Source organism: Ranitomeya imitator, chromosome 3, assembly GCF_032444005.1.
Source record: "Ranitomeya imitator isolate aRanImi1 chromosome 3, aRanImi1.pri, whole genome shotgun sequence".
Taxonomy (NCBI): Eukaryota; Metazoa; Chordata; class Amphibia; order Anura; family Dendrobatidae; genus Ranitomeya; species Ranitomeya imitator.
The window spans coordinates 345,272,811-345,333,758 of record NC_091284.1 but is presented as its reverse complement, the minus strand read 5'-3'; the positions used below and the strand labels follow the sequence as shown (position 1 = coordinate 345,333,758).

The 60,948-nt window shown below is 45.9% G+C and overlaps 1 long non-coding RNA gene across 1 annotated transcript; it reads right to left on the bottom strand.

Moving 5' to 3' along the window:
- Window positions 1–5,242: 5,242 nt before the first annotated feature.
- Window positions 5,243–8,369, bottom strand: LOC138669927 (uncharacterized). Its single transcript, XR_011319271.1, has 4 exons — window positions 8,138–8,369; window positions 7,167–7,335; window positions 6,759–7,072; window positions 5,243–6,097 (listed from the first exon to the last, which is right to left on the bottom strand). It is a non-coding gene; the product is annotated as an uncharacterized lncRNA (long non-coding RNA).
- Window positions 8,370–60,948: the final 52,579 nt, after the last annotated feature.

Sequence of the window (60,948 nt, the reverse complement as noted above, 5' to 3'; positions counted from 1 at the left end):
TATAAGGCTCCCTGACAGCTGCATTGCTGTTTGTACACCGCTGTGCAAACCAACTGCTTTTTTCAAAGCACAAATCCTGTTGTTCCTTCCTTTCTGCGCAGCTATCTTGTTTGTTTGTCCACACTTTATTATTTATTTAATTTGTGCAGCAGTCCACTCCTTGTTATTGCTGCCTGCCATACATTGCTGAGATTACTGCAGGGAGATAGTAATTGTAGGACAGTCCCCCCTTTTTTTTTTTTTTCTCGTTACATCTCTTCAAGCCACTTTCTGCCACAGAAAATATACTCTAATACAGTGGCCCACATTTATTCACTAGTCTCCCTGAATAATAAAAAAAAAAAGTGCAGATTAAAATTGGCAAATCTGCATCAGTGGCAGTCTAACAGTGGGCCTGATTTCTTGCCAATTCTCCCAGAAAAAAAAAAAAAAATAGTGGGAGATTAAGATTGCCATTTCTGCTTGAGTGCCAGTCCTGTGTGTGCCATCTCTCTCAAATTTTGGTGCACACAAAGCCTAGTGTCTAATACTGTTTTTTTTTTTTTAATTCTCCCTGAAAAAAAATACATAGTGGGAGATTAATATTGGCATTTGTGCTTGAGTGCAAGTCGTGTGTGCCATCTCTCTCAAATTGTGGGCCACAGAAAGCCTAGTGTCTATAATATTATTTTTTTTTTGTTTTTTTTAATTCTCCCTTAAAAAAAAATAGTGGGAGATTAATATTGGCATTTGTGCTTGAGTGCCAGTCGTGTGTGCCATCTCTCTCAAATTGTGGGGCACAGAAAGCCTAGTGTCTGTAATACTGTTTTTTTTTGTTTTTTAATTCTCCCTTAAAAAAAATAGTGGGAGATTAATATTGACATTTGTGCTTCAGTGCCAGTCGTGTGTGCCATCTCTCTCAAATTGTGGGGAACAGAAAGCCTAGTGTCTAATACTGTTTTTTTTTTTTTTTTAAATCTCCCTGAAAAAAAATTAATAGTGGGAGATTAATATTGGCAGTTGTGCTTGAGTGACAGTCGTGTGTGCCATCTCTCTCAAATTGTGGGGCACAGAAAGCCTAGTGTCTAATACTGTTTTTTTTTGTTTTTAAATTCTCCCTGAAAAAAAATTAATAGTGGGAGATTAATATTGGCATTTGTGCTTGAGTGCCAGTCGTGTGTGCCATCTCTCTCAAATTGTGGTGCACAGAAAGCCTAGTGTCTAATACTGTTTTTTTTTTTTGGGGGGGTTTTAAATTCTCCCTGAAAAAAAATTAATAGTGGGAGATTAATATTGGCATTTGTGCTTCAGTGCCAGTCATGTGTGCCATCTCTCTCAAATTGTGGGGCACAGAAAGCCTAGTGTCTAATACTGTTTTTTTTTTTGGTTTTAAATTCTCCCTGAAAAAAAAAATAGTGGAAGAATAATATTGGCATTTGTGCTTGAGTGCCAGTCGTGTGTGCCATCTCTCTCAAATTGTGGGGCACAGAAAGCCTAGTGTCTATAATACTGTTTTTTTTTTTTTTTAATTCTCCCTTAAAAAAAAAATAGTGGGAGATTAATATTGGCATTTGTGCTTCAGTGCCAGTCGTGTGTGCCATCTCTCTCAAATTGTGGGGCACATAAAAGCCTAGTGTCTGATACTGTTTTTTTGGGGGGTTTTAAATTCTCCCTGAAAAAAACTTAATAGTGGGAGATTAATATTGGCATTTGTGCTTGAGCGCCAGTCGTGTGTGCCATCTCTCTCAAATTGTGGGGCACAGAAAGCCTAGTGTCTAATACTGTTTTTTTGTTTGTTTTTAAATTCTCCCTGAAAAAAAAATAATAGTGGGAGATTAATATTGGCATTTGTGCTTGAGTGCCAGTCGTGTGTGCCATCTCTCTCAAATTGTGGGGCACAGAAAGCCTAGTGTCTAATACTGTTTTTTTTGGGGGGGTTTTAAATTCTCCCTGAAAAAAAAAATAGTGGGAGATTAATATTGGCATTTGTGCTTGAGTGCCAGTCGTGTGTGCCATCTCTCTCAAATTGTGGGGCACATAAATGGCTAGTGTCTGATACTGTTTTTTGGGGGTGGTTTTAAATTCTCCCTGAAAAAAAATTAATAGTGGGAGATTAATATTGGCATTTGTGGTTGCGCGCCAGTCGTGTGTGCCATCTCTCAATATAGCACCTAAGTCTAGAGTTGTGGAGCGAGGTTTGTCGTCTGGCTACACAATGCCTCGAACGCTCCCTTTTCTGGGAGTAGGAAAACCGCTTTTAAAGCCGGAGCAGCAAGAGCAAGTTTTGGCTTTCCTTGCTGACTCAGCCTCTAGCTCTTTTGCCTCCTCTTCTGAAACTGGTAAATGTAAAAGCAGCGCGTCGTTAGTGGATGTTCACGGTCAGGGACAAGTCGCTTCCTTGTCCTCTTCAGCAAAAACAACAACAGAGAAGGATGCGTCAGGTGACACAACGGGTTACCCCATGGAGCTCTTTACACATACCGTTCCTGGGTTAGAAAGTGAAACAGTTAACAGGCCATGCCCATTACAAGTTGAATCGGACATGGAGTGCACAGATGCACAGCCACAGCCAGATTACTATGCTGTTCCTTTGACTCAGACCACAACATTGCCCTCACAGTGTACTGATCCAGAATCAGACCCTGATGAGACTATGGTGCCCCGTCATGAACGCTATACCACCGGCTTACACGGTGACACAGACGAAGTTGCACACGAGATAGAAGAGGAGGTCATAGATGACCCAGTTGTTGACCCCGATTGGCAGCCATTGGGGGAACAGGGTGCAGGCGGCAGTAGTTCTGAAGCGGAGGAGGAGGGGCCGCAGCAGGCATCAGCATCGCAACAGGTTCCATCTGCCAGGCCCGTATCTGGCCCAAAATGCGTGGCAAAGCCAAAACCAGTTGGAGGACAGCGTGGCCATCTGGTTACAGAAGCTCAGTCTGCAATGCCTGAAAAGGTATCCAATGGTAGAAAGAGTGCAGTCTGGCATTTTTTTAAACAACATCCAATTGATCAGTGCAAAGTCATCTGTCAAAAATGTTCAACTACCTTAAGCAGAGGTCAGAATCTGAAAAGTCTAAATACAAGTTGCATGCATAGACATTTAGCCACCATGCATTTGCAAGCCTGGACTAACTACCAAACATCCCTTAAGGTTGTAGCACCCTTGGCCAATGAAGCTAGTCAGCAACACTACATCCCTTCTGTCACTGTAAGGCCACCATTTCCCGCACCACCTGCAGTATCTGTGCAGGTTTCGTTGCCAGGCCAAAGCAGTCAAGGTCAGGGAATCACCAGTTTCGTAGTAGGAAACACTGCATGTAGGGCACCGGCAAGAATACCGTCTCCAACCGTCTCTCAGTCTGCCATGTCCACCGGCACCCCCGCTAGTTCCTCCTCCTCCTCCTCGTCCTCCTGCAGAAGCGGGAGCTCGTCCACAGACCGCAGTCACACAACCACTCCATCTGCAGCTGCCACTGTTGCACACCAGGTGTCCCATTATGGGGCAGCTACTGGCAAGCGTCAGCAGGCTGTATTGGCAATGAAGTGTTTGGGCGACAACAGACACACCGCGGAAGTTCTGTCCGAGTTCTTGCAGAAAGAAACGCAGTCATGGCTGGGCACTGTAGATCTTGAGGCAGGCAAGGTAGTGAGTAATAACGGAAAGGAATTTCATGGCTGCCATCGCCCTAATATAACCAGCAGAAAGAAAAGTATCACTCCAGTTATGCACACCACGTATAAAAAATGAAAACATAATGTAGGAAAAAACACAAGATTTTATTGACACACAACATAATAAAACATACTTAAAAACAGAAAGGCAAGGCCCTGTCCATAACACTCAGTAAATACAGAGTACAATAATATATATAACCCATAATAAGCATACTGATAACCAATGCTATAAGCCTGCCTGTACCCTAGGACTAGATGCAGACCATACGTGGCCAGCTCACAGGACAAACTAACCAACCCAGGCGGATGTATACAAAATCCTAAGTGGCCAGTAAACACCCAAATAGTGCATTTAGCCCGAACGGCTCATGGGACAAAAATATCTACCCTAAGCCAGTAAGGCAACAGGATCCCAAAATAATAGTGGGAGAAAAAAAAAAAAAAAGAGGAGAGCACTGGAACCGCCAGGAAAAACCTCAGAGCACTAGAAGAAGGGGTTACCCAAATGGTGACCAGAGCGGGGTCCGTGGGTAGCCAGGCAAGCAAGCAGGACAGGGACCAGAGCAGCCCCACGCGTATCGCCCTTCAAGAGAGGGCTTCGTCAGGGGAAGTACCAACATGTGTCCCAAACCCTGTATAAATACCATCCCAATAAATAGAACAAACGGCCCACCTGTGACTGAGCAAAGAAGCTGCAAATGTGCAGAAAGTCCTGAAATGAAAGTGCCAGCCAAAATGCAGCCGGAGCTAGCTGAGATAAGGAGCCAGTCCCACGTCCAGCCGGGCGGGGAAGAGAAGGCGGCCGCTGTCAGAGTGAGCGATGAAAGCCACACCCACACAGCAAGCTGAAGGAGAGCCAAAAACACAGGCGCAAAAGCACCAAAAGCCCAGCTGTGAAGCAACAGCTGGAACAAAGAATCCTGGCAACAGGAAAGCCCATAGTTATAAAAATATATGTATATGCACAGACACGGGATAGAGGTATTAAGAAAATATATGTTATAATAAGGATGGTAGAGATCCTAAACAGGAACCGGGGAGCCTACAAAAGTGTGCCCAGCCAAGGGGTGATCAGTCCCAAGGCAAAATATCCATATATGCATGTATAAATATGCATACAAATGCATACACATACATATACATACAGAAGAAGGAGCTAGATGGAGGTGCAATTGTGTACCAGAGGCCCTAGTTATAGATGTAAACAGCGGAACGCTAACCTAAGAAAAAATAAATAATAATAAAAATAAATAACAAACCCAAGAGAAACTAAGAAAAAAGAAAAAAATAATAAAGATAAAATAATAATAAATAAATAAAAAATAACAAAAAAAATAAAATAAAAAAAAAATAAAATAAAAAAAAATAAATAAATAAATAAATAAAAAATAATCAAGAAACTGAAAAATAGAAAGGCGTACCGAATGCCCAAAATGGACAAGAAACATGCACACACAGCAATCAACCCCCGGGGGACAACCTCACAGGCATGCAATTTTAATAAACAAACACGTCAAGAAACAGCCACCAACCAAATCCAACCCATACAATTGTATTGTAAACACATCTGCAGCATAAATAATGTCATTATAAGCACCATCTTTATTGAATAAATATACAGCAAAATACATGTATATACTACACACAGACTAGTATGGGAAGGAAACGTAAGGACGACTGAAAAGATAATAACAGCCATGCCAAAACAGAGGAATCAAATGTACCGGTAGAATACACCGAAATCTATCTTATGCATAAAGGACAACCCCAAAAGAGAGTAGGGGCAGGAACTATGCCCAATGGGCTAGGGAAGAGAAAAGAACAGCCAAAAGTAGCTGATCAGCCCCAACCATATGCCCAAACCGGCTAACAAGATGAAAGCCAGCATAAGTGAAGAACTACCTGGATGTCCCATGAGCCAGAGGAATCCCTATATAATGTGTCAAACATGCATCATGTCCTGATGCCCCATGAGCCAAAAATACCTGTACACAGTATGTAGTGCAGCAAATGGAGGCTAAACCCTATCCTGATACCATCTAGTACATATATTTTAATAAGAACACCGAAGGGTGTAAATAAAAACCCAATGAACTACCACTAGAGTAGCCCACTCCATCAGCAGATGTAAAGTGCAGTGCAAATAAATAAAGGCCATCATGTTGCTATACAAATCCAACCGCAGACACAGTAAGGCGCCGATCGTAATATAGATGAATCCTCAAAAAAGTCCAATTAGAACGTAGAGAGTCCACTTTAGATTGGAGGAAAAAGTGATTCCCAATAGGCGGAGTATACACGAGGTCCATCCGGGACGACTCTAGAGAAGGAAGAGGAATCCAGACCCATCCAGTCCAAAGAGGCACCAAACCATGAGATAACCAACCAGACAGATCTCATCCCAGGAAGCCCGTAAAAAGGAGTTCTTCATTGAGACCTGTTGGGGTAACAGAAGACAGATTGAAAATCCAACGGGATTCACGGCGTAACAGGGATGGCTTGAGTGGGCCCCCCCTATTAGAGACAAGGACATGCTCCAGGCCAACCACCTTGGTATTGGTAACCCTGCCCGCATGATGAGCAAGAAAGTGGGCCGCCACAGGGGTGAGAACTTTACCCTTGGATGCATCATTGGAAGCCAGATTAATGGTGGAGAAGTGCTTCTGCACTCTCCGTCGCAATTCCTGCGACGTTTGACCCACATATATAAGCTGACACGGGCAAATAAGGGCGTAGATAACGCACGTAGTCCTACAGTTTATGTATGAAAGAAGTCTGTGCCGACTACCATTCTGGGGATGAACAAAAAAGTCTCTTGTGGTCCCCATATGCGGGCAAATGCTGCAACCACCACAGGCAAACGAACCTCGGAGTTTAATGCCCCGATTGATACTCACAGTCCGTCTCCTATAGTGGCTCCTAGATAGTATATCCCTAAAATTAGGGGCCCTTCTAGCTACCAATAGGGGTTGTGCACTGACCACATCAGCAGTTTGAAGGTCCGTCGTCAGAATGTCCCAATGCCTGCGCAAAATCGCCTTAAGGCCACCCCAGTTATTATTATAGCCCGTGATAAACCTAGGTTTATCATCACGTACCTTGTTAGATGCAAGCAATAGGGAATCCTGAGTATGGAGTCTTGCTCGTTGGAAAGCAGTAGAGATACTTCTGTGCGGGTAGTGCCTTTCCTTAAAACGATCCGTGAGCCTTAGTGCTTCCGCTCGAAAGTCCACATCGGACGTGCAATTCCTTCTCACTCTCAGGAATTGCCCAACGGGCACTCCATCCCTGGTGTGCTGTGGATGGAAGCTTCTGTAGTCTAAAAGACTGTTTGTGGCCGTCGGCTTCCGAAACAGCTTGGTGGAGATGGAGCCATCTTCTTCAATCCTAATCTGTAGGTCAAGATACGTGGCTATGGAGGATGACATAGAGTAAGTCAATAGAATGTTATGTGTATTCATATTCAAGGACTCAATATAACTCCTACATTCCTCCATGGTGCCTACCCAGATGAAGAAAACGTCATCGATATATCGTGACCAATGGGCAATCCTACTCCTGAAAGTCGATGACGGGTAGATGACCGTGGCCTCCCACCATCCCAAGAATAGGTTTGCCAGGGCTGGCGCACATCTGGCACCCATGGCCACACCTGACGTTTGTAGGTAGTATGTCCTGTCGAACAGAAAGTAATTATGCCTCAGGATGAAGTCTAGAAGGTCCACCACCAGAGAGTCATGCATGCGGTCCGAGTGTACCACCAAATCCAGAAAATATAGAACCGCCGTTATACCATCCTCGTGACTAATGTTGGAGTAAAGTGACTCGACATCACATGTCACCAAAATAGCCCCTGGCGGAAGCTTCAAAGAGCGACAGATATTAATAAAGTGTGCCGAGTCCTTCACAAAGGATGGTAAGTTCTTAACTAGTGGTTGCAGGAAGTGGTCCACATAGATACAGGCTTTCTCACACAGGCTGCCGATGCTGGCCACAATCGGCCGGCCCGGTGGCCTGCGGATGTCCTTATGGACCTTGGGCAACATATAAAATGTAGCCGTAATGGGGCATTCAACCCACAAGAACTGGAATTCTTGGTGATTGATGATACCAAGGTCTCTGGCACGCTCCAGAAGGGCTCTAAGGCGAGCACCAAACACAGCCGAGGGATCTGATGGAAGCTTTTTGTAAAACCTCTGATTCCCTAGTTGCCGGTTGGCTTCCTCCAAGTAGAGGGTATGTGGCCAAAGGACCACGTTGCCCCCCTTGTCCGCTTCTTTAATCAAGAACAAATCATTGTTCTTGAGGTCAGACAAAGCCCGTTTTTCCTCCCTACTCAAATTGGAAGGAAGCAATGGTCTTAAGGGCATGGACATGATGTCTTTTTTAGTTAATTCGAAGAAAACCCTGACAGATGGTACTAGAGAAAAAGGGGGTGCCACGATGGACCTGTTGCGGTATGGAAACCGATTCCTACCTCCACCCGACTCGTTCTCCTGGAGTAGTCGTAAAAGATCCTGCATAACCTGCTGGTCCGTCTGGTCGAGATCCCTCATAGTCTGGGGCCTGTTGTGTAAGACTCGAAGAACCAGGTGCCTGCAAAACAGATACAAGTCCTTAACTAAAGTGAACTTATCCGCGGTTTGTGAAGGGGAGAAAGTCAAACCCCTCTGAAGAACTCTCAGTTCTGTAGCGGAAAGAACATGATCAGAAAGGTTAATGACCTGCAACAAATTATCCGATGCCACCATTGGTCCCAAGACAGCCCCGGAAGAGGGACCCATTAGTATCTGCGACGGTTCCTGTGTGGTTTCTGGACCTGTGGTCATCGTCCCCCAAATCTCGTTATTCGTGGTGACATTGGGACGGCGCTTACGGCCCCTTCTGATCCGACGTCTACCTCGCTTTCCGCCGAAGATAAAAAATCACTCTCTGAGGTGAAGTCTGCACCTCTAGTAGACTCCTGTGCTTGGATCCTGGTCCTCTGAACTGGAGGCGCCCGTCTCTGGTTGCCCTGGTGCCGCCATTGGAATGCCCTGACTGACTCAAAATCGGAGCGGTCCCTGGAAAACTTAGATTTCTTTTTGTTGACAATATCCCTTTCATATTTATCTAAATTTTCCTTGAGCCTAGCCCTGAAAGGTTGGACTTGTTTAGCATCATCAAATTTAAGGAGTTGACCCTCCAGATCCTTAACCCTGATCTTAGTATTAAATAATAACTCCCTGTCATGTTCCAGCAGCATGTTCATGATGATGCTAGAGCATTTCAATAGGCCCTGTTCCCATGTGGTCCGAAATGCAGATGAAGGTTCCCACGCTGGATAAATGGGAACCCTAAGGCCCCGAGGGACAATATTCAACCTAAGGTATTCTTCTAGACTACGGATGTTCCACCATAGTCTAATCCCCAACCTATGGGCTGATGTTAAATCTGTGGACAGTTTAGAGAAATCAGAATCCGGTACCGGAGCATCCCCAGGCATAAAGATGTTGGCCGATTGAGCCTGCCAGGCTGCCTCACGGGAGTCCCAATCCATATCCAGCAGGTAGAAAATCCAAAATGTAGACTGTAAAAAGAAGAGATATATGGAAAAACGTAAAAACAAAACAAAAAAAAAAAAAACAGAAAAAATAATGCAGCAATACCCACCCAGCAAGTGGTGTCACAAAGAACAGCCGTAAAGTAAAGAAGCAATAATAACAGAACACCCACTCAGTAGTCAGTGTTCCAGAGCAATACTATCAATTAGTCCCAAATAGGACGTGTGCAGCCCAGTATGAAAAATCCCACCAAAACAGTGGGAAAAGACACTTTTTGGAATAAGCAATGAAATAGGGCGCACTACCAACATATAAACCTAATATAAAAAAAATATCCATAAATACGGGGTGCAAGCGAGTGACAAAACGACCAAATATAACCAGCAGAAAGAAAAGTATCACTCCAGTTATGCACACCACGTATAAAAAATGAAAACATAATGTAGGAAAAAACACAAGATTTTTCATCGCCCTTTCCCAACTGAAACACATTCCTTGCCTGGCTCACACCTTAAACCTGGTGGTGCAGTGCTTCCTGAAAAGTTATCCGGGGTTATCCAACCTGCTCCTCAAAGTGCGCAGACTTTGCTTGCATATCCGCCGTTCGCCCGTACACTCCAGCCATATGCAGAACTATCAGCGGTCTTTGAACCTTCCCCAGCATCGCCTAATCATCGACGTTGCAACAACTTAACACTGCACATGCTTCAGAGACTGTGCGAACAGAGGCGTGCTGTTATGTATTTGTGGGAGGATACACATACACGGGCAGGCAGTTGGATGGCAGACATGGAGTTGTCAGGTGTGCAGTGGTCGAAGGTACAAGACATGTGTCAAGTCCTTCAGTGTTTTGAGGAATGCACACGGCTGGTTAGTGCAGACAACGCCATAATAAGCATGAGCATCCCCCTAATGCGTCTGCTGATGCAAAGTTTGACGCACATAAAGGAGCAGGCGTCTGCAGCAGAGGAAGAGGAAAGCCTTGATGACAGTCAGCCATTGTCTGGTCAGGGCAGTGTACAGGCCGAGGTAGCGGGCAAACAGGAGGAGGAGGACGAGGAGGATGATGGGGATGAGTATTTTTTTAATGAGGAAGCTTCTCCGAGGCCAATGGAAATTGGTGGCGTGGCAAGGCCGGGTTCTGGTTTTTTGAGGGACACAAGTGACGTAGATTTGCCTGTAACTGCCCCTCAACCCAGCACAACCGCAGATTTGACAACTGGAACTTTGGCCCACATGGCGGGTTATGCCTTGCGTTTCCCCAAAAGGACCCACGCATTATTAAAATGATGACCGATGACGATTACTGGTTGGCCTGCCTCCTTGATCCTCGCTATAAAGGCAAATTGCAAAATATTATGCCACATGAGAACCTGGAACAAATATTAGCAACCAAACAATCAACTCTTGTTGACCGTTTGATTCAGGCATTCCCAGCACACAGCGCCGGTGATGGTTCTCACACGAGCTGCAGGGGGCAGCAGACCAGAGGTGTTAGAGGTGCACAAATCAGAAGTGGCGTTGGACAGAGGGGTTTTCTGACCAGGTTGTGGAGTGATTTTGCTATGACCGCAGACAGGACAGGTACTGCAGCATCAATTCAAAGTGACAGGAGACAACATTTGTCCAGTATGGTTACTAACTATTTTTCATCCCTTATCGATGTTCTCCCTCAACCGTCATTCCCATTTGATTACTAGGCATCCAAATTAGACACCTGGCCAGAATTTGCAGAATATGCATTGCAGGAGCTTGCTTGCCCAGCAGCTAGTGTGCTATCAGAAAGAATATTCAGTGCTGCTGGTTCAATATTAACCGAAAAAAGGACTCGTCTGGCTACCCAAAATGTTGATGATCTAACCTTCATTAAAATGAACCACTCCTGGATTTCGAATTATTTTGCCCCACCTTTCCTGGCTGACACCTAGCTTTCCTATGAAAAGGTCTTGCTTGTGGACTGGTCTGACTGAGTTTTCCAATCTCGTAATTTGCAGCAGCTGTTTGTACAGCATACGACATGTTTACACCGCCCTAAATGGGCAAACTCCCCCCACGGGGCCGTGGTCTCACCACTTGGCGCAAGCACCCGTGAGAGTGCCGTTTGTCTGAAGAGGTGGGTGTGCACGCTTTTGGTCGACGGCACTGCCACTGGGTCCCTCATAGTACAATAAAGTGTCTCTGGCGCTGGTGGCGTGCAACCAACGTCAGACACACCGTTGTAACATGAGGGGCCCTGGGCCTGTACCGCCGGCCACAAGACAGTTCCCCCCCCCAGCTCAAACAGTGCTCTACGATTTGCAAAATTATCTCTCACAGCTCCACCAATGTTTAGTCTACGCGCTGACGTCCTTCAAAGCCTGGCACTGTCAATACCAATGTGTTGACATGTATGATGCTACTTAAAATAGTCAGGGGCAGTGTCCTATATTTACACCAGTAAATACAGTACTTTTAGCCAAATTACTAGGTCTGAAACTCAGCAGAGGAGCCCACCCCTGTACCTAAGTATGCCACCCTTTTGTTTTTTGGTTTTGTTGTATTGCGAGACATTAACATCTATTTATTTTTTGGGAGTACTAACTGTCAGACACTCCTTACAATCGGCCTCCGCTGACAACACCAATGCTGCCTGTGTACCCCTGCAAGATAATTCCAAGTGCATAGAGCCTACTTTTGTTATGTTAGGCCTACTAAGTCTGTCTGCGGTCCATAATAGAAATTGTCCTTCACTGACCACACCACTGCTGCCCGTGTACCCCTGGAACCTATTTTAAAGTGCCTACAGCCAATTTTTCTTATGTTAGGCCTACTAAGCCTGTCTGCGGTCCCTCCTTCCAATAGTCCTCCACTGACCAGACCAATGCTGGCCGTGTACCCCTGGAACCTATTTTAAATTGCATAGAGCATCCGTTTTTTAATTGTAGGCGTACTAAGTCTGTCTGCGGTCCATAATAGAAATTGTCCTTCACTGACCACACCACTGCTGCCCGTGTACCCCTGGAACCTATTTTAAAGTGCCTACAGCCTACTTTTCTTATGTTAGGCCTACTAAGCCTGTCTGCGGTCCCTCCTTCCAATAGTCCTCCACTGACCAGACCAATGCTGGCCATGTACCCCTGGAACCTATTTTAAATTGCATAGAGCATCCTTTTTTTAATTGTAGGCATACTAAGTCTGTCTGTGGTCCATAATTGAAATTGTCCTCCACTGACCAGACCAATGCTGGCCGTGTACCCCTGGAACCTAGCTGAAAGTGCATAGAGCCTACTTTTTTTCTTTATTTTATATTTATAAAGCCCAGATGAACTACGCTGTACCACGGTTCGAGCTACCCAGTCGACACTTCTTTTGCGAGAAAAGCCATCCCAGCCCTCCACCAGCATGAAAAAGTCTGCATTGTCCATGCACTCATGCAATCTAAGAGTAGAAAGGTGCACCTGACAACAGACTCATGGACCAGTAGGCATGTCCACGGAAGGTTACATGTCCATTACAGCGCACTGGGTTAATGTGGTGGATGCATGGTCCACAGGGGACAGCCTACTAAGTCTGTCTGCAGTCCCTAATTCAAATTGTCCTCCGCTGACCACACCAATGCTGCCTGTGTACCCCTGTAACCTTTTTAAACTGCATTGAGCCAAATTTTTTGTTTAAGGCCTACTACCTGTGTCTGTCTGCGCCACTCAATACAGCTGTCCTCCTCTGAAAAAAGCTGAGCGTCAATTGTCTGGTTTTCAGCCTATAGGAATTTGAAAACTGCATTGGGGCTACTACTTCGGTAGGGCCTACTAACGGTGTCTGCCGCTCCAAGGTGTTCTCCTGGTTGCCTTTCCTGAGCTTCAATCTTCAGGCTCGTCTTAATTCATTTTTTAATCGAACAACTGCAGTGGGGCTAATAGTTTGATTGGGGCCCACTAACAGTGTCTGTCGCTCCAAGGTGTTGTCTTGGTTTACTTTCCTGAGCTTCAATCTTCAGGCTCGTCTTAAATAGTTTTTTAATCAAACAACTGCAGTGGGGCTACTAGTTTGGTTGGGGCCTACTAAGATTGTCTGTCGCTCCAAGGTGTTCTCCTGGTTTACTTTCCTGAGCTTCAATCTTCAGGCTCGTCTTAAATAGCTTTTTAATCGAACAACTGCAGTGGGGCTACTAGTTTGGTTGGGGCCTACTAAGATTGTCTGTCGCTCCAAGGTGTTCTCCTGGTTTACTTTCCATAGCTTCAATCTTCAGGCTCGTCTTAAATAGTTTTTTAATCGAACAACTGCAGTGGGGCTACTAGTTTGGTTGGGGCCTACTAAGATTGTCTGTCACTCCAAGGTGTTCTCCTGGTTTACTTTCCTGAGCTTCAATCTTCATGCTCGTCTTAAATAGTTTTTTAATCGAACAACTGCAGTGGGGCTACTAGTTTGGTTGGGGCCTACTAAGATTGTCTGTCGCTCCAAGGTGTTCTCCTGGTTTACTTTCCTGAGCTTCAATCTTCATGCTCGTCTTAAATAGTTTTTTAATCGAACAACTGCAGTGGGGCTACTAGTTTGGTTGGGGCCTACTAAGATTGTCTGTCGCTCCAAGGTGTTCTCCTGGTTTACTTTCCTGAGCTTCAATCTTCATGCTCGTCTTATATAGTTTTTTAATTGAACAACTGCAGTGGGGCTACTAGTTTGGTTGGGGCCTACTAAGATTGTCTGTCGCTCCAAGGTGTTCTCCTGGTTTACTTTCCTGAGCTTCAACCTTCATGCTCGTCTTGAATAGTTTTTTAATCGAACAACTGCAGTGGGACTACTAGTTTGGTTGGGGCCTACTAAGATTGTCTGTCGCTCCAAGGTGTTCTCCTGGTTTACTTTCCTGAGCTTCAATCTTCATGCTCGTCTAAAATAATTTTTTAATCGAACAACTGCAGTGGGGCTACTAGTTTGGTTGGGGCCTACTAAGATTGTCTGTCGCTCCAAGGTGTTCTCCTGGTTTACTTTCCTGAGCTTCAATCTTCATGCTCGTCTTAAATAGTTTTTTAATCGAACAACTGCAGTGGAGCTACTAGTTTGGTTGGGGCCTACTAAGATTGTCTGTCGCTCCAAGGTGTTCTCCTGGTTTACTTTCCTGAGCTTCAATCTTCATGCTCGTCTTATATAGTTTTTTAATTGAACAACTGCAGTGGGGCTACTAGTTTGGTTGGGGCCTACTAAGATTGTCTGTCGCTCCAAGGTGTTCTCCTGGTTTACTTTCCTGAGCTTCAACCTTCATGCTCGTCTTGAATAGATTTTTAATCGAACAACTGCAGTGGAACTACTAGTTTGGTTGGGGCCTACTAAGATTGTCTGTCGCTCCAAGGTGTTCTCCTGGTTTACTTTCCTGAGCTTCAATCTTCATGCTCGTCTAAAATAATTTTTTAATCGAACAACTGCAGTGGGGCTACTAGTTTGGTTGGGGCCTACTAAGATTGTCTGCCGCTCCAAGGTGTTCTCCTGGTTTACTTTCCTGAGCTTCAATCTTCAGGCTCGTCTTAAATAGTTTTTTTATCGAACAACTGCAGTGGGGCTACTAGTTTGGTTGGGGCCTACTAAGATTGTCTGTCGCTCCAAGGTGTTCTCCTGGTTTACTTTCCTGAGCTTCAATCTTCATGCTCGTCTTAAATAGTTTTTTAATCGAACAACTGCAGTGGAGCTACTAGTTTGGTTGGGGCCTACTAAGATTGTCTGTCGCTCCAAGGTGTTCTCCTGGTTTACTTTCCTGAGCTTCAATCTTCATGCTCGTCTTAAATAGTTTTTTAATTGAACAACTGCAGTGGGGCTACTAGTTTGGTTGGGGCCTACTAAGATTGTCTGTCGCTCCAAGGTGTTCTCCTGGTTTACTTTCCTGAGCTTCAACCTTCATGCTCGTCTTGAATAGTTTTTTAATCGAACAATTGCAGTGGGACTACTAGTTTGGTTGGGGCCTACGAAGATTGTCTGTCGCTCCAAGGTGTTCTCCTGGTTTACTTTCCTGAGCTTCAATCTTCAGGCTCGTCTTAAATAGTTTTTTAATCGAACTGCAGTGGGGCTACTAATTTGGTTGGGGCCTACTAAGATTGTCTGTCGCTCCAAGATGTTCTCCTGGTTTATTTTCCTGAGGTTCAATCTTCATGCTCGTCTTAAATAGTTTTTTAATCGAACAACTGCAGTGGGGCTACTAGTTTGGTTGGGGCCTACTAAGATTGTCTGTTGCTCCAAGGTGTTCTCCTGGTTTACTTTCCTGAGCTTCAATCTTCAGGCTCGTCTTAAATAGATTTTAATCGAACAACTGCAGTGGGGCTACTAGTTTGGTTGGGGCCTACTAAGATTGTCTGTCGCTCCAAGGTGTTCTCCTGGTTTACTTTCCTGAGCTTCAATCTTCATGCTCTTCTTAAATAGTTTTTTAATCGAACAACTGCAGTGGGGCTACTAGTTTGGTTGGGGCCTACTAAGATTGTCTGTCGCTCCAAGGTGTTCTCCTGGTTTACTTTCCTGAGCATCAATCTTCATGCTCGTCTTAAATAGTTTTTTAATCGAACAACTGCAGTGGGGCTACTAGTTTGGTTGGGGCCTACTAAGATTGTCTGTCGCTCCAAGGTGTTCTCCTGGTTTACTTTCCTGAGCTTCAATCTTCAGGCTCGTCTTAAATAGTTTTTTAATCGAACAATTGCAGTGGGGCTACTAGTTTGGTTGGGGCCTAATAAGATTGTCTGTCGCTCCAAGGTGTTCTCCTGGTTTACTTTGCTGAGCTTCAACCTTCATGCTCGTCTTAAATAGTGTTTTAATCGAACAATTGCAGTGGGGCTACTAGTTTGGTTGGGGCCTACTAAGATTGTCTGTCGCTCCAAGGTGTTCTCCTGGCTTACTTTCCTGAGCTTTAATCTTCATGCTCGTCTTAAATAGTTTTTTAATCGAACAACTGCAGTGGGGCTACTAATTTGGTTGGGGCCTACTAAGATTGTCTGTCGCTCCAAGGTGTTCTCCTGGTTTACTTTCCTGATGTTCAATCTTCATGCTCGTCTTAAATAGTTTTTTAATCGAACAACTGCAGTGGGGCTACTAGTTTGGTTGGGGCCTACTAAGATTGTCTGTCGCTCCAAGGTGTTCTCCTGGTTTACTTTCCTGAGCTTCAATCTTCATGCTCGTCTTAAATAGTTTTTAATCGAACAACTGCAGTGGGGCTACTAGTTTGGTTGGGGCCTACTAAGATTGTTTGTCGCTCCAAGGTGTTCTCCTAGTTTACTTTCCTGAGCTTCAATCTTCAGGCTCGTCTTAAATAGTTTTTTAATCAAACAGCTGCAGTGAGGCTACTAGTTTGGTTGGGGCCTACTAAGATTGTCTGCCGCTCCACGGTGTTCTCCAGGTTGCCTCTCCATAGCTTCAATCTTCATGCTCTCGTTATGTAGTTGTTGAAACAACACTGCATTAGGCCTACAAGTTGGGTCTGGGTCGTAGAGACGGTGTCTGCCGCTCCAAGGTGTTCTCCAGGTTGCCTCTCCATAGCTTCAATCTTCATGCTCTCGTTAAGTAGTTGTTGAAACAACACTGCATTAGGCCTACAAGTTGGGTCTGGGTCGTAGAGACGGTGTCTGCCGCTCCAAGGTGTTCTCCAGGTTGCCTCTCCACAGCTTCAATCTTCATGTTCTCGTTAAGTAGTTGTTGAAACAACACTGCATTAGGCCTTCAAGTTGGGTCTGGGTCGTAGAGACGGTGTCTGCCGCTCCAAGGTGTTCTCCAGGTTACCACATAATCGAAGCTGCATAGAGCCTATTTTGTTATTTTAGGCCTACTAAGTCTTTCTGCGGTCCCTCCTTCCAATTGTCCTCCACTGAGCACACCAATGCAGACCGTGTACCCATGTAACCTTTTTTAAACCTGCATCGAGCCAACTTTGTGGTGTAAGGCCTACTTGTATTGTCTGGCTGCGCCACTCAATACAGCTGTCCTCTTTACAAAAAATGACTTGCAATTATCTGGTTTTCAGCCTATCGGAATTTTAAAACTGCAGTGGGCCTACTAGTTTGGTTGGGGCCTACTAACAGTGTCTGCCGCTCCAAGGTGTTCTCCTGGTTGCCTTTCCTGAGCTTCTATCTTCAGGCTCTTGTTAAATGGTTGTTAAATGGAACAACTACATTTGGCCTACTAGTTGGGTTGGGGCCTACTAACAGTGTCTGCCGCTCCTTGCTGTTCTCCTGGTTTCCTGTCCTGAATTTCCATTTTCAGGCTCTCGTTAAGTTGTTGTTAATGTTAGACTGCATTTGGCCTACTAGTTTGGTTGGGGCCTACTATCGGTGTCTGCCGCTCCTTGCTGTTCTCCTCCACTGAACAAAGCTGTGCCGCCTGTTTACTATTGTTGCCAATTTTGAACTGCATTTAGACTACTTACTGATTTGGGCCTACTCTCTATGTCAGCCTCTCATTACAGTTGTCCTCCACTGAACAAAGCAATGCCCCCTGGTTAGTCCTGTTACCAATTTTGAACTGCATTTAGCCCACTTTATTCTTTGGGCCTATATCTATGTTTCCTCCTCATCCTGCCCATTGCCCAGCCAGTGATAGATGAGTCTGCTGGTACATTGCCCCAGACCACTACATTCCCCTTGCACGCTACACAGCCAGAATCTGATCCTGCTGAAATTCAGGTTCCCCTTCCCATATAGTATACCACCTTACAAGGGGACAAAGAGGAAGGTGAAGATGAAAGTGCAAGTTCCATCATCAGGTGGGGGGGATGGCATACTAGTTGGCGACATCACTGGCACAGGGCCCCTCATAGTATGCAAAAGTGTCGCTGCCGGTGGGAGGCGCCCCCGCCGTGCAAACACAGTGCCGTACTTTGAGGGGCCCTGTGCCAGTGCCAATGCCAACAAGTGGGCCCCCCCTGCTTGCTCAGGATCACAGCACTTGCAAAGTTTAAATACTTACCTCGCCCTGCTCCACTGCCGTGACGTGGTCCAGATTTCCTGGGCCCACAAAATACTTGAATCAGCCCTACCCCCAACAACTTTAGCCAAATGACCCCAATTTCCAATGCCTAACTATTATTGTAAGGGAAATAAAGATTGACAAGCTTCATTAAGAAGAATGGATGTTTTTGCCATTAAAATGGGCACTCTAGGTGTTTTCCTGGCCCCCACTCACTGACGACTATGCAGCCCCATTGACTTGCATTGAGTTTCGTGTTTCGGTCGATCCCGACTTTACGACATAATCGGCCGATTTCACTCGACCCGACTTTTGAGATAGTCAGGTTTTGCGAAACCCGACTCGACTCTAAAAAAGTCAAGGTCGCTCAACCCTAATAGTTAGGCATTGAAAACAGGGGGGTCATTTGGCTAAAGTTGTGGGGGGGTAGGGCTGGCTCAAGATTTTCGTGGGCCCAGGAAACGCGGAATACGTCACGGCAGTCGAGCAGGGAGAGGTAAGTATTTCAACTTTGCAAGTGCTGTGATCCTGAGCAACCAGTGGGGGGCCACTAGTTGGCACTGGCACATGGCCCCTCATAGTACAACGGTGTGTTTGACAGCGGGCGGCGCGTCCCACTGCCACTATGAGGGGCCCTGTGCCAGTGCCAACGAGTATGCCCCCCACCTGATGAAGGAACCTGCACTTTCATCTGACCCTTCCTCTTTGTCCCTGTGTAAGGTGGTATAGTATGCGGGAAGGGGAACCTGACTTTCATCAGGGTCAGATTCTGGCTGTGTAGAGTGCAAGGGGAATGTAGTTGTCTGGGTCAATGTACCAGCAGACTCATCTAGCAGTAGCTGGCCAATGGGCAGGGTGAGGAGGAAACACAGATATAGGCCCAAATTAGAAAGTAGGCTAAATCTAGATCAAAATTGGTAACAGGACTAAACAGGCGGCATTGCTTTGTTCAGCGGAGGACAACTGTAATGAGAGGCTGACACAGTTAGTAGGCCTCAAAAAGTAAGTAGGCTAAATGCAGTTCAAAATTGCTAACAGGACTAAACTGGCGCCATTGCTTTGTTCAGTGGAGGACAACTGTAATGAGGGGCAGACACAGTTAGCAGGCCCAAATAAGAAAGTTGGCTAAATGCAGTTCAAAATTGGTAACAGGACTAAACTGGCGGCATTGCTTTGTTCAGCGGAGGACAACTGTAAGGAGTGGCTGATACAGTTACTAGGCCCAAAATAAAAAAGTAGGCTAAATGCAGTTCAAAATTGGTAAGAGGAGTACACAGGCGGCATAGCTTTTTTCAGCAGAGGAGGACAACTGTTATGACAGGCTCACACAGTTACTAGGCCCAAGTAAGTAAGTAGGCTAAATGCAGTTCAAAATTGGTAAGAGGAGTACACAGGCGGCATAGCTTTTTTCAGCTGAGGAGGACAACTGTTATGAGAGGCTCACACAGTTACTAGGCCCAGATAAGTAAGTAGGCTAAATGCAGTTCAAATATGGTAGGAGGAGTACACAGGCGGCATAGCTTTGTTCAGCGGAGGAGGACAACTGTTATGAGAGGCTCACACAGACTTAGTACTCCTAAAATAAAAAAGTAGGCTAAATGCAGTTCAAATTTGGTACGTGGAGTACACAGGCGGCATATCTTTGTTCAGCGGAGGAGGACAACTGTTATGAGAGGCTCACACAGACTTAGTACTCCTAAAATAAAAAAGTAGGCTAAATGCAGTTCAAAATTGGTACGTGGAGTACACAGGCGGCATATCTTTGTTCAGCGGAGGAGGACAACTGTTATAAGAGGCTCACACAGACTTAGTAGGCTTAAAATAAAAAATTAGGCTAAATGCAGTTCAAAATTGGTAAGAGGAGTACACAGGCGGCATATCTTTGTTCAGCGGAGGAGGACAACTGTTATGAGAGGCTCACACAGTTACTAGGCCCAAGTAAGTAAGTAGGCTAAATGCAGTTCAAAATTGGTAGGAGGAGTACACAGGCGGCATAGCTTTTTTCAGCGGAGGAGAACAACTGTTATGAGAGGCTCACACAGTTACTAGGCCCAAGTAAGTAAGTAGGCTAAATGCAGTTCAAAATTGGTAGGAGGAGTACACAGGCGGCATAGCTTTGTTCAGCGGAGGAGGACAACTGTTATAAGAGGCTCACACAGACTTAGTAGGCTTAAAATAAAAAATTAGGCTAAATGCAGTTCAAAATTGGTAAGAGGAGTACACAGGCGGCATAGCTTTTTTCAGCGGAGGAGGACAACTGTTATGAGAGGCTCATAGAGACTTAGTAGGCCTAAAATAAAAAATTAGGCTAAATGCAGTTCAAAATTGGTAAGAGGAGTACACAGGCGGCATAGCTTTTTTTCAGCAGAGGAGGACAACTGTTATGAGAGGCTCACACAGACTTAGTAGGCTTAAAATAAAACAGTAGGCTAAATGCAGTTCAAAATTGGTACAAGGAGTACACAGGCGGCATAGCTTTTTTCAGCGGAGGAGGACAACTGTTATGAGAGGCTCACACAGTTACTAGGCCCAAGTAAGTAAGTAGGCTAAATGCAGTTCAAAATTGGTAGGAGGAGTACACAGGCGGCATAGCTTTTTTCAGCGGAGGAGAACAACTGTTATGAGAGGCTCACACAGACTTAGTAGGCCTAAAATAAAAAAGTAGGCTAAATGCAGTTCAAAATTGGTAAGAGGAGTACACAGGCGGCATAGCTTTGTTCAGCGGAGGAGGACAACTGTTATGAGTGGCTCACACAGTTACTAGGCCCAAGTAAGTAAGTAGGCTAAATGCAATTCAAAATTGGTAAGAGGAGTACACAGGCAGCATAGCTTTGTTCAGCGGAGGAGGACAACTGTTATGAGAGGCTCACACAGACTTAGTAGGCCTAAAATAAAAAATTAGGCTAAATGCAGTTCAAAATTGGTAAGAGGAGTACACAGGCGGCATAGCTTTGTTCAGCGGAGGAGGACAACTGTTATGAGAGGCTCACACAGTTACTAGGCCCAAGTAAGTAAGTAGGCTACATGCAGTTCAAAATTGGTAAGAGGAGTACACAGGTGGCATAGCTTTTTTCAGCGGAGTAGGACAACAGTTATGAGACGCTCACACAGACTTAGTAGGCCTAAAATAAAAAAGTAGGCTAAATGCAGTTCAAAATTGGTAAGAGGAGTACACAGGCGGCATAGCTTTGTTCAGCGGAGGAGGACAACTGTAATGAGAGGCTCACACAGTTACTAGGCCCAAGTAAGTAAGTAGGCTAAATGCAGTTCAAAATTGGTAACAGGAGTACACAGGCGGCATTGCTTTGTTCAGTGGAGGACAACTGTATTGAGTGGCGCAGAAAGACTTAGAAGGCCCAAAATAAAAAAGTAGGCTAAATGCAGTTCAAAATTGGTAACAGTAGTACACTGACGGCATTGCTTTGTTCAGTGGAGGACACCTGTATTGGGTGGCGCAGACAGACATAGTAGGCCCAAAAAAGTGAGTAGGCTAAATGCAATTCAAAATTGGTAACAGGACTAAACAGGCGGCATTGCTTTATCCAGTGGAGGACAACTGTAATGAGTGGCTGACACAGTTAGTAGGCCAAAATTATAAAGTGGGCTAAATGTCTGCCAAAAAATTGTTCATAAATAAACAGATGGCATAGCTAGGTACAGGGGTGGGCTCCTCTGCTGAGTAGCAGACAGTGGTAGTTGACGCAAAGTATTAACTGGTCTAAATGGAGGCCAGGGCCCCTGTATATTTTTACTATCATCTATCATTTCAACAAATTTGCATTGGCAGTGCCATTGAAGGATTTAACAGCACAGACTACACAGTGGTGGAGCAGGGAGAGGTAAGTTTTGCAAGTGGTAGAGCACTGTTCAAGCTGGGGGGGACACTCTCTTCGTGCGCGGCGGTACTGGCACAGGGCCCCTCATATTACGACGGTGTGTCTGACGTTGGTTGTGCACCACCACCATCAGAGACACTTCATTGTACTATGAGGGATGCTGTGCGAGTGCCGTTGCCCAAGAGTGGTCACCCCCACCTGTCCAGGCAAATGGCACTCGCACGGGTGCTTGCGCCAAGTGGTGACCACGGCCCTGTGGGGGAAGTCAGACCATGTAGGGAGGTATTAAAATGGCCTATGGTGGACATTCAGCAGCTGGAAATGGAGGAATTGGAGAAGTCAGTAAAAGGAGGCCAAAACCAAGACATTTTTCAAGCAAGCTATGTGTCAGCATGGGAAGGTGGGGCAAAATAATTTGAAATCCATGATTGGTTCATTTTAATGAAAGTTAGATCATCAACATTTCGGATAGCCAGACATGTCCTTGTTTCGTTCAGTATTGAACCAGCAGTGTTGTGAATTCTGCTCTTTGGCTCCCTCCGGTGGTTATGAGTGGTAGTGCTGCTGTCTTTGGATCGCAGCATTCATCAGGTGTGTCCACGAGGACAACTGTTATGAGAGGCTCACACAGACTTAGTACTCCTAAAATAAAAAAGTAGGCTAAATGCAGTTCAAAATTGGTACGTGGAGTACACAGGCGGCATATCTTTGTTCAGCGGAGGAGGACAACTGTTATGAGAGGCTCACACAGTTACTAGGCCCAAGTAAGTAAGTAGGCTAAATGCAGTTCAAAATTGGTAGGAGGAGTACACAGGCGGCATAGCTTTTTTCAGCGGAGGAGAACAACTGTTATGAGAGGCTCATAGAGACTTAGTAGGCCTAAAATAAAAAATTAGGCTAAATGCAGTTCAAAATTGGTAAGAGGAGTACACAGGCGGCATAGCTTTTTTCAGCGGAGGAGGACAACTGTTATGAGAGGCTCATAGAGACTTAGTAGGCCTAAAATAAAAAATTAGGCTAAATGCAGTTCAAAATTGGTAAGAGGAGTACACAGGTGGCATAGCTTTGTTCAGCGGAGGAGGACAACTGTTATGAGAGGCTCACACAGACTTAGTACTCCTAAAATAAAAAAGTAGGCTAAATGCAGTTCAAAATTGGTACGTGGAGTACACAGGCGGCAAATCTTTGTTCAGCGGAGGAGGACAACTGTTATGAGAGGCTCACACAGTTACTAGGCCCAAGTAAGTAAGTAGGCTAAATGCAGTTCAAAATTGGTAGGAGGAGTACACAGGCGGCATAGCTTTTTTCAGCGGAGGAGAACAACTGTTATGAGAGGCTCATAGAGACTTAGTAGGCCTAAAATAAAAAATTAGGCTAAATGCAGTTCAAAATTGGTAAGAGGAGTACACAGGCAGCATAGCTTTTTTCAGCGGAGGAGGACAACTGTTATGAGAGGCTCATAGAGACTTAGTAGGCCTAAAATAAAAAATTAGGCTAAATGCAGTTCAAAATTGGTAAGAGGAGTACACAGGTGGCATAGCTTTGTTCAGCGGAGGAGGACAACTGTTATGAGAGGCTCACACAGACTTAGTACTCCTAAAATAAAAAAGTAGGCTAAATGCAGTTCAAAATTGGTACGTGGAGTACACAGGCGGCATATCTTTGTTCAGCGGAGGAGGACAACTGTTATGAGAGGCTCACACAGTTACTAGGCCCAAGTAAGTAAGTAGGCTAAATGCAGTTCAAAATTGGTAGGAGGAGTACACAGGCGGCATAGCTTTTTTCAGCGGAGGAGAACAACTGTTATGAGAGGCTCACACAGTTACTAGGCCCAAGTAAGTAAGTAGGCTAAATGCAGTTCAAAATTGGTAGGAGGAGTACACAGGCGGCATAGCTTTGTTCAGCGGAGGAGGACAACTGTTATAAGAGGCTCACACAGACTTAGTAGGCTTAAAATAAAAAATTAGGCTAAATGCAGTTCAAAATTGGTAAGAGGAGTACACAGGCGGCATAGCTTTTTTCAGCGGAGGAGGACAACTGTTATGAGAGGCTCATAGAGACTTAGTAGGCCTAAAATAAAAAATTAGGCTAAATGCAGTTCAAAATTGGTAAGAGGAGTACACAGGCGGCATAGCTTTTTTTCAGCAGAGGAGGACAACTGTTATGAGAGGCTCACACAGACTTAGTAGGCTTAAAATAAAACAGTAGGCTAAATGCAGTTCAAAATTGGTACAAGGAGTACACAGGCGGCATAGCTTTTTTCAGCGGAGGAGGACAACTGTTATGAGAGGCTCACACAGTTACTAGGCCCAAGTAAGTAAGTAGGCTAAATGCAGTTCAAAATTGGTAGGAGGAGTACACAGGCGGCATAGCTTTTTTCAGCGGAGGAGAACAACTGTTATGAGAGGCTCACACAGACTTAGTAGGCCTAAAATAAAAAAGTAGGCTAAATGCAGTTCAAAATTGGTAAGAGGAGTACACAGGCGGCATAGCTTTGTTCAGCGGAGGAGGACAACTGTTATGAGAGGCTCACACAGTTACTAGGCCCAAGTAAGTAAGTAGGCTAAATGCAATTCAAAATTGGTAAGAGGAGTACACAGGCAGCATAGCTTTGTTCAGCGGAGGAGGACAACTGTTATGAGAGGCTCACACAGACTTAGTAGGCCTAAAATAAAAAATTAGGCTAAATGCAGTTCAAAATTGGTAAGAGGAGTACACAGGCGGCATAGCTTTGTTCAACGGAGGAGGACAACTGTTATGAGAGGCTCACACAGTTACTAGGCCCAAGTAAGTAAGTAGGCTACATGCAGTTCAAAATTGGTAAGAGGAGTACACAGGTGGCATAGCTTTTTTCAGCGGAGTAGGACAACAGTTATGAGACGCTCACACAGACTTAGTAGGCCTAAAATAAAAAAGTAGGCTAAATGCAGTTCAAAATTGGTACGTGGAGTACACAGGCGGCATAGCTTTGTTCAGCGGAGGAGGACAACTGTAATGAGAGGCTCACACAGTTACTAGGCCCAAGTAAGTAAGTAGGCTAAATGCAGTTCAAAATTGGTAGGAGGAGTACACAGGCGGCATAGCTTTTTTCAGCGGAGGAGAACAACTGTTATGAGAGGCTCATAGAGACTTAGTAGGCCTAAAATAAAAAATTAGGCTAAATGCAGTTCAAAATTGGTAAGAGGAGTACACAGGCAGCATAGCTTTTTTCAGCGGAGAAGGACAACTGTTATGAGAGGCTCATAGAGACTTAGTAGGCCTAAAATAAAAAATTAGGCTAAATGCAGTTCAAAATTGGTAAGAGGAGTACACAGGTGGCATAGCTTTGTTCAGCGGAGGAGGACAACTGTTATGAGAGGCTCACACAGACTTAGTACTCCTAAAATAAAAAAGTAGGCTAAATGCAGTTCAAAATTGGTACGTGGAGTACACAGGCGGCATATCTTTGTTCAGCGGAGGAGGACAACTGTTATGAGAGGCTCACACAGTTACTAGGCCCAAGTAAGTAAGTAGGCTAAATGCAGTTCAAAATTGGTAGGAGGAGTACACAGGCGGCATAGCTTTTTTCAGCGGAGGAGAACAACTGTTATGAGAGGCTCACACAGTTACTAGGCCCAAGTAAGTAAGTAGGCTAAATGCAGTTCAAAATTGGTAGGAGGAGTACACAGGCGGCATAGCTTTGTTCAGCGGAGGAGGACAACTGTTATAAGAGGCTCACACAGACTTAGTAGGCTTAAAATAAAAAATTAGGCTAAATGCAGTTCAAAATTGGTAAGAGGAGTACACAGGCGGCATAGCTTTTTTCAGCGGAGGAGGACAACTGTTATGAGAGGCTCATAGAGACTTAGTAGGCCTAAAATAAAAAATTAGGCTAAATGCAGTTCAAAATTGGTAAGAGGAGTACACAGGCTGCACAGCTTTTTTTCAGCAGAGGAGGACAACTGTTATGAGAGGCTCACACAGACTTAGTAGGCTTAAAATAAAACAGTAGGCTAAATGCAGTTCAAAATTGGTACAAGGAGTACACAGGCGGCATAGCTTTTTTCAGCGGAGGAGGACAACTGTTATGAGAGGCTCACACAGTTACTAGGCCCAAGTAAGTAAGTAGGCTAAATGCAGTTCAAAATTGGTAGGAGGAGTACACAGGCGGCATAGCTTTTTTCAGCGGAGAACAACTGTTATGAGAGGCTCACACAGACTTAGTAGGCCTAAAACAAAAAAAGTAGGCTAAATGCAGTTCAAAATTGGTAAGAGGAGTACACAGGCGGCATAGCTTTGTTCAGCGGAGGAGGACAACTGTTATGAGAGGCTCACACAGTTACTAGGCCCAAGTAAGTAAGTAGGCTAAATGCAATTCAAAATTGGTAAGAGGAGTACACAGGCAGCATAGCTTTGTTCAGCGGAGGAGGACAACTGTTATGAGAGGCTCACACAGACTTAGTAGGCCTAAAATAAAAAATTAGGCTAAATGCAGTTCAAAATTGGTAAGAGGAGTACACAGGCGGCATAGCTTTGTTCAGCGGAGGAGGACAACTGTTATGAGAGGCTCACACAGTTACTAGGCCCAAGTAAGTAAGTAGGCTACATGCAGTTCAAAATTGGTAAGAGGAGTACACAGGTGGCATAGCTTTTTTCAGCGGAGTAGGACAACAGTTATGAGACGCTCACACAGACTTAGTAGGCCTAAAATAAAAAAGTAGGCTAAATGCAGTTAAAAATTGGTACGTGGAGTACACAGGCGGCATAGCTTTGTTCAGCGGAGGAGGACAACTGTAATGAGAGGCTCACACAGTTACTAGGCCCAAGTAAGTAAGTAGGCTAAATGCAGTTCAAAATTGGTAACAGGAGTACACAGGCGGCATTGCTTTGTTCAGTGGAGGACAACTGTATTGAGTGGCGCAGAAAGACTTAGAAGGCCCAAAATAAAAAAGTAGGCTAAATGCAGTTCAAAATTGGTAACAGTAGTACACTGACGGCATTGCTTTGTTCAGTGGAGGACACCTGTATTGGGTGGCGCAGACAGACATAGTAAGCCCAAAAAAGTGAGTAGGCTAAATGCAATTCAAAATTGGTAGCAGGACTAAACAGGCGGCATTGCTTTATCCAGTGGAGGACAACTGTAATGAGTGGCTGACACAGTTAGTAGGCCAAAATTATAAAGTGGGCTAAATGTCTGCCAAAAAATTGTTCATAAATAAACAGATGGCATAGCTAGGTACAGGGGTGGGCTCCTCTGCTGAGTAGCAGACAGTGGTAGTTGACGCAAAGTATTAACTGGTCTAAATGGAGGCCAGGGCCCCTGTATATTTTTACTATCATCTATCATTTCAACAAATTTGCATTGGCAGTGCCATTGAAGGATTTAACAGCACAGACTACACAGTGGTGGAGCAGGGAGAGGTAAGTTTTGCAAGTGGTAGAGCACTGTTCAAGCTGGGGGGGACACTCTCTTCGTGCGCGGCGGTACTGGCACAGGGCCCCTCATATTACGACGGTGTGTCTGACGTTGGTTGTGCACCACCACCATCAGAGACACTTCATTGTACTATGAGGGATGCTGTGCGAGTGCCGTCGCCCAAGAGTGGTCACCCCCACCTGTCCAGGCAAATGGCACTCGCACGGGTGCTTGCGCCAAGTGGTGACCACGGCCCTGTGGGGGAAGTCAGACCATGTAGGGAGGTATTAAAATGGCCTATGGTGGACATTCAGCAGCTGGAAATGGAGGAATTGGAGAAGTCAGTAAAAGGAGGCCAAAACCAAGACATTTTTCAAGCAAGCTATGTGTCAGCATGGGAAGGTGGGGCAAATTAATTTGAAATCCATGATTGGTTCATTTTAATGAAAGTTAGATCATCAACATTTCGGATAGCCAGACATGTCCTTGTTTCGTTCAGTATTGAACCAGCAGTGTTGTGAATTCTGCTCTTTGGCTCCCTCCGGTGGTTATGAGTGGTAGTGCTGCTGTCTTTGGATCGCAGCATTCATCAGGTGTGTCCACGTTTTGCAATTAGGACTGGGCTATTTAGTCTTGCTTGTTTCTTCAGCCAGTGCCAGTTGTCCATTGTTTTTGGAGGATTCACATCCCTGCCTGGTCTTTCCTGTTTTGCTGTTCATTTCAACAAAGATACATTCTGGCTTTGTTTTTGCAGTCCACATGCTGTGGGCTTTATAGTTCAGTGCAGTTCCATGTTTTGTCTTGTCCAGATTTGTCTGTGTAAGGATTGTCTCAGCCAAGCTGGAATCTCTGGAGATGCAGATATACCCTCCATGTCTTTAGTCAGATGTGGAGTTTTTGTATTTTCTGTGGTGGATATTTTCTAGTGTTTTAATACTGACCGCATAGTATTCTGTCCTATTCTTTCTTTTTAGCTAGAATGGCCTCCTTTGCTAAATCCTGATTTCAGTCTGCGTATGTCATTTCCCTCTCCTCTCACAGTCAATATTTGTGGGTGGCTGTCAATCCTTTGGGGATTTTCTCTGAGGCAAGATAGTTTTCCCGTTTCTATCTTTAGGGGTATTTAGTCCTCCGGCTGTGTCGAGGTGTCTAGGGAGTGTTAGGTACATCCCACGGCTACTTCTAGTTGCGGTGTTAAGTTCCGGTCTGTGGTCAGTACAGGTACCACCTTCTCCAGAGCACGTCTCATGCTGTTCCTAGGCCACCAGATCATAACACAGCAGCACTGAAGACTCTTTCTTATAGGACACTAGCAGCTGGGCAAGCGAGCTCCTGTAATGCATATTTTGCCAATTCAGGCCAGGTGTCTATTTTAGATGCCCAGTAATCAAAGGGGAATGACCTGTGAGGGAGAACATCGATAAGGGAGAAAAAATAGTTCGTAACCATACTGGACAAATGCTGTCTCCTGTCACTTTGAATCGATGCAGCAGTACCTGTCGTGTCTGTGGTCATTGCGAAATCACTCCACAACCTGGTCATAAAACCCCTCTGTCCAACGCCACTTCGGATTTGTGAAACTCTAACACCTCTGCCATGTTGCCCCCTACAGCTCTTGTGAGAACCATCACCGCCGCTGTGTGCTGGGAATGCCTGAACCAAACGGTCTACAAGAGTTGCTTGTTTGGTAGCCAATATTTGCTCAAGGTTCTCATGTGGCATGATATTTTGTTATTTTCCTTTATATCGTGGATCCAAGAGACAGGCTAACCAGTAATCGTCATCGGTCATCATTTTGATAATGCGGGGGTCCCTTTTTAGGATACACAAGGCATCTCCAGCCATGTGGGCCAATGTTCCAGGTGTCAATTCACTGCTTGTGCTGGGTTGAGGAGCACTTTCTTGTAAATCAACATCATTTGTGTCCCACAAAAACCCTTTACCTGACCTTGCAATGCCACCAGTTTCTATTGCCCCCTGAGAAACATCCTCCTCTTATAAATATTTATCCCCATCATCCTCCTCCTTTTCCCCTTCATCTGCCACCTCGTCCAGGAGAATTCCCTGAGCAGACAATGGCTGACTGTCATCAAGGCTTCCCTCCTCCTCGGCCGCAGACATCTGCTCCTTAATGTGCGTCAAACTTTGCATCAGCAGACGCATTAGTGGGATGCTCATGCTTATGATGGCATTGTCTGCACTTACCAGCCGTGTGCATTCCTCAAAACACTGAAGGACTTGACAGAGGTCTTGTAGCTTCGACCACTGCACACCAGACAACTCCATGTCTGCCATCCAACTGCCTGCCCGTGTATGTGTACCCTACCACAAATAAATTACAGCACGCCTCTGTTCGCACAGCCTCTGAAGCATGTGCATTGTGGAGATCCACCTTGTTTCAACGTCGATTATTAGGCGGTGCTGGGGAAGATTCAGCGATCGCTGATGGTTCAGCATATGGCTGGAGTGTACGGGCGATCGGCAGATGTGCGAGCAAAGTCTTCACACCTTCAGGAGCAGGGCTGGTAACCCCGGATAATTTTTGAGGAAGCACTGCACCACCAGGTTCAAGGTGTGAGCCAGGCAAGGTATGTGTTTCAGTTCTGAAAGGGCAGCCATAAAATTCCTTTGAGCATTTCTTACAGATAACTTTGCACTGATCATTCGGATCTTGGTTAAAAATTCCCACACTGCACTCTTCCTACTATGGAATACCTTTTCAGGCATTGCACGCTGTGCTACTTTCACCGGATGGCCACGCTGTCCTAAAACTGTTTTTGTTTTTGACAAACGTTTTTGGCCAGATACGGGCCTGCCAGATGAAAGCTGTTGCGATGTAGATGGCTGCTGTGGATCATCTCCCTCCGCTTCTGAGCTACTGGCAGCGGCACCCTCTTCCCCAATGGCTGCCAATCTGGGTCAACAACTGGGTCATCTATCACCTCCTCTTCAATGTCATGTGCACCTTCCTCTGTGTCACCGTGTTAGGTGCTATGGCGTTCGTGACGGGGCACCATAGTCTCATAAGGGTCAGATTCTGGCTCAGTACACTGCGAGGGCAATGTAGTGATCTGCGTCAATGGAACAGCATAATAATCTAGCTGTGGCTGTGCATCAGTGCACTCCATGTCCGATTCTTCTTGTAATGGGCTGTTAACAATTTCCCTTTCTAACCCAGGCATGGTATGTGTAAAGAGCTCCATGGAGTAAACTGTAGTGTCGCCTGCCGCATCCTTCACTTTTGGTTTGGGTGAAGGACACAAGGAAGGGACTTGTTCCTGACCAGGAGCATTTACTGACGACTCGCTGCTTTTATAATTCGAACTTTCTGAAGAGGAGGTGAAAGAGCTAGAGGCTGAGTCAGCAAGGAAAGCCAAAACTTTTTCCTGCTGCTCCGGCTTTAACAGCTGTTTTCCTACTCCCAGATAAGGGAGCCTTCGAGGCCTTGTGTAGCCAGACGATGACGCTGGCTCAACACCTCGAGCCTTTGGTGCTATTTTGCTTTTTCCACTACCACCAGATGCTCCACCACCACCACCACCATCAATACCAGCTGGCAACGACCGCCCACGGCCTCTTCCACCAGACTTCCATATTTTTGGAAAAATCTAACCAAAATAACAACCATTATATGGTACTGTAAAACAAGATAGAAGGTGTATATAAACTTGTTGAGAATTTAAATCTCCCTTTTTTTTTTGGGGAGACTGAACCAAAACTCAGGCCCGGTGTATAACACTACACAATGTAAGTGGCAGAACATGGCTGGCTGATATACGACAAACTAACAGAACTGACGTAGAGGCACAGTGTATAACCCTACACAATGTAAGTGGCAGAACGTGGCTAGAAGATATACGACAAACTAATAGAACTGTTGTAGATCCACTTTGTGACAATTTAAATCTCCCTTTTTTGGGAGGGAGACTGCACCAAAACTCAGGCCCAGTGTATAACACTACACAATGTAAGTGGCAGAACGTGGCTGGAAGATATACAACAAATTAACAGAACTGACATAGATCCACTTTGTGACAATTTAAATCTCCCTTTTTTGGGGGGGAGACTGCAACAAAACTCAGGCACAGTGTATAACACTACACAATGTAAGTGGCAGAATGTGGCTGGAAGATATATAAAAAAATACAAGGACTGTAGTACAATTTCAATCTCCCTACAATGATCTCAGGACAAGTATGGCAGCAATAAAAAGGACTGCTGCACACAAAAAAGTGTGGACAAATAAACAAGATAACTGTGCAGAAAAGAAAAACATGATTTTTGCTTTTAACCCCTTTACCCCCAAGGGTGGTTTGCACGTTAATGACCGGGCCAATTTTTACAATTCTGACCACTGTCCCTTTGTGAGGTTATAACTCTGGAACGCTTCAACGGATCCGAGTGATTCTGACATTGTTTTCTCGTGACATATTGTACTTCATGACAATGGTAAAAATTCTTTGATAGTACCTGCGTTTATTTGTGAAAAAACGTAAATTTGGCGAAAATTATGAAAATTTCGCAATTTTCCAACTTTGAATTTTTATGCAATTAAATCACAGAGATATGTCACACAAAATACTTAATAAGTAACATTTCCCACATGTCTACTTTACATCAACACAATTTTGGAACCAACATTTTTTTTTGTTAGGGAGTTATAAGGGTTAAAATTTGACCAGCAATTTCTCATTTCTACAACACCATTTTTTTTTAGGGACCACATCTCATTTGAAGTCATTTTGAGGGGTCTAGATGATAGAAAATACCCAAGTGTGACACCATTCTAAAAACTACACCCCTCAAGGTGCTCAAAACCATATTCAAGAAGTTTATTAACCCTTCTGGTGCTTCACAGGAATTTTTTGAATGTTTAAATAAAAATGAACATTTAACTTTTTTTCACAAAAAATTTAATTCAGCTCCAATTTGTTTAATTTTACCAAGGGTAACAGGAGAAAATAGACCCCAAACATTGTTGTACAATTTGTCCTGAGCACGACAATACCCCACATGTGGGGGTAAACCACTGTTTGGGCGCATGGCAGAGCTCGGAAGCGAAGGATCGCCATTTGACTTTTCAATGCAAAATTGACTGGAATTGAGATGGGACGCCATGTTTCGTTTGGAGAGCCCCTGATGTGCCTAAACATTGAAACCCCCCACAAGTGACACCATTTTGGAAAGTAGACCCCTTAAGGAACTTATCTAGATGTGTGGTGAGCACTTTGACCCACCAAGTGCTTCACAGAAGTTTATAATGTAGAACCGTAAAAATAAAAAATCATATTTTTTCACAAACATTAACTTTCGGCCCCCAATTTTTTATTTTCCCAAGGGTAAGAGAAGAAATTGGACCCCAAAAGTTGTTGTACAATTTGTCCTGAGTACGCTGATACCCAATATGTGGGGGTAAACCACTGTTTGGGCGGATGGGAGAGCTCGGAAGGGAAGGAGCGCTGTTTGACTTTTCAATGCAAAATTGACAGGAATTGAGATGGGACGCCATGTTGCGTTTGGAGAGCCACTGATGTGCCTAAACATTGAAACCCCCCACAAGTGACACCATTTTGGAAAGTAGACCCCCTAAGGAACTTATCTAGATGTGTTGTGACCACTTTGACCCACCAAGTGAGTCTTGAAAATAAAAATTCAATTTTTTCCACAAAAATTATTTTTTAGCTCCCAGTTTTGTATTTTCCCGAGGGTAACAGGAGAAAGTGGACCCCAAAATTTGTTGCCCAATTTGTCCTGAGTGCGATGATACACCATATGTGGGGGGAACCACTGTTTGGGCGCATGGGAGGTTTCAGAAGGGAAGGAGTGCCATTTGAATGCAGACTTAGATGGAATGGTCTGCAGGTGTCACATTGCGTTTGCAGAGCCCCTAATGTACCTAAACAGTGGAAACCCCCCACAAGTGACACCATTTTGGAAAGTAGACCCCCTAAGGAACTTATCTACATGTGTGGTGAGCACTTTGACCCACCAAGGGCTTCACAGAAGTTTATAATGGAGAGCCGTAAAAATAAAACAAACATTTTTTCCCACAAAAATTATTTTTTAGCCCCCAGTTTTGTATTTTCCCGAGGGTAACAGGAGAAATTGGACCCCAAAATTTGTTGTCCAATTTGTTCTGAGTGCGCTGATACCCCATATGTGGGGGGTAACCACTGTTTGGGCGCATGGGAGGGCTCGGAAGGGAAGGAGCTCCATTTGGAATGCAGGCTTAGATGGAATTGTCTGCAGGTGTCACATTGCATTTGCAGAGCCCCTAATGTACCGAAACAGTAGAAACCCCCCACAAGTGACACCATTTTGGAAACTAGACCCCCTAAGGAACTCATCTAGATGTGTTGTGAGAGCTTTGAACCCCCAAGTGTTTCACTACAGTTTGTAACGCAGAGCCGTGAAAATTGAAAAAAAAAATCTTTCCCCCCAAAATTATTTTTTAGCCCCCAGTTTTGTATTTTCCCGAGGGTAAGAGGAGAAATTTGACCCCAAAATTTGTTGTCCAATTTGTCCTGAGTACGCTGATACCCCATATGTTGGGGGGAACCACCGTTTGGGCGCATGGGAGGGCTCGGAAGGGAAGGAGTGCCATTTGGAATGCAGACTTAGATGGAATGGTCTGCAGGCGTCACATTGCGTTTGCAGAACCCCTAATGTACCTAAACAGTAGAAATCCCCCACAAGTGACCCCATATTGGAAACTAGACCCCCATGGAACTTATCTAGATGTGTTCTGAGAACTTTGAACCCCCAAGTGTTTCACTACAGTTTATAACGCAGAGCCGTGAAAATAAAAAATCCTTTTTTTTCCCCCAAAATTATTTTTTAGCCCACAGTTTTGTATTTTCCCAAGGGTAACAGGAGAAATTGGACCCCAAAAGTTGTTGTCCAATTTGTCCTGAGTACGCTGATACCCCATATGTTGGGGTAAACCCCTGTTTGGGCACACGGGAGAGCTCGGAAGGGAAGAAGCACTGTTTTACTTTTTCAACGCAGAATTGGCTGGAATTGAGATCGGACGCCATGTCGCGTTTGGAGAGCCCCTGATGTGCCTAAACAGTGGAAACCCCCCAATTATAACTGAAACCCTAATCCAAACACACCCCTAACCCTAATCCCAACAGTAACCCTAACCACACCTCTAACCCTGACACACACCTAACCCTAATCCCAACCCTATTCCCAAATGTAAATGTAATCTAAACGCTAACCGTAACTTTAGCCCCAACCCTAACTGTAGCCTTAACCCTAGCCCTAACCATAGCCCTAACCCTAACTTTAGCCCCAACCCTAACTGAAGCCTTAACCCTAGCCCTAACCATAGCCCTAACCCTAACTTTAGCCCCAACCCTAACTGTAGCCTTAACCCTAGCCCCAACCCTAGCCCTAACCCTAGCCCTAACCCTAGCCCTAACCCTAGCCCTAACCCTATCCCTAACCCTAGCCCTAACCCTAGCCCTAACCCTAGCCCAAACCCTAACCCTAGCCCTAGCCCTAACCCTAGCCCTAATGGAAAAATGGAAATAAATACATTTTTTTTAATTTTTCCCTAACTAAGGGGGTGATGAAGGGGGGTTTGATTTACTTTTATAGCGGGTTATTTAGCGGATTTTTATGATTGGCAGCCGTCACACACTGAAAGACGCTTTTTATTGCAAAAAATATTTTTTGCGTTACCACATTTTGAGAGCTATAATTTTTCCATATTTTGGTTCACAGAATCATGTGAGGTCTTGTTTTTTGCGGGACGAGTTGACGTTTTTATTGGTAACAATTTCTGGCACGTTACATTTTTTGATCGCTTTTTATTCCGATTTTTGCGAGGCAGAATGACCAAAAACCAGCTATTCATGAATTTCTTTTGGGGGAGGCGTTTATACCGTTCCACGTTTGGTAAAATTGATAAAGCAATTTTATTCTTCGGGTCAGTACGATTACAGCGACACCTCATTTATATCTTTTTTTATGTTTTGGCGCTTTTATACGATAAAAACCATTTTATAGAAAAAATAATTATTTTTGCATCGCTTTATTCTCAGGACTATAACTTTTTTTTTTTTTGCTGATAATGCTGTATGGCGGCTCGTTTTCTGCGGGACAAGATGACGCTTTCAGCGGTATCATGGTTATTTATATCTGTCTTTTTGATCGCGTGTTATTCCACTTTTTGTTCGGCGGTATGATAAAGCGTTATTTTTTGCCTCGTTTTTTTTTTTTGTTTCTTACGGTGTTTACTGAAGGGGTTAACTAGTGGGCCAGTTTAATAGGTCGGGCCGTTACGGACGCGGCGATACTAAATATGTGTACTTTTATTGTTGTTTTTTTTATTTAGATAAAGAAATGTATTTAGGGGAATAATATATATATTTTTTTCATTATTTAGGAATATTTTTTTTTATTTTTTTTTACACATTTTGAAATTTTTTTTTAAACTTTTTTACATTGTCCCAGGGGGGGACATCACAGATCAGTGATCTGACAGCTTGCACAGCACTCTGTCAGATCACTGATCTGACATGCAGCGCTGCAGCCTTCACAGTGCCTGCTCTGAGCAGGCTCTGTGAAGCCACCTCCCTCCCTGCAGGACCCGGATCCGCGGCCATCTTGGATCCGGGGCTGGAGGAAGCAGGGAGGGAGGTGAGACCCTCGCAGCAACGCGATCACATCAGGGAAGCCCGCAGGGAGCCCCCTCCCTGCGGGAAGCTTCCCTATACCGCCGGCACATCGCGATCATCTTTGATCGCGGTGTGCCAGGGGTTAATGTGCCGGGGGCGGTCCGTGACCGCTCCTGGCACATAGTGCCGGATGTCAGCTGCGATAAACAGCTGACACCCGGCCGCGATCGGCGGCGCCCCCCCCGTGAGCGCCGCCGATCGCGCTGGACGTACTATCCCGTCCATGGTCATGGGGGCCCACCCCACCTCGACGGGATAGTACGTCCCATGTCAGAAAGGGGTTAAAAAAGCAGTTGGTTTGCACAGCGGCATACAAACAGCAATGCAGCTATCAGGGAGCCTTATAAGGCAGCCTAATAAGCTACAGAGCTGATGCACAAAAATATAAACTCCACTGTCACTGCAAAGAAAAGGTGGTGTTGGACAGTGGAAATCGCTACAGCACAAGCAGTTTCGGGGTTAATCTTCCCTCCCTAACTATATCCCTTCTTCTGATGCAGCTGCAGCAGCCTCTCCCTATGCTAAGATTGGCAGAAGTAAGATAGCGATCGGCATGCACGCCCCTTTATAGCCCCTGTAAAGCCGCAGAAAGCAAGCTAATCACTGTCATGCCCTTCTCTAAGATGGTGGGGACCGAGACCTATGTCATCACGCTGCCCACACTCTGCGTCCTCCTTCATTGGCTGAAGAATGGCGCTGAAAACGTCATACAAAACGCGACTTTGGCGCGAAGATCACCGACCTCATGGCCGATCCCACACTAGGATGGGGTCGGGTTTCACGAAACCCGACTTTGAAGAAAGTCGGCGATTTTTTAATTTGTCCAATCCGTTTCGCTCAACCCTACTGATCAGATATTATTTCGCTACTAATAATGAAATTTGTGTTGAGCATTTGAAATAGTGCAGTAGTCCATTTAAAATGGTTAAGGCAAGGGGTAAGGGATGGGGAAGTGGACGTGATGATGATGGTGCATCTAGAGAACGAGGCCGTGGCCAAGGTGAAAGTGGGCAACAAAAAAGACCCACATCTTCTCGCTTGACCTTTCTGTCCCAGTTTCTAGGAGACTGCAGCACACCACTATTGAAGCCAGAGCAGTGTGAAATGGTTGTTGGTTGGATAGCGGATAATGCTTCCAGTCACTTAGTCACCACCACCACCATGTCTTCCACACGGTCAAGTCTGAGTAGCCGTGAGTGTGGCCAGGATATTCCACACCCTGATCCTCCTTCCTCCCACCATGCCGAGTGCCCTGAGACAACTGATCCCACACTTGGATACACTGAAAAGCTGTTCAGTTGTCCTTTTCAAGATTCAGAAATCTCTGCCGGTCAACTTGAAGTGGGGAGAGATGAGATCTCATGTAGAGCTGCCCAAATCTTTGACCAGCCCCGGTCACATGAAGGCGATGGTGGGAAAGTGTCATAAGAGGTGGACGATGATGAGACACAATTGACAGAAAGTCAGGAGGAGGAGCAGGGTGCCAATGTGGAAGACAAGGTGGTGGATGACATAGTGACTAATACAACCTGGCAGGAGGACATGCATAACGAGGATAGCAGCACAAATGGGGAAGGAGGCATATCCCACCAACAGGCAGGAAGTTGCCATTCCAACTGTTAGATCTTCCAGAGTCTGGTTATTTTTAAAGACTCTACCCAGTAGCATAGCTACCGGGGGGCAGAGGGTGCGGCCGACCCGGGCCCACACTCTCAGGGGGCCCACCCGGATCTACACTACTGCAACTGTATCGACGCATGCAGTTACCTTCTGCGGCAGAGCAGGGAGAATCGATCACCTTGCTCTGCTGCTATGAGGGGGGGCCTGGTGCCAGCAGTGGGCTCCCCACCTGTCATCACAGAGTCAGCTGTACCGGCATTTAGCCAATACTGCTGACCACATTGATGAAGAAAGGAGCGCTGCGCTCCTTCTCCCATCACCCCCCTGTCAGCGTCTGATGTCGGCGACACTGACAGGTGGCACGATGAGTCACTGCCCGGCGCCCGCTGTCAGGAGACAAGTCAGGAGACAAGCGGGAGCATAGAGCAGCGCAGGAACCAGGAAGAAGAGAGGTGAGTATTTATTTTTCTTTTACTACAGAATCTACCTATAGGGGGTGCTGTCTTATACTACAGGGTCTGCCAATGGGGGGTCTGCCTAATACTACAAAGTCTGCCTATGGGGGGTTCTACCTAATACTACAGGGTCTGCCTATGGGGGTCTGCCTAATACTAAAGGGTCTGCTTATGGAGGGTCTGCCTAATACTTCAAGGTCGGCCTATGGGGGGTCTGCCTAATACTACAGGGTCTGCTAATGGGGGTCTGCCTTATACTAGAGGGTCTGCCTATGGAGGTGCTGCCTTATACTACAGGGTCTGCCTATAGGGGTGCTGCCTTATAGTACAGGGTCTGCCTATGGGGGTGCTGTCTTATACCACAGGGTCTGCCTATAGGGGTGCTGCATTATAGGGTTGAGCGAAACGGATCGGACAAATTCAACAACCGCCGACTTTCGGCAAAGTCGGGTTTCATGAAACCCGACCCGATCCTAGTGTGGGATCGGCCAAGAGGTCGGCGATCTTCGTGCCAAAGTCGCGTTTCGTATGACACGTTCAGTGCCAGTTTTCGGCCAATGAAGGAGGACGCAGAGTGTGGGCAGCGTGATGACATAGGTCTCGGTCCCCACCATCTTAGAGAAGGGCATGACAGTGATTGGCTAGCTTTCTGCGGGGCTATAAAGGGGCGTGCATGCCGACCGCCATCTTACTTCTGCCGATCGTAGCATAGGGAGAGGTTGCTGCAGCTTCATCAGAAGAAGGGATATAGTTAGGGAGGGAAGATTAACCCCCAAACCACTTGTGCTGTAGCGATTTCCACTGTCCAACACCACCTTTTCTTTGCAGGGACAGTGGACGCTATACTTTTGTGCATCAGCTCTGTAGCTTATTAGGCTGCCTTATAAGGCTCCCTGATAGCTGCATTGCTGTTTGTACGCCGCTGTGCAAACCAACTGCTTTTTTAAAAGCTGCCATACTTGTCCTGAGATCATTGTAGGGAGATGGAAATTGTACTACAGTCCTTGTATTTTTTCATATACCTTCCAGCCACGTTCTGCCACTTACATTGTGTAGTGTTATACACTGGGCCTGAGTTTTCGTGCATTCTTCCCCCCAAAAAAGGGAGATTCAAATTAACACAAAGTGGACCTACGTCAGTTCTGTTAGTTTGTCGTATATCAGCCAGCCACGTTCTGCCACATACATTGTTTAGTGTTATACACTGGGCCTGAGTTTTGTTGCAGTCTCCCCCCAAAAAAGGGAGATTTAAATTGTCACAAAGTGGATCTAAATCAGTTATGTTAGTTTGTCGTATATCTTCCAGCCACGTTCTGCCACTTACATTGTGTAGTGTTATACACTGGGCCTGAGTTTTGGTGCAGTCTCCCCCCAAAAAAAGGGAGATTTAAATTGTCACAAAGTGGATCTATGACAGATATGTTAGTTTGTCATACATCAGCCAGCCACATTCTGCCACTTACATTGTGTAGTGTTATACACTGGGTCTGAGTTTTGGTACAGTCTCCCCCCAAAAAAGGGAGATTCAAATTGTCACAAAGTGGATCTACATCAGTTCTGTTAGTTTGTCGTATATCGGCCAGCCACGTTCTGCCACTTACATTGTGTAGTGTTATACACTGGGCCTGAGTTTTGGTGCAGTCTCCCCATAAAAAAAAGGGAGATTTAAATTGTCACAAAGTGGATCTACGTGAGTTCTGTTAGTTTGTCGTATATCAGCCAGCCACGTTCTGCCACTTACATTGTTTAGTGTTATACACTGGGTCTGAGTTTTGTTGCAGTCTCCCCCCAAAAAAGGGAGATTTAAATTGTCACAAAGTGGATCTATGACAGATATGTTAGTTTGTCGTACATCAGCCAGCCACGTTCTGCCACTTACATTGTGTAGTGTTACACACTGGGTCTGAGTTTTGGTGCAGTCTCCCCCCCAAAAAGGGAGATTCAAATTGTCACAAAGTGGATCTACATCAGTTCTGTTAGTTTGTCGTACATCAGCCAGCCACGTTCTGCCACTTACATTGTGTAGTGTTATACACTGGGCCTGAGTTTTGGTGCAGTCTCCCCCCCAAAAATAGGAGATTTAAACTGTCACAAAGTGGATCTACGTCAGTTCTGTTAGTTTGTCATATATCAGCAAGCCACATTCTGCCACTTACATTGTGTAGTGTTATACACTGGGCCTGAGTTTTGGTGCAGTCTCCCCCCCAAAAAAGGGAGATTCAAATTGTCACAAAGTGGATCTACGTCAGTTCTGTTAGTTTGTCGTATATATCAGCCAGCCACGTTCTGCCACTCACATTGTGTAGTGTTATACACTGGGCCTGAGTTTTGTTTCAGTCTCCCCCCAAAAAAGGGAGATTTAAATTCTCAACAAGTTTATATACTGTTGTGAATTCTGTGGCAGAGCTCCCTCCTGTGGTCACAAGTGGTACTTCGGCTGATTCTGTCTGTGAGCTTCCGTTGGTGGAGGAGAGTGGTACTGCGGCTTCTGAGTTTCCTTCCTCAGGTGATGTGGTGAAGTCGTTAGGTGCTGCTCTATTTAACACCACCTGGTGCTCTGATCCTGGCCTCCAGTCAATGTTCTAGTATAGGACTTGCTTCCTCCTGGATCGTTCCTGTGGCCTGCTGCTCTGCATAGCTAAGTTCCACTTTTGTTATTTTGTTTGCTGTTTTTTCCTGTCCAGCTTGCGTATTTGTTTTTTCTTGCTTGCTGGAAGCTCTGGGATGCAGAGGGTGTACCTCCGTGCCGTTAGTTCGGTACGGAGGGCCTTTTTGCCCCCTTTGCGTGGTTGTTTGTAGGGTTTTGTGTTGACCGCAAAGTTACCTTTCCTATCCTCGCTCTGTTCAGAAAGTCGGGCCTCACTTTGCTAAATCTATTTCATCTCTACGTTTGTCTTTTCATCTTTACTCACAGTCATTATATGTGGGGGCTGCCTTTTCCTTTGGGGTATTTCCTTGAGGCAAGGTAGGCTTATTTTCTATCTTCAGGCTAGCTAGTTTCTCAGGCTGTGCCGAGTTGCATAGGGAGCGTTAGGTGCAATCCACGGCTGCCTCTAGTGTGTGTTGGAGAGGATTAGGGATTGCGGTCAGCAGAGTTTCCACGTCTCAGAGCTCGTTCTATGTTTTTGGGTTATTGTCAGGCCACTGTATGTGCTCTGGCTTCTATGTCCATTGTGGTACTGAATTGCCTTATCATAACAGTACTGGAGGCCCAAAGTACTAATGATTCTCAATAGAGGGAAAAAAGAAGTTCTGAGACCATTTTTTTTTCTCTGCACTGTGTTTTGCCTTTTTTTTCCCCTAGACATTTGGGTGTTCAGGACACAGGTGTAGCGATGGACATTAAAGGTCTGTCTTCATGTGTGGATCAGCTCACAGCAAGAGTACAAAATATTCAAGACTTTGTGGTTCAGAATTCTATGTTGGAACCAAGAATTCCTATTCCTGATTTGTTTTTTGGAGATAGAACTAAGTTTGTGAATTTCAAAAATAATTGCAAACTGTTTCTGGCCTTGAAACCTCGCTCCTCTGGTGACCCAGTTCAACAAGTGAGAATTATTATTTCTTTTTTACGTGGCGACCCTCAAGACTGGGCATTTTCCCTTGTGCCAGGAGATCCTGCATTAAGTAATATTGATGCGTTTTTCCTGGCGCTCGGATTGCTGTACGATGAACCTAATTCGGTGGATCAGGCAGAGAAAAATTTGCTGGATCTGTGTCAGGGTCCGGATGAGATTGAGATTTACTGTCAGAAATTTAGAAGGTGGTCCGTGCTCACTCAATGGAATGAAGGTGCGCTCGCAGCCATTTTCAGAAAGGGTCTCTCTGAAGCCCTTAAGGATGTCATGGTGGGATTTCCTATGCCTGCGGGTCTAAATGAGTCTATGTCTCTGGCCATTCAGATCGGTCGACGCCTGCGTGAGCGTAAATCTGTGCACCATTTGGCGGTATTATCTGAGCATAAACCTGAGCCTATGCAGTGCGATAGGACTTTGACCAGAGTTGAACGGCAAGAACTCAGACGTCAGAATGGGCTGTGTTTCTACTGTGGTGATTCCACTCATGCTATCTCTGATTGTCCTAAGCGCACTAAGCGGTTCGCTAGGTCTGCCACCATTGGTACAGTACAGTCGAAATTTCTTTTGTCCGTTACTTTGATCTGCTCTTTGTCATCCTATTCTGTCATGGCATTTGTGGATTCAGGCGTTGCCCTGAATTTGATGGACTTGGAGTATGCCAGGCGTTGTGGGTTTTTCTTGGAGCCCTTGCAGTGTCCTATTCCACTGAGAGGAATTGATGCTATGCCTTTGGCCAAGAATAAGCCTCAGTATTGGACCCAGCTGACTATGTTCATGGCTCCTGCACATCAGGAGGATATTCGCTTTTTGGTGTTGCATAATCTGCATGATGTGGTCGTGTTGGGGTTACCATGGCTACAGGTCCATAATCCAGTATTACATTGGAAATCCATGTCTGTGTCCAGCTGGGGTTGTCAGGGGGTACATGGTGATGTTCCATTCCTGTCTATTTCATCATCCACCCCTTCTAAGGTCCCAGAGTTCTTGTCTGATTACCGTGATGTATTTGATGAGCCCAAGTCTGATGCCCTACCTCCGCATAGGGATTGTGATTGTGCTATCGATTTGATTCCTGGTAGTAAATTTCCAAAAGGGCGACTGTTTAATTTATCTGTACCTGAGCACGCCGCTATGCGGAGTTACGTGAAGGAGTCCTTGGAGAAGGGGCACATTCGCCCGTCATCGTCGCCATTGGGAGCAGGGTTCTTTTTTGTGGCCAAGAAGGATGGTTCGCTGAGACCTTGTATAGATTACCGCCTTCTAAATAAGATCACGGTCAAATTTCAGTACCCCTTGCCGCTGCTGTCTGATTTGTTTGCTCGGATTAAGGGGGCTAGTTGGTTCACCAAGATAGATCTTCATGGTGCATATAATCTTGTGCGTATAAAGTGAGGCGATGAATGGAAAACTGCATTTAATAAGCCCGAGGGCCATTTTGAATACCTAGTTATGCCATTCGGACTTGCCAATGCTCCATCAGTGTTTCAGTCCTTTATGCATGACATCTTCCGAGAGTACCTGGATAAAATCCTGATTGTGTACTTGGATGATATTTTGGTCTTCTCGGATGATTGGGAGTCTCATGTGAAGCAGGTCAGAACGGTGTTTCAGGTCCTGCGTGCTAATTCTTTGTTTGTGAAGGGATCAAAGTGTCTCTTTGGTGTTCAGAAGGTTTCATTTTTGGGGTTCATTTTTTCCCCTTCTACTATCGAGATGGATCCGGTTAAGGTCCAGGCCATCCATGATTGGACTCAGCCGACTTCTCTGAAGAGTCTGCAAAAGTTCCTGGGCTTTACTAATTTTTATCGTCGCTTCATCTGCAATTTTTCTAGTATTGCCAAACCATTGACCGATTTGACCAAGAAGGGTGCTGATGTGGTCAATTGGTCTTCTGCTGCTGTGGAAGCTTTTCAAGAGTTGAAGCGTCGTTTTTCTTCTGCCCCTGTGTTATGTCAGCCAGATGTTTCGCTTCCGTTCCAGGTCGAGGTTGATGCTTCTGAAATTGGAGCGGGGGCTGTTTTGTCGCAGAGAAGTTCTGATTGCTCGGTGATGAAACCATGCGCCTTCTTTTCCAGGAAGTTTTCGCCTGCTGAGCGAAATTATGATGTTGGCAATCGAGAGTTGCTGGCCATGAAGTGGGCATTCGAGGAGTGGCGTCATTGGCTTGAAGGAGCTAAGCATCGCGTGGTGGTCTTGACTGATCATAAGAACTTGACTTATCTCGAGTCTGCCAAACGGTTGAATCCTAGACAGGCTCGCTGGTCGCTGTTTTTCTCCCGTTTGGACTTTGTGGTTTCATACCTTCCGGGCTCTAAAAATGTGAAGGCGGATGCCCTGTCTAGGAGTTTTGTGCCCGACTCTCCGGGTTTAACTGAGCCGGCGGGTATTCTCAAAGAGGGAGTAATTGTGTCTGCCATCTCCCCTGATTTGCGGCAGGTGCTGCAAAAATTTCAGACTAATAAACCTGATCGTTGCCTAGCGGAGAAACTGTTTGTCCCTGATAGGTGGACGAATAGAGTTATCTCTGAGGTTCATTGTTCGGTGTTGGCTGGTCATCCTGGAATCTTTGGTACCAGAGAGTTAGTGGCTAGATCCTTTTGGTGGCCATCTCTGTCACGGGATGTGCATTCTTTTGTGCAGTCCTGTGGGATTTGTGCTTGGGCTAAGCCCTGCTGTTCTCGTGCCAGTGGGTTGCTTTTGCCCTTGCCGGTCCCGAAGAGGCCTTGGACACATATCTCTATGGATTTTATTTCAGATCTGCCCGTCTCTCAAAAAATGTCAGTCATTTGGGTTGTTTGTGATCGCTTCTCTAAGATGGTCCATTTGGTACCCTTGTCTAAATTACCTTCCTCCTCTGATTTGGTGCCATTGTTCTTCCAGCATGTGGTTCGTTTACATGGCATTCCGGAGAATATCGTTTCTGACAGGAGTTCCCAGTTTGTTTCAAGGTTTTGGCGAGCCTTTTGCGCTAGGATGGGCATTGACTTGTCTTTTTCCTCGGCTTTCCATCCTCAGACTAATGGCCAGACCGAACGAACCAATCAGACCTTGGAAATATATCTGAGATGCTTTGTTTCTGCTGATCAGGATGACTGGGTGTCCTTTTAGCCTTTGGCTGAGTTCGCCCTTAATAATCGGGCTAGCTCGGCTACCTTGGTTTCGCCGTTTTTCTGCAACTCTGGGTTCCATCCTCGTTTCTCTTCAGGGCAGGTTGAGTCTTCGGACTGTCCTGGTGTGGATACTGTGGTGGACAGGTTGCAGCAGATCTGGACTCATGTAGTGGACAATTTGATCTTGTCCCAGGAGAAGGCTCAACGTTTTGCTAATCGCAGACGCTGTGTGGGTCCCCGACTTCGTGTTGGGGATTTGGTTTGGTTGTCATTTCGTCATATTCCTATGAAGGTTTCCTCTCCTAAATTTAAGCCTCGTTTCATTGGTCCGTATAGGATTTCTGAGGTTCTTAATCCTGTGTCTTTTCATTTGACCCTTCCAGATTCTTTTTCCATCCATAACGTTTTCCATAGGTCATTGTTGCGGAGATACGTGGCACCTATGGTTCCATCTGTTGATCCTCCTGCCCCGGTTTTGGTGGAGGGGGAGTTGGAGTATATTGTGGAGAAGATTTTGGATTCTCGTGTTTCGAGACGGAAACTCCAGTATCTGGTTAAGTGGAAGGGTTATGCTCAGGAAGATAATTCCTGGGTCTTTGCCTCTGATGTCCATGCTCCCGATCTTGTTCGTGCCTTTCATATGGCTCATCCTGGTCGTCCTGGGGGCTCTGGTGAGGGTTCGGTGACCCCTCCTCAAGATGGGGGTACTGTTGTGAATTCTGTGGCAGAGCTCCCTCCTGTGGTCACAAGTGGTACTTCGGCTGATTCTGTCTGTGAGCTTCCGTTGGTGGAGGAGAGTGGTACTGCGGCTTCTGAGTTTCCTTCCTCAGGTGATGTGGTGAAGTCGTTAGATGCTGCTGTATTTAACTCCACCTGGTGCTCTGATCCTGGCCTCCAGTCAATGTTCTAGTATAGGACTTGCTTCCTCCTGGATCGTTCCTGTGGCCTGCTGCTCTGCATAGCTAAGTTCCACTTTTGTTATTTTGTTTGCTGTTTTTTCCTGTCCAGCTTGCGTATTTGTTTTTTCTTGCTTGCTGGAAGCTCTGGGACGCAGAGGATGTACCTCCGTGCCGTTAGTTCGGTACAGAGGGTCTTTTTGCCCCCTTTGCGTGGTTGTTTGTAGGGTTTTGTGTTGACCGCAAAGTTACCTTTCCTATCCTCGCTCTGTTCAGAAAGTCGGGCCTCACTTTGCTAAATCTATTTCATCTCTACATTTGTCTTTTCATCTTTACTCACAGTCATTATATGTGGGGGCTGCCTTTTCCTTTGGGGTATTTCCTTGAGGCAAGGTAGGCTTATTTTCTATTTTCAGGCTAGCTAGTTTCTCAGGCTGTGCCGAGTTGCATAGGGAGCGTTAGGCGCAATCCACGGCTGCCTCTAGTGTGTGTTGGAGAGGATTAGGGATTGCGGTCAGCAGAGTTTCCACGTCTCAGAGCTCGTTCTATGTTTTTGGGTTATTGTCAGGTCACTGTATGTGCTCTGGCTTCTATGTCCATTGTGGTACTGAATTGCCTTATCATAACAATATACACCTTCTACCTTGTTTTACAGCACCATATAACGGTTGTTATTTTGGTTAGATTTTCCCAAAAATGAGGAAGTCTTGTGGAAGAGGCCGTGGGCGGTCGTTGCCAGCTGGTACTGATGGTGGTGGTGGTGGTGGAGCATCTGGTGGTAGTGGGAAAAGCAAAATAGCACCAAAGGCTCGAGGTGTTGATCCAGCGTCATCGTCTGGCTACACAAGGCCTCGAAGGCTCCCTTATCTGGGAGTAGGAAAACCGCTTTTAAAGCCGGAGCAGCAGGAAAAAGTTTTTCCTTTCCTTGCTGACTCAGCCTCTAGCTCTTTCGCCTCCTCTTCAGAAAGTTCCAAATATAAAAGCAGTGAGTCATCAGTGGATGCTCCTGATCAGGAACAAGTCACTTCCTTGTGTCCTTCACCCAAAGCAAAAGTGAAGGATGCGGCAGGCAAAATTACAGTTTACTCCATGGAGCTCTTTACACATACCGTGCCTGGGTTAGAAAGGGAAATTGTTAACAGCCCATTACAAGATGAATTCACTGATGCACAGCCACAGCTAGATTATTATGCTGTTCCAATGACTCAGATCACTACATTGCCCTCGCAGTGTACTGAGCCAGAATCTGACCCTTATGAGGCTTGTTATGAAGGCAATCCAGTGACACAGTGTGCCAGAAGTCAGAGCACATACAGTGATCTGACAAAACCCAAAAACAATAGAACTAGCTCTGAGACGTGGAATCTCTGTAGACTGCAAACCTGAACCTATCCTAAACACAACTAAAGGTGGCTGTGGATTGCGCCTGAAACTACCTATGCAACTCGGCACAGCCTGAGGAGCTGACTAGCCTGAAGATAGAAAAACAAGCCTGACTTGCCTCAGAGAAATACCCCAAAGGAAAAGACAGCCCCCCACATATAATGACTGTTAGCAAGATGAAAAGACAAACGTAGGGATGAAATAGATTCAGCAAAGTGAGGCGCGATATTCTAGATAGAGCGAGGATAGCAAAGAGAACTTTGCAGTCTACAAAAAACCCTAAAGCAAAACCACGCAAAGGGGGTAAAAAGACCCACCGTGCCGAACTAACGGCACGGCGGTACACCCTTTGCGTCTCAGAGCTTCCAGCAAAACGAATTGACAAGCTGGACAGAAAAAGTAGCAACAAAAGCAAAGAAGCACTTATCTAAGCAGAGCAGCAGGCCACAGGAAAGATCCAGAAGCACAGATCCAACACTGGAACATTGACCAGGAGCAAGGAAGACAGAATCAGGCGGAGTTAAATAACAAAGCAGCCAACGAGCTCACCAGAACACCTGAGGGAGGAAGCTCAGAAGCTGCAGTACCACTTGTGACCACAGGAGTGAATTCATCCACAGAATTCACAACAGTACCCCCCCCTTGAGGAGGGGTCACCGAACCCTCACCAGAGCCCCCAGGCCGACCAGGATGAGCCACATGAAAGGCACGAACAAGATCTGGAGCATGGACATCAGAGGCAAAAACCCAGGAATTATCTTCCTGAGCATAACCCTTCCATTTAACCAGATACTGGAGTTTCCGTCTAGAAACACGAGAATCCAAAATTTTCTCCACAATATACTCCAATTCCCCCTCCACCAAAACCGGGGCAGGAGGCTCAACAGATGGAACCATAGGTGCCACGTATCTCCGCAACAACGACCTATGGAATACATTATGTATGGAAAAGGAGTCTGGGAGGGTCAGACGAAAAGACACAGGATTGAGAATCTCAGAAATCCTATACGGACCAATAAAACGAGGTTTAAATTTAGGAGAGGAATCCTTCATAGGAATATGACGAGAAGATAACCAAACCAGATCCCCAACACGAAGTCGGGGACCCACACGGCGTCTGCGATTAGCGAAAAATTGTGCCTTCTCCTGGGACAAGGTCAAATTGTCCACTACCTGAGTCCAGATCTGCTGCAACCTGTCCACCACAGAATCCACACCAGGACAGTCCGAAGACTCAACCTGTCCTGAAGAGAAACGAGGATGGAACCCAGAATTGCAGAAAAATGGAGATACCAAGGTAGCCGAGCTGGCCCGATTATTAAGGGCGAACTCAGCCATCAGCAAAAAGGACACCCAATCATCCTGGTCAGCAGAAACAAAACATCTCAGATATGTTTCCAAGGTCTGATTGGTTCGTTCGGTCTGGCCATTAGTCTGAGGATGGAAAGCCGAGGAAAAAGATAGGTCAATGCCCATCCTACCACAAAAAGCTCGCCAAAACCTAGAAACAAACTGGGAACCTCTGTCAGAAACAATATTCTCAGGAATGCCATGCAAACGAACCACATGCTGGAACATAGTAACATAGTAACATAGTTAGTAAGGCCGAAAAAAGACATTTGTCCATCCAGTTCAGCCTATATTCCATCATAATAAATCCCCAGATCTACGTCCTTCTACAGAACCTAATAATTGTATGATACAATATTGTTCTGCTCCAGGAAGACATCCAGGCCTCTCTTGAACCCCTCGACTGAGTTCGCCATCACCACCTCCTCAGGCAAGCAATTCCAGATTCTCACTGCCCTAACAGTAAAGAATCCTCTTCTATGTTGGTGGAAAAACCTTCTCTCCTCCAGACGCAAAGAATGCCCCCTTGTGCCCGTCACCTTCCTTGGTATAAACAGATCCTCAGCGAGATATTTGTATTGTCCTCTTATATACTTATGCATGGTTATTAGATCGCCCCTCAGTCGTCTTTTTTCTAGACTAAATAATCCTAATTTCGCTAATCTATCTGGGTATTGTAGTTCTCCCATCCCCTTTATTAATTTTGTTGCCCTCCTTTGTACTCTCTCTAGTTCCATTATATCCTTCCTGAGCACCGGTGCCCAAAACTGGACACAGTACTCCATGTGCGGTCTAACTAGGGATTTGTACAGAGGCAGTATAATGCTCTCATCATGTGTATCCAGACCTCTTTTAATGCACCCCATGATCCTGTTTGCCTTGGCAGCTGCTGCCTGGCACTGGCTGCTCCAGGTAAGTTTATCATTAACTAGGATCCCCAAGTCCTTCTCCCTGTCAGATTTACCCAGTGGTTTCCCGTTCAGTGTGTAATGGTGATATTGATTCCCTCTTCCCATGTGTATAACCTTACATTTATCATTGTTAAACCTCATCTGCCACCTTTCAGCCCAAGTTTCCAACTTATCCAGATCCATCTGTAGCAGAATACTATCTTCTCTTGTATTAACTGCTTTACATAGTTTTGTATCATCTGCAAATATCGATATTTTACTGTGTAAACCTTCTACCAGATCATTAATGAATATGTTGAAGAGAACAGGTCCCAATACCGACCCCTGCGGTACCCCACTGGTCACAGCGACCCAGTTAGAGACTATACCATTTATAACCACCCTCTGCTTTCTATCACTAAGCCAGTTACTAACCCATTTACACACAATTTCCCCCAGACCAAGCATTCTCATTTTGTGTACCAACCTCTTGTGCGGCACGGTATCAAACGCTTTGGAAAAATCGAGATATACCACGTCCAATGACTCACCGTGGTCCAGCCTATAGCTTACCTCTTCATAAAAACTGATTAGATTGGTTTGACAGGAGCGATTTCTCATAAACCCATGCTGATATGGAGTTAAACAGTTATTCTCATTGAGATAATCCAGAATAACATCCCTCAGAAACCCTTCAAATATTTTACCAACAATAGAGGTTAGACTTACTGGCCTATAATTTCCAGGTTCACTTTTAGAGCCCTTTTTGAATATTGGCACCACATTTGCTATGCGCCAGTCCTGCGGAACAGACCCTGTCGCTATAGAGTCACTAAAAATAAGAATTAATGGTTTATCTATTACATTACTTAGTTCTCTTAGTACTCGTGGGTGTATGCCATCCGGACCCGGAGATTTATCTATTTTAATCTTATTTAGCCGGTTTCGCACCTCTTCTTGGGTTAGATTGGTGACCCTTAATATAGGGTTTTCATTGTTTCTTGGGATTTCACCTAGCATTTCATTTTCCACCGTGAATACCGTGGAGAAGAAGGTGTTTAATATGTTAGCTTTTTCCTCGTCATCTACAACCATTCTTTCCTCACTATTTTTTAAGGGGCCTACATTTTCAGTTTTTATTCTTTTACTATTGATATAGTTGAAGAACAGTTTGGGATTAGTTTTACTCTCCTTAGCAATGTGCTTCTCTGTTTCCTTTTTGGCAGCTTTAATTAGTTTTTTAGATAAAGTATTTTTCTCCCTATAGTTTTTTAGAGCTTCAATGGTGCCATCCTGCTTTAGTAGTGCAAATGCTTTCTTTTTACTGTTAATTGCCTGTCTTACTTCTTTGTTTAGCCACATTGGGTTTTTCCTATTTCTAGTCCTTTTATTCCCACAAGGTATAAACCGCTTACACTGCCTATTTAGGATGTTCTTAAACATTTCCCATTTATTATCTGTATTCTTATTTCTGAGGATATTGTCCCAGTCTACCAGATTAAGGGCATCTCTAAGCTGGTCAAACTTTGCCTTCCTAAAGTTCAATGTTTTTGTGACTCCCCGACAAGTCCCCCTAGTGAAAGACAGGTGAAACTGCACAATATTGTGGTCGCTATTTCCTAAATGCCCAACCACCTGCAGATTTGTTATTCTGTCAGGTCTATTAGATAGTATTAGGTCTAAAAGTGCTGCTCCTCTGGTTGGATTCTGCACCAATTGTGAAAGATAATTTTTCTTGGTTATTAGCAGAAACCTGTTGCCTTTATGGGTTTCACAGGTTTCTGTTTCCCAGTTAATATCCGGGTAGTTAAAGTCCCCCATAACCAGGACCTCATTATGGGTTGCAGCTTCATCTATCTGCTTTAGAAGTAGACTTTCCATGGTTTCTGTTATATTTGGGGGTTTGTAACAGACCCCAATGAGAATTTTGTTACCATTTTTCCCTCCATGAATTTCAACCCATATGGACTCGACATCCTCATTCCCTTCGCTAATATCCTCCCTTAAAGTGGACTTTAGACAAGACTTTACATAGAGACAAACCCCTCCTCCTCTCCGATTTTTACGATCGTTTCTAAACAGACTGTAACCCTGTAAGTTAACTGCCCAGTCATAGCTTTCATCTAACCATGTCTCGGTTATTCCCACTATGTCAAAGTTACCTGTAGATATTTCTGCTTCTAGTTCTTCCATCTTGTTTGTCAGGCTTCTGGCGTTTGCGAGCATGCAGTTTAGAGGATTTTGTTTTGTTCCAATCTCCTCACTGTGGATTGTTTTAGAAATGTTCTTACCTCCCTTCTGAGTATGTTTTCCTGGGTCGTCTTTGTTCGAGTCTAATGTTTTTCTTCCCGTCCCCTCTTCTTCTAGTTTAACGCCCGCCTGATGAATGTAGCGAGTCTTCTGGCGAATGTGTGTTTCCCAGGTTTGTTGAGGTGTAGTCCGTCTCTGGCGAGGAGTCCATCATACCAGTAATTCACACCGTGGTCCAGGAATCCAAATCCTTGTTGTCTGCACCATCGTCTTAGCCAGTTGTTTGCATCAAGGATCCTGTTCCATCTCCTGGTGCCATGCCCGTCTACTGGAAGGATAGAAGAAAAAACTACCTGTGCATCCAGTTCCTTTACTTTCTTCCCCAACTCTTCAAAGTCCTTGCAGACTGTCGGTAGGTCCTTCCTTGCCGTGTCATTGGTGCCAACATGTATCAGAAGAAATGGGTGGACGTCCTTGGAGCTGAAGAGCTTTGGTATCCTATCGGTCACATCCTTGATCATCGCACCTGGAAGGCAGCATACTTCTCTTGCAGTTATGTCCGGTCTGCAGATGGCTGCTTCTGTGCCTCTCAGTAGTGAGTCTCCCACCACCACCACTCTTCGTTGCTTCTTGGCTGTACTTTTTGCTGTCACTTGTTGCTGTGTGCCCTTTTCTTTTTTGCTTGCTGGTATTGCTTCATTCTTAGGTGTGCCATCTTCATCCTCTACAAAGATTTGATATCGGTTCTTCAGTTGTGTGGTTGGTGATTTCTCCATGGTCTTCTTGCTTCTTTTGGTCACATGCTTCCACTCATCTGCTTTTGGAGGTTCTCTGACACTTTTTTCACCTTCTGTGACCAGTAGAGATGCTTCTGTTCTGTCTAGAAAGTCTTCATTCTCTTTGATGAGTTTCAAAGTTGTTATTCTTTCTTCCAGACCCCGCACCTTTTCTTCTAAAAGGGCCACTAGTCTACACTTCTGACAGGTGAAATTGGATTCTTCTTCTGGTCGATCTGTGAATATGTAGCACATGCTGCAGCTCACCATGTAGGTTGTCACATCTGCCATGTTGCTCCTAGATCCTGCTGACTTGCTGTGTGTTTTCCTTCTTGTGTAATCTACTCAGCCAAGCTCTCTTGCAATAATGTCCTACAGGCAAAATTACGGCGCGCGGTTTGGTGATGCTTTCGAAGCAGCTGGTCCCGGCTGTACCCAACGATCTTCTAGCTCAGGGAGACTTCGCTTCTCCCAGAAGGCACCTGGAATATGCAAATTAGCCTCCTGAAGCTTGAATCCCTGGTTTGGTGATGCTTTCGAAGCAGCTGGTCCCGGCTGTACCCAACGATCTTCTAGCTCAGGGAGACTTCGCTTCTCCCAGAAGGCACCTGGAATATGCAAATTAGCCTCCTGAAGCTTGAATCCCTGGTTTGGTGATGCTTTCGAAGCAGCTGGTCCCGGCTGTACCCAACGATCTTCTAGCTCAGGGAGACTTCGCTTCTCCCAGAAGGCACCTGGAATATGCAAATTAGCCTCCTGAGGCTTGAATCCCTGGTTTGGTGATGCTTTCGAAGCAGCTGGTCCCGGCTGTACCCAACGATCTTCTAGCTCAGGGAGACTTCGCTTCTCCCAGAAGGCACCTGGAATATGCAAATTAGCCTCCTGAAGCTTGAATCCCTGGTTTGGTGATGCTTTCGAAGCAGCTGGTCCCGGCTGTACCCAACGATCTTCTAGCTCAGGGAGACTTCGCTTCTCCCAGAAGGCACCTGGAATATGCAAATTAGCCTCCTGAAGCTTGAATCCCTGGTTTGGTGATGCTTTCGAAGCAGCTGGTCCCGGCTGTACCCAACGATCTTCTAGCTCAGGGAGACTTCGCTTCTCCCAGAAGGCACCTGGAATATGCAAATTAGCCTCCTGAAGCTTGAATCCCTGGTTTGGTGATGCTTTCGAAGCAGCTGGTCCCGGCTGTACCCAACGATCTTCTAGCTCAGGGAGACTTCGCTTCTCCCAGAAGGCACCTGGAATATGCAAATTAGCCTCCTGAAGCTTGAATCCCTGGTTTGGTGATGCTTTCGAAGCAGCTGGTCCCGGCTGTACCCAACGATCTTCTAGCTCAGGGAGACTTCGCTTCTCCCAGAAGGCACCTGGAATATGCAAATTAGCCTCCTGAAGCTTGAATCCCTGGTTTGGTGATGCTTTCGAAGCAGCTGGTCCCGGCTGTACCCAACGATCTTCTAGCTCAGGGAGACTTCGCTTCTCCCAGAAGGCACCTGGAATATGCAAATTAGCCTCCTGAAGCTTGAATCCCTGGTTTGGTGATGCTTTCGAAGCAGCTGGTCCCGGCTGTACCCAACGATCTTCTAGCTCAGGGAGACTTCGCTTCTCCCAGAAGGCACCTGGAATATGCAAATTAGCCTCCTGAAGCTTGAATCCCTGGTTTGGTGATGCTTTCGAAGCAGCTGGTCCCGGCTGTACCCAACGATCTTCTAGCTCAGGGAGACTTCGCTTCTCCCAGAAGGCACCTGGAATATGCAAATTAGCCTCCTGAAGCTTGAATCCCTGGTTTGGTGATGCTTTCGAAGCAGCTGGTCCCGGCTGTACCCAACGATCTTCTAGCTCAGGGAGACTTCGCTTCTCCCAGAAGGCACCTGGAATATGCAAATTAGCCTCCTGAAGCTTGAATCCCTGGTTTGGTGATGCTTTCGAAGCAGCTGGTCCCGACTGTACCCAACGATCTTCTAGCTCAGGGAGACTTCGCTTCTCCCAGAAGGCACCTGGAATATGCAAATTAGCCTCCTGAAGCTTGAATCCCTGGTTTGGTGATGCTTTCGAAGCAGCTGGTCCCGGCTGTACCCAACGATCTTCTAGCTCAGGGAGACTTCGCTTCTCCCAGAAGGCACCTGGAATATGCAAATTAGCCTCCTGAAGCTTGAATCCCTGGTTTGGTGATGCTTTCGAAGCAGCTGGTCCCGGCTGTACCCAACGATCTTCTAGCTCAGGGAGACTTCGCTTCTCCCAGAAGGCACCTGGAATATGCAAATTAGCCTCCTGAAGCTTGAATCCCTGGTTTGGTGATGCTTTCGAAGCAGCTGGTCCCGGCTGTACCCAACGATCTTCTAGCTCAGGGAGACTTCGCTTCTCCCAGAAGGCACCTGGAATATGCAAATTAGCCTCCTGAAGCTTGAATCCCTGGTTTGGTGATGCTTTCGAAGCAGCTGGTCCCGGCTGTACCCAACGATCTTCTAGCTCAGGGAGACTTCGCTTCTCCCAGAAGGCACCTGGAATATGCAAATTAGCCTCCTGAAGCTTGAATCCCTGGTTTGGTGATGCTTTCGAAGCAGCTGGTCCCGGCTGTACCCAACGATCTTCTAGCTCGGGGAGACTTCGCTTCTCCCAGAAGGCACCTGGAATATGCAAATTAGCCTCCTGAAGCTTGAATCCCTGGTTTGGTGATGCTTTCGAAGCAGCTGGTCCCGGCTGTACCCAACGATCTTCTAGCTCGGGGAGACTTCGCTTCTCCCAGAAGGCACCTGGAATATGCAAATTAGCCTCCTGAAGCTTGAATCCCTGGTTTGGTGATGCTTTCGAAGCAGCTGGTCCCGGCTGTACCCAACGATCTTCTAGCTCGGGGAGACTTCGCTTCTCCCAGAAGGCACCTGGAATATGCAAATTAGCCTCCTGAAGCTTGAATCCCTGGTTTGGTGATGCTTTCGAAGCAGCTGGTCCCGGCTGTACCCAACGATCTTCTAGCTCGGGGAGACTTCGCTTCTCCCAGAAGGCACCTGGAATATGCAAATTAGCCTCCTGAAGCTTGAATCCCTGGTTTGGTGATGCTTTCGAAGCAGCTGGTCCCGGCTGTACCCAACGATCTTCTAGCTCGGGGAGACTTCGCTTCTCCCAGAAGGCACCTGGAATATGCAAATTAGCCTCCTGAAGCTTGAATCCCTGGTTTGGTGATGCTTTCGAAGCAGCTGGTCCCGGCTGTACCCAACGATCTTCTAGCTCGGGGAGACTTCGCTTCTCCCAGAAGGCACCTGGAATATGCAAATTAGCCTCCTGAAGCTTGAATCCCTGGTTTGGTGATGCTTTCGAAGCAGCTGGTCCCGGCTGTACCCAACGATCTTCTAGCTCGGGGAGACTTCGCTTCTCCCAGAAGGCACCTGGAATATGCAAATTAGCCTCCTGAAGCTTGAATCCCTGGTTTGGTGATGCTTTCGCAGCAGCTGGTCCCGGCTGTACCCAACGATCTTCTAGCTCGGGGAGACTTCGCTTCTCCCAGAAGGCACCTGGAATATGCAAATTAGCCTCCTGAAGCTTGAATCCCTGGTTTGGTGATGCTTTCGCAGCAGCTGGTCCCGGCTGTACCCAACGATCTTCTAGCTTAGGGAGACTTCGCTTCTCCCAGAAGGCACCTGGAATATGCAAATTAGCCTCCTGAAGCTTGAATCCCTGGTTTGGTGATGCTTTCGCAGCAGCTGGTCCCGGCTGTACCCAACGATCTTCTAGCTTAGGGAGACTTCGCTTCTCCCAGAAGGCACCTGGAATATGCAAATTAGAATCCTGAAGCTTGAATCCCTGGTTTGGTGATGCTTTCGCAGCAGCTGGTCCCGGCTGTACCCAACGATCTTCTAGCTTAGGGAGACTTCGCTTCTCCCAGAAGGCACCTGGAATATGCAAATTAGCCTCCTGAAGCTTGAATCCCTGGTTTGGTGATGCTTTCGCAGCAGCTGGTCCCGGCTGTACCCAACGATCTTCTAGCTTAGGGAGACTTCGCTTCTCCCAGAAGGCACCTGGAATATGCAAATTAGCCTCCTGAAGCTTGAATCCCTGGTTTGGTGATGCTTTCGCAGCAGCTGGTCCCGGCTGTACCCAACGATCTTCTAGCTCAGGGAGACTTCGCTTCTCCCAGAAGGCACCTGGAATATGCAAATTAGCCTCCTGAAGCTTGAATCCCTGGTTTGGTGATGCTTTCGCAGCAGCTGGTCCCGGCTGTACCCAACGATCTTCTAGCTCAGGGAGACTTCGCTTCTCCCAGAAGGCACCTGGAATATGCAAATTAGAATCCTGAAGCTTGAATCCCTGGTTTGGTGATGCTTTCGAAGCAGCTGGTCCCGGCTGTACCCAACGATCTTCTAGCTCAGGGAGACTTCGCTTCTCCCAGAAGGCACCTGGAATATGCAAATTAGCCTCCTGAAGCTTGAATCCCTGGTTTGGTGATGCTTTCGAAGCAGCTGGTCCCGGCTGTACCCAACGATCTTCTAGCTCAGGGAGACTTCGCTTCTCCCAGAAGGCACCTGGAATATGCAAATTAGCCTCCTGAAGCTTGAATCCCTGGTTTGGTGATGCTTTCGCAGCAGCTGGTCCCGGCTGTACCCAACGATCTTCTAGCTCAGGGAGACTTCGCTTCTCCCAGAAGGCACCTGGAATATGCAAATTAGCCTCCTGAAGCTTGAATCCCTGGTTTGGTGATGCTTTCGCAGCAGCTGGTCCCGGCTGTACCCAACGATCTTCTAGCTTAGGGAGACTTCGCTTCTCCCAGAAGGCACCTGGAATATGCAAATTAGCCTCCTGAAGCTTGAATCCCTGGTTTGGTGATGCTTTCGCAGCAGCTGGTCCCGGCTGTACCCAACGATCTTCTAGCTTAGGGAGACTTCGCTTCTCCCAGAAGGCACCTGGAATATGCAAATTAGCCTCCTGAAGCTTGAATCCCTGGTTTGGTGATGCTTTCGCAGCAGCTGGTCCCGGCTGTACCCAACGATCTTCTAGCTTAGGGAGACTTCGCTTCTCCCAGAAGGCACCTGGAATATGCAAATTAGCCTCCTGAAGCTTGAATCCCTGGTTTGGTGATGCTTTCGCAGCAGCTGGTCCCGGCTGTACCCAACGATCTTCTAGCTTAGGGAGACTTCGCTTCTCCCAGAAGGCACCTGGAATATGCAAATTAGCCCCCTGAAGCTTGAATCCCTGGTTTGGTGATGCTTTCGAAGCAGCTGGTCCCGGCTGTACCCAACGATCTTCTAGCTTAGGGAGACTTCGCTTCTCCCAGAAGGCACCTGGAATATGCAAATTAGCCTCCTGAAGCTTGAATCCCTGGTTTGGTGATGCTTTCGAAGCAGCTGGTCCCGGCTGTACCCAACGATCTTCTAGCTTAGAACAAAGGCACCAAATCAGAGGAGGAAGGCAATTTAACCAAGGGCACCAGATGGACCATTTTAGAAAAGCGATCACAGACCACCCAAATGACTGACATCTTTTGAGAAACGGGAAGGTCAGAAATGAAATCCATCGAAATATGTGTCCAAGGCCTCTTTGGGACCGGCAAGGGCAAAAGCAACCCACTGGCACGTGAACAGCAGGGCTTAGCCCTAGCACAAATCCCACAGGACTGCACAAAAGTACGTACATCCCGTGACAGAGATGGCCACCAGAAGGATCTAGCCACTAACTCTCTGGTACCAAAGATTCCAGGATGACCAGCCAACACCGAACAATGAAGTTCAGAGATAACTTTACTAGTCCACCTATCAGGGACGAACAGTTTCTCCGCTGGACAACGATCAGGTTTATTCGCCTGAAATTTTTGCAACACTCGCCGCAAATCAGGGGAGATGGCAGACACAATGACTCCTTCCTTGAGGATACTCGCCGGCTCAGATGAACCCGGAGAGTCGGGCACAAAACTCCTAGACAGAGCATCCGCCTTCACATTTTTAGAGCCCGGAAGGTACGAAATCACAAAATCGAAGCGGGCAAAAAATAACGACCAACGGGCCTGTCTAGGATTCAAGCGCTTGGCAGACTCGAGATAAGTAAGGTTCTTATGATCAGTCAATACCACCACGCGATGCTTAGCTCCTTCAAGCCAATGACGCCATTCCTCGAATGCCCACTTCATGGCCAGCAACTCTCGGTTGCCCACATCATAATTACGCTCAGCAGCCGAAAACTTCCTGGAAAAGAAAGCACATGGTTTCAGCACTGAGCAACCAGAACCTCTCTGTGACAAAACCGCCCCTGCTCCAATCTCAGAAGCATCAACCTCGACCTGGAACGGAAGAGAAACATCTGGTTGACACAACACAGGGGCAGGACAAAAACGACGCTTCAACTCCTGAAAAGCTTCCACAGCAGCAGAAGACCAATTAACCAAATCAGCACCCTTCTTGGTCAAATCGGTCAATGGTTTGGCAATGCTAGAAAAATTACAGATGAAGCGACGATAAAAATTAGCAAAGCCCAGGAATTTTTGCAGACTTTTCAGAGATGTCGGCTGAGTCCAATCCTGGATGGCTTGGACCTTAACCGGATCCATCTCGATAGTAGAAGGGGAAAAGATGAACCCCAAAAATGAAACTTTCTGCACACCGAAGAGACACTTTGATCCCTTCACAAACAAAGAATTAGCACGCAGGACCTGGAAAACCATTCTGACCTGCTTCACATGAGAGTCCCAATCATCTGAGAAGATCAAAATGTCATCCAAGTAAACAATCAGAAATTTATCCAGATACTCACGGAAGATGTCATGCATAAAAGACTGAAACACAGATGGAGCATTGGCAAGTCCGAACGGCATCACTAGATACTCAAAATGACCCTCGGGCGTATTAAATGCAGTTTTCCATTCATCTCCTTGCCTGATTCTCACCAGATTATACGCACCACGAAGATCTATCTTAGTGAACCAACTAGCCCCCTTAATCCGAGCAAACAAGTCAGATAACAATGGCAAGGGATACTGAAATTTAACAGTGATCTTATTAAGAAGGCGGTAATCAATACATGGTCTCAGCGAACCATCCTTCTTGTCTACAAAAAAGAACCCTGCTCCCAGTGGTGATGATGATGGGCGAATATGTCCCTTCTCCAGGGATTCCTTCACATAACTGCGCATAGCGGCGTGTTCGGGCACGGATAAATTAAATAATCGACCTTTAGGGAATTTACTACCAGGAATCAAATTGATAGCACAATCACAATCCCTATGCGGAGGTAGGGCATCGGACTTGGGCTCCTCAAATACATCCTGATAATCAGACAAGAACTCCGGGACCTCAGAAGGAGTGGATGCCGAAATTGACACAAATGGAACATCACCATGTACCCCCTGACAACGCCAGCTGGATACCGACATAGAGTTCCAATCCAAAACTGGATTATGGGTTTGCAGCCATGGCAACCCCAACACGACCACATCATGCAGATTATGTAGCACCAGAAAGCGAATAACTTCCTGATGTGCAGGAGCCATGCACATGGTCAGCTGGGTCCAGTATTGAGGCTTATTCTTGGCCAAAGGTGTAGCATCAATTCCTCTCAAGGGAATAGGACACCGCAAAGGCTCCAAGAAAAACCCACAACGTTTAGCATAATCCAAATCCATCAGATTCAGGGCAGCGCCTGAATCCACAAACGCCATGAGAGAATACGATGACAAAGAGCATATTAAGGTAATGGACAGAAGGAATTTGGATTGTACAGTACCAATGACGGCAGACCTATCGAACCGCTTAGTGCGCTTAGGACAATCAGAAATAGCATGAGTGGAATCACCACAGTAGAAACACAGACCATTCAGACGTCTGTGTTCTTGCCGTTCAACTCTGGTCATAGTCCTATCGCACTGCATAGGCTCAGGTTTAATCTCAGACAATACCGCCAAATAGTGCACAGATTTACGCTCGCGCAAGCGTCGACCGATCTGAATGGCCAAAGACATAGACTCATTCAAACCAGCAGGTATAGGAAAACCCACCATGACATCCCTAAGAGTCTCAGAGAGACCCTTTCTGAACAAAGCTGCCAGCGCAGATTCATTCCACAGAGTGAGTACTGACCACTTCCTAAATTTCTGACAATATACTTCTATATCATCCTGACCCTGGCACAAAGCCAGCAAATTCTTTTCAGCCTGATCCACTGAATTAGGCTCATCGTAAAGTAATCCGAGCGCCAGGAAAAACGCATTGACATTACTCAATGCAGGGTCTCCTGGCGAAAGAGAAAATGCCCAGTCCTGAGGGTCGCCGCGCAAAAAAGAAATAATAATCAAAACCTGTTGAACAGGATTACCAGAAGAATGAGGTTTCAAGGCCAGAAATAGCTTACAATTACTTTTGAAATTAAGAAACTTAGTTCTATCACCAAAAAACAAATCAGGAATAGGAATTCTTGGTTCTAGCATAGATTTCTGATCTATAGTATCTTGAATCTTTTGTACATTTATAACGAGATTATCCATTGAAGAGCACAGATTCTGAATATCCATGTCCACACCTGTGTCCTGAAACACCCAAATGTCTAGGGGGAAAAAAAAAATGAACACAGAGCTGAGGAAAAAAAATGATGTCAGAACTTCTTTTTTCCCTCTATTGAGAATCATTAGTTTGGCTCCT